Genomic DNA, 72,089 nt, shown 5'->3' with positions numbered 1-72,089 from the left:
ATGCTGTCAGATGCTTACATGTAAAGCTCATATGGAGCCAATCCCCCTGAGTCGTCTGGCAGCGCAGGCACAAGCCTGACGTCTCTGGATACATTTCCTTTAATCTAGCGGGGGTGTAATAGAGCAGCCATTTGGAATAGAATGCAGTCTTTTTAAAACTTGCCCCCATAAGTACTTTTTGTGTAAAATCATTATGCTTTCTCCATTGCTGTAACCCCACTTTACACCCTGTAAGGTTTTCTGCTTTAACCAAGAATTGGGAGATCACCTTGGTTGACTACCCAACATGGAGCCTCTTTTACCAATTGCCGATGCCCAATCGCTTTCTAGAGAAAGCCTGAAAGATGGCTCAGTTAGGGCCATCAGCTACTTTTTCCGTTGTTTTCAAGAAGTGCTGAATTTGGCAATAGGAAAACTTAAGGCTTTCTGAAATGGCATTTTTTCCCCGCTAAACACTGCGTCCATGTCGCCTATTAGAAAATCAGCAAAGCTCTTGACCCCTGCCTCTTCCGACTTCTGAACATATCCTTGATTGAGTTCTAATCTTACCATCCATGCATCCCAAAGTCTGACTGACGGGTGAATCTTACAAATTTGGTATTTGGCTTGTATAAACAATATACTAGTCTGAATCATTACTGGTAGTTTATACCTTACCCGCTTCGGGAAGCGAGGGCAATTAATGAATCGCAAGAGCTGTGTACCAGTATCCGCTAGCATCTGATTAAAATAGAAATTGACATTTGTTGTTAACGCACCTCTTGAAGCCCAATCTAATACGGAAGCTTCATAATAAGTTTGAACATTGGAGAGTGCCAGCCCCCCATCTTCCACTGTAAGAGTTAACTTCTCTAGCTGTAAGCAAGATTTCTTATGGGTCCATATGAATTGTCTGATCAGTGAATCCAGCTCCTCCAAAACTTTTTTAGGGACTCTCAAAATTATACTAGACAAAACAAATAATAGTAAGGGGAGGATCATCATTTTCACCAGTGCTGTCCGCCCTATAATCGTCATGATAGCTTCCTGCCATTTCAGGATTAAACCTTGGATCTTTTTAAAAACATTTATATATTTCAGCTGGAACAGATCAGCCAAATGTTCAGACACATATATGCCTAGATACCTAATAGGACTAGAAGATGAAGATAGCACCTGAATATCCTTTGGTAAAACTGATATATCTGCATTTTATAAGAGAGCTTCTGACGTGGACCGATTGATTTTGTATCCACCCAAATCCGAGAAGGCCTTAATCTTTGAAAAAGCTCTGTCGATATTGTACAAATTTACATGAAAGATGCAGAATCATATCATCGGCAAATAACTTCAACTTGGGTGCTTGAGGGAGTGGGGATTGTATGTATTGATCCTGCCTGATTGCTGCTGCAAATGGCTCAATAAAAAGCGTGAAAAGCACCGGAGACAGAGGGCAGCCCTGCCGCGTGCCCTGTGATATAGGTACTGGCCCTGCTACTTGTACGTTTCTTGAAACCCTGGCTTGGGCACCCATGTATAACCTTCGTAGTGTCTGAATAAACTTCCCTGGGAAGCCGAACTTTCCTAAAATCATAACCAATGCTTCCCATTGGACTAGATCAAATGCCTTCTCGGCATCAAGCATTATGATCGCCGCCGGATGGTTGTTATGGGAGAAGGAATCAATTGCCTGGACTAGGAAGTTAGTATTAGTGGACAGCAGCCTACCAGGTAGGAATCCTCCTAGACACTTCTTGGGGGTGATTTACAAAGGGACCTCTGTCATTTGGATACAGTAAAAATGAAATTGAGAAACAATATAAAATACAGTTTTAAACGCTTGTCAAAAACATGCATAACCCATGGAATTAACCACTATTCCACTGTTTCTGCCATATGAAAAGTGTTGCATAATGCCTTTGTATCATAGAAACAGCGTGGAGTTCTTCCTCTATTTCCATGGTAACTGGCACTAACCCATCCATTTCTTTTCCTTCCACAATCTTAATCTATCTCCCATTTCACAAATTAAGGGATTTCTTTCACACCAAACCTTGCCTCCCTTCCACATGCCACAGCATAACACGAGTTTTTGACATGCATTGGCATGACTAATTGGTCCACAAATCTCCCAGTCACTTCTAGGGAGTGATTTACAAAGGGACTTATTTCATTTTGGTAAAAATAAAAAAGAAATTAAGAGCCTGTGGGCATGTTTGACTTTCACTGCATCAGTGCTCGAAGGGCATATATCAGCCTTTGAACACATTAAGGGTTAGATGGGGATAATTACCCCCAATCTGACCTGGGGGGGGGGGCTTGATCAGAAACCCCACTGGACGCCAGGGTCTATTTTCAAAATAAATATAGGGGTGGGGTAGGAACTTCCAGAAACTGCAGGAATACACAAAAGCCAACCACACAGTATTACCCCAATTGTTCTGAAAGGTTCCATCACAGGCATGTAAGGCAAATGTATGATTTTATGCATAGTTTGAGGTTTGCACGGCATTATGGGTGAGAAAACCTCAGGGGATCCATGCAAGGTACACCACCCTAAATCCCCTGGCTGTCTAGTTTTCTATAATTTCTGTGTTTTGTAAATTTGCATGGGTGGCACCACACCACAGCCCCAAATACTGCATCTACCCCTGGTTGCTTATCTATCAGTGTAGTTCTTTAGGGCATTTTTGTGTCGAAGTCTCAAGGCCCATGCACATAAGTGTGGTACCATTCTTAATGGGAGGACAAGAAGGAACTCAGAGAGTAGGAAATATGTGCTCCCTGCAGATTCCAAAACCTTCCACCACAGAAATCTAAGAAAAATTTGTATTTTCTTTTACCAAAGTTTGATGTTTGCAAGCGCTTCTGTGTAAAATAACCCAGTGAGAGTAATGCAGTCACCCCGCCCTGTATCTCCCCAGGTGTCTAGTTTAGAAAATGTGCAAATTTGCTAGGTTTCTCTAGGTGCCAGCTGATCTAGGGCCCCAAATCCACAGCTACCCACTGCAAAGAAAGGGTTAGTTTTGGGTGGAAAAATGTGATGTATCCATGTTGCATTTTGGGCTGTTTCTGTCACTGGCACTTGGTCTACCCATACAAATGAGGAGTGTTTTTTATCAGGATATTTGGGGGAATGCTGGGTGGAAGGATGTTTGTGGATCTCTGTAGATTCCAGAGCTTTGCATCACAGGAATATGAGGAAAATGTGTTTTTGTAATCAAAGTTTGCAAGGGATTCTGGGTAAACAAATCTGGTGCAAACCATGCACGTCACCCAACCCTGGATTCTCCCAGGTGTCTAGTTTTCAAATATGTGCAAGGTTTCTTAGATTTCTAGGTGCCAGATGAGTTAGGGCCTAAAATCCACATCTACCTACTTTGCAAAAAAAGTGTCAATTTTCATTGGAAAAGTGTGATGCGTTCATATAATGTTTTGAGAGATTTCTTGTCATGGGCACTCATTCTACCCACACAGCTAAGGTACCATTTTTTTAGGTACACTTGTAGGAGCATAGAATAGTTGAACATTTGTGTAGGGAAGTGGAGTATTATGTAGTGAAGCTAGTTAGGCTTCATGGTGCAATGCTCTCACAATACCCCAAAGATAGGTCCTTTGGATTCACAGTGTTAGACCTGATAGCCTTAGGGTGGTCTTCCCCACCTTTTGCCTGCCTCCCTCCATTTTTCTGACCTCGTCTGACTGCTACCAATGCTAAATTGCTTGTGCTCTCTTCCCTAAACTTAGCAATATTGGCTCATCCCCAAGTGCAATATTTAATTTACTTATAAGTCCCTAGTAAAGTGCACTACACATGCCCAGGGCCTGTAAATTAAATGCTAATAGTGAGCCTGCAGTACTGATTGTGTCCCCCACTTTATTAGCCCTTTCACTATGTTTCAGACCTGCCACTGCAGAGCCTGTGTTTGCAGTTTTATACTGTCATCTCGACCTGGCAAGTAAACTCTTTTTCCAGGCCTAAACCTTCCCTTTTTATATATATAAGTTACCCTTAAGGTATGCCCTGTATAACCACCTGGTGTCATGTATTGAAAAGGCAGAAAATGTACTTTTAAGTTTTATATGTTTTGGTAGTGAAAAACTCCCAATTTAATTTTTCACTATTGCAGGAGCTATCTCTCCCATAGGATAACATTGGGATTACTTTATAACATCTTTTAAGTTTAATTCCCAATTGTGAAGAGATAGACTTTCCAAGTTTGGTATCACTTGACTCACAATTTAAAATTACAATTTATGGTGAATTTGGATTCTATGTCAGGACCGGAGGCTCAGATTATGCTTCTCTTTCTATGCTCTTTATTTAACAGCAGCCCACCAAAAACGATTAAAACAAAAACTACATATCTCAATGTATGTATATGTCATGTGATAACCATAGAGAAGGACGTCTATAAAGTGTTGCCTCACACCAAACAACTCCTCTTTCTTTGCTGCTTCGCAGCCAGTTAAGTGCATTCATTTTACTTTAATCAAAGTTTTTTGACTGTGTGTGTATTTCAGATTGGGAGCGGTTTTTCCCTCACTGGAGTGACCGATTGGCTCGCTTTCCATACCCAGTGAAGTGGGAGCAGGGGAGCGAGGACGCGCGCGTCTCTGCGCAGTCCTCTTTTTATTATTCGGTTTCAGTTTCCTTTTCTAAATTTAGAAGCTCGCATTGCCGAGCGTTTAATTGCTTTGCCCCCAGGGATCACGTGTGGCAGCATTCTAAATATAGCACGCTCGTAAATTGGAGCATTTTGTTTTCTGAAGTCACTGAGTTCTAATTATAACACGCTCGTAAATCGGAGCGTTTTGTTTTCTGATCTCGCTGAGTTCTAAATATAACACGCTCGTAAAACGGAGCGTTTTGTTTGTTCTAGTTTCGTTTAAGCTAGTAGAGACGTGTATTTTCTCATCTCTTTGCCGGATTAAGCTCCCCATTTACACCCCGGTGCCTGTACACTGGGGTTGCAATAAATTGTATTCAGGCGGGCTTGTATTTACTTTGTCTCTCTGCTTCCAGGGCAGCTCCCTCCACATCTTAAAAAGTAAGAATTATTTTGTCCTGCATACACATTTATTTCTGCTCCTTTGGAGCCCCTCTGCGTTGTTACAGCATGGCTGGCTATGAAGACCAAGCTGATGATGGCTATTATTTGGTTGAACCTGCTGGTTCTTTTGAACAGTACTTAGTATATGCCCTGGACGCTGGGGTGCGTCATACAGTTAACCAAGCCTTGGCTCAGGCTATCAAACCCATTAAGCACCACCTTCTGGGTTTTGCAGAACAACAAGGCTGGGTAGCCCCTTCTGGCATTCAGTCCATTATGGAACCATCCCTATCTGCTGGTACCCAAGCCACTAAACAGAGTCATAACCCACATTCAGCGGACTTTGAAAGCCTTATCAGAAATATGGCCAGGGAGCATGATTACAATACAGCGACACAAAAGAAAGCTGCAAGTGACCTGTCTTCTTCTTCTTCTTCTGATCACTCATCGGAGCAGGGGGATGATCCCCCTCGGAAACACAAAAAGAAGACTCATCACCAGGAAGCTCCTGCTCCTAGAGTCTTGACCTTTGAGCCGGAAGACATTGTCCATCCCCGGTCTTCACTGTGGTTGCCACCTCCTGAAGTAGCAGATTATGTGGAATCCCACATATGGCATAGCTTTGATAAGGAGGTCCGCTCCAGACTGCGGTCTGAATGCCCCAGGCCGGATTTCCTCTCCAAGGTGACAGAGACCCCCAAATTGGATCCTACCTTAGTCACTTTTCAAAAAAAATCTGTCAAGGATCCAAAGAAAGGCATAGATTGCGCCTGGCGTGGGTGTCAGGACAAACTGTTCGACGTGTCTTGCCCACTGACAAAGATTTTAAAGCTGGCTTTTCAAGCCAAGGAATCAGGAGAAGCTATTAACCCTGACATTTGAGCGGGTTGGGCTCAAAGAGCGCTTTGCTTCCTGGGCAATGCAAATTGCGCCATATCTTCGCAGCGTCGTCGTTCCGTTTTGATGAAGTTGGACCCCAATTTGGCAGATCTGGCTACCTCTGAGTCAGGCCCTGTGGCTCAGGGCTTACTGTTTGGTTCTCCCTTTATCAAAAAACTTTCCAAATTTGTAGCGACCTATGCAAGTTTGGACAAGGCCCAGGGTTCGATCAGACGGGTGCTCCGTCCACTTTTTCGAGGGGCTGGACGCTACAGAGGGCGCGCCTTCGGCCGCTTCAACCAGCAAGGCCCTCAACGTGGTTACTATCAACAAGGAAGAGGCGGTTTTCAGGAGTATGACTTCTCCTCTTCAACCTTCTACCCATCACGACCGAGAGCGGGTCGCTCCAGGTTCTGCAGAGGGAGATCCAAAGGTCACCAATCTTTCTCCCAGGAGTCAGGATCCACAGGTGAGATTGATTGCAAATTCAGATGTAATGTTGGGGGGCAGAACTCAGAGTTTTCTGCAGGCATGGGGTCTAACTACTTCAGATGTTTGGGTCTTGGAGACCGTGCAGGGGTTCAAACTAGAGTTTTACGAGCCCCCATTTCAACAGTGCCCTCCTCGTCCAACATATTTTTCCCCTTCAAGAACGCAGTTTCATCTCCGCAGAAGTTTCTGCTCTGATAACAAAAGGCAACATTGTCAAGGTATCAAAACACCCTTCCAGGTTTCTCAGTCCAGTGTTTCTAGTGGACAAAAAAGGGGTTGGTTCACGTCTGGTTCTGAACTTAAAAGAATTCAACGGTTTCTTAATGTACCGTCATTTCAAGATTGAGGGCATTCACTTGTTGAGAGACATTCTCCAAGAGGGAGACTGGATGGTTCATTTAGACTTGAAAGATGCTTATCTGACCATTCCTATTTTTCCTCCGCATCAGAGATTTCTAAAATTCCTTTGGGAAGACACTTATTACAAATACAAGGTTCTTCCATTTGACCTGTCATCTGCCCCCTGGTGCTTCACGAAGGTGATGCGACCAGTGGTAGAGTCCCTGTGCTCTCGAGGGGTCCGTCTGATAATATATCTAGACGACATTTTAATCATGGCTCAGAACCAGGAACTCCTTCCCTCCTATCTGGTGTGGACTGTGTCTCTGCTTCAGAGCTTGGGTTTTATAATCAATGCCCAGAAATCCATTCTGACCCCATCACAACAGATGGATTTTCTGGGTTTCCAGATAGACTCCATACGGTCTCAATTAGTACTTCCCCCGGGGAAGATTCATTCAATCAAGAGGGAGTTGAGATCTCTATTATCCAAACAGACTGTATCATTGAGGGCGATTGCCCGCATGGTGGGCCTGCTCTCTTCATCGATCCAAACGATATTCCCGGGCCCTCTCCACTACCGAGCCCTTCAACGGTTGAAAATCTCCCATCTTCAGAAGGGCCTCAGTTATGCGGACCAAGTTCTCCTCTCCGAGGAGGCTTGTTCAGAGATGACTTGGTGGTTGGAGCACATGGAGGCATGGAATGGCAAAGCTATCTTCAGCTCTTCCCCGGATGTCGTGATGGAGTCCGATGCCAGTCGTTGGGTCTGGGGAGACCGTTGCAGATCAGTCTCCACGGGAGGCTGTTGGTCTAGCACAGAACTGAATCTACACATCAATTGTTTGGAGCTCTTGGCGGGCTCGTTTGCAATCAAGAGTCTCTCCCCCTCAAGGCGAACTGTTGTATCCTTCTGCGCATGGACAATATCTCGGCGGTGGGTATGTCAACAAATTGGGGGGAGCCCGTTCCCACATTTTAGCGGAGATTGCCAAGGAATTTTGGCACTTCTGCCTACAACACAGGATCTCAGTTATTGCGGAATATATGCCAGGGACCAGCAACCTCGTTGTGGACAGGAACTCGCGGCATCTGAGGGATTACAGCGATTGGAGACTTCATCCCAGGGTTTTCCAGACACTCTTTGCCCGGTGGGGCCCTTTCTCAATAGACTTATTTGCATCCAGCCTCAATCGGCAGATCAAACGTTTTGTCAGTTGGAGGCCAGACCTGGAAGCATCGGCCACGGATGCCTTCCTTCAGAACTGGTCTCAGGAACAGGGGTACGCTTTTCCACCCTTTTTGATGATCCCCAGAGTGTTGGCGCCGATCAGACGTCAACAAGCGGATCTGGTTCTGGTGACTCCTCTGTGGAGGTCTCAGGCCTGGTTTCTGCTAGCTATGGAGTTGAGTTGCGATCATCCGATCCTACTTCCTTTCAGTAAGAACATACTCCAGGACCCTCTGGGCCTTCCACATCCCTTGGTTCTGTCGGGTCAGTTATCCTTGGTGGCGTGGCGTCTTTCAGGGAAAGATGGAGTATCACAGGACTTTCGCAGGAATCTTCCGATTTCATTGCGGGTTCCTGGTCCTCTAGTACAAACAAGAGATACGCTTCAGCTTGGAAACGCTGGAGTGCTTGGTGTAGTGCTTGGATGCAAATCCTTCTTCAGCAGATTGCTGTCTGGTCCTAGATTTTTATCTTCTTTAGCTGCATCAGGTCTAGCTTATCGATCAATTAATAATTATCGATCTGCTATATCAGCAGGGCATTTTTCTATTGAGGGAAAACCTATTGGGGAGCTTCCCATTGTTTGTAAATTGATGAGAGGTATCAGATTGACTAATCCTCCTCGTCCTCGCTACTCTTCCCTTTGGGATGTGAATATTGTTCTACGTTTTTTAGAATCATGGCCTTCCAATAGATTTTTATCTAGAAAGCAACTCTAGGGCAAACTTACAATGTTGTTATGTTTAGTTTCTTGTAAGAGAGTCTTGGATGTTAAAGCTCTGGACTTAGCACGGAGGGAGTTTTCTCCCGAAGGAGTGACTTTTTCCATTTCGTGAAGAACTAAATGTAATTTGAAGTAGGAATCTTATCCCAGTTTCGTGGCCAATCCCAAACTGTGTGTGATACAGTGTCTCAGAGCTTATGAGGTGAGTACAGAAGAGTTTCGTTCTGATATGGGAGGTCAATTACTCATTTCTTTGGTTAAACCTTATCACCCTGTTTCATCAGCCACGCTGGCTTGATGGATGCAATGGTTATTTAATGAAGCAGGCATTGATATATCTAAATTTGGTGCTCACTCCTCCAGAGGTGCTATGCTTCAAAGTCTTTTGCTTTGGGTTCACGTTTAGAAGACATTCTAAGGGCGGCAGATTGGTCTTCCCCATCTACTTTTAAAACATTTTACCGTAAGCCTATTGTTGATATTGCATCGGTGGTGGTGAATCAGCTTTGAACAAGCATAATCTGACATAGAATTAAAAAAAATCTTGCATTCGTGTTAAGAATTTTTCAATTCTATTAAGGACACGGAGGCGAGGATTATCCCACCGCACTGTTAATATGTTATTTTTAATATATTATTTTTATTGTGCATCATGATAATATGAGATTTGTTATGGACAAGATCATTGTATTTCAGTGCTTTCCCACCCTCTTTGGTAGTATGTAAAGGATCATTTCATGATGTTCAGTTTTTATGGTCTGATTTTTCTCTTTTTCTAGGTAATGAAGTGAAGTAATTCTCAGATCGTTCTGTCATTTTCTCAAGTTTCCCGGATGGATGGGATTTCTTCTACAGTTCACCATGTTATCATTTCCCAGGAATTTTCAGGATTCATGTTTAAGACTGAGACTTTCAATTCTGTTGCAAGTATTTGGCAAAGAAAGAAGAGTTGTTTGGTGTAAGGCAACACTTTATAGACATCCTCCTCTATGGTTATCACGTGACATATACAGACATTGGGATTTGTAGTTTTTGTTTTAATTGTTTTTGATTGGCTGCTGTTAAATAAAGAGCATAGAAAGAGAAGCATAACCTGAGCCTCCGTGTCCTTAATAGAATTAAAAAATTCTTAACGCAAATGCTAGAAACTCTTTTATTTTAAATTACAGTTTAGCAAATGCCACTTTTGGAAAATGTTGACATTTACTTGCTTTAGCCATTTGGTGCCTAATGCCTGTCTCTGTTCAGTCTAGGTGGGGTGACAGCTGGGCTTTGTGTATTCCCTGTGGACAGCATCACACAAAATACTCTTAGGTGTGACTTCTGGATCTTCCTGGGAGACTGGGAGAAGCTCAACACAGCCTCACATTTACACCTGAATAAGATGTGCTCTGCACACACACACACACACAAAGGCTACATACCCCCCTGTTTCCCTCTAGAGAGTCTGGAGCTAGAGCAGGAAGGTTATAGTGTCACGTGATTTAGCAATGACGGAACTCTTTTGGTTCCTGATGGACTCTGTAGAATTGTGACAAAAGTGTGCAAGTGTAGTGAAGAGAATGCAGATTTAGGGGAACGATGCCACAACTTATCACAGAGCTGTCATTTATAAAGTACAATAATGCTAAAGGTAGTGATAATCAAGTACAGAACCCGCAATCAGCAGCGAAAGCTAATTGGAAAAGAAGCGCTAAGAGGCAGAGATTAACCAGATGGAGGAAAGTACAGAGACACCAAAAAGCAAAGTGGTTCATATACAAGAAAAAAGTAATCTGCTTTCCTGAACCAGGATAAAGAGAGTTATCCAACCTCAGTACGAGGCGCCGTAACCTAAGAAGAAGCACAAGGGTCATGTTTACGAGGCGGGTGAGTCCTGTCAGATTGACTGAAAGGCTATGAGCGGCGGCAGTAATAGTGAAAGTTTGTTTTTCAAATGGCCACAAAGAAAGAGGCCACAGTTCCACAAACTGTCTTAGATGATCCAGAGGCCAGCATCTCGCAAAGTCTCTGAGATTGTGTGAATAAACAAAATTGCAGTGGTCAGCAAACAGTGCTGCAGAGAACTCCACTCTCAGTGTCAGCAAGTTCCACAGATGTTTATAATGCTGCTGTTTTCCAGAAACCACCACCATTCGATACTGCCAAAAAGCAAAATATTGGCAACAGATGGACTGCCTGGTTAGAAACATTTGATGGTTTAATTGATGCACTGGAAGAAACAGATAACAATAAGATTATCAAGTACCTCACAAATCTTGCCGGTGCAGGTGTAAAAGAAGTTAACCCCTTCTGTGCCAGGGACGTAACGGTTCCGTCTACCGACACAGTGCTCCTGTGCTGAGGACGTAACATTACCGCGAACGCACGCTGACATCATTACAGGGTGCTGGTCGTGCTGAAAGCCATTTTCTTTCAGCGTGCGATCAGGAGAAACAGGTGAGTTTCTCCTCCGGCAGGTGGGGGGTTTGAAACAAAAAGGCATCAGGGGAAAGGAAGGGTTTTCCTTTCCCCCGATGTCTCTTTGAGCATTCCTGCTGCCCGATCGCGTTGCGATCGGGCAGCAGGAATGCCCACTAGACGCCAGGGATCTTCTTTTTTTTGTTGTACTTTGTTGTTTGTGTGTCGGGGAGCGGCCCTTTGGGGGGCATATGTTTTATGGCCATTTCTGCCCCCATTGGGGGCAGATCGGCCTATTATTTTTACCACTGGAACGCCAGGGATGTTTTTTATTTGTTTATTTATGTGGGGGGGCGTCCCCTTGGGCAAGGGACGCCCTCCCAAGGGGGGCATAGAACTGTTGGTCATTTATGACCCCCTTGGGGGCAGATTGGCCTATTATTTTTTAGGCCCATTGCCCCCAAGTGGGGGCAGAAGTCACTTGGGCACCAGGGATAGTGTGTGTGTGTGTTTTCTTTTGTTTGGGGGGTGGTCCCTTGGGCAAGTGTCACTCCCCATGGGGGCACACTACTAAAGGTATTTTCTGTCCCTGTTGGGGCAGGTAGGCCTATTTTTAGTAGGCCAATCTGCCCCTATGGGGGCAGAATCCACTTAGGCACCAATTTCTAAATGCTTGATGGTGGGGTGTTTGTTAACTGGTGAAGTATTTGCATGTGTGATAAAAATGTTTTCTCCTTTTTGTTCTAGTTCAAAGCTTTTGCTTTCTTTGCTGTGGCTCCTTGCAGTTTTGGCGGTGGTTGGCCTGCGGTTTGCATAGTTGCATGTTTTAGGTAAGTAAAAACAATTGACTCCAAAGGAGTATTGTTGCCATGCATAAATGACATGTTTGTAGGTGGTGTACTGAATGCAGGATTGTGTGTGAAATTTCCCTTAGATTTGTGCACAATGATATTTGTGTTGCCTTATTTCTAATTTGCTTTTCTTTGTTTCTTTTTAGTGGGATATCATTGGTGATTGCTGTGTCTGTGCAGAGTAGTTGCTGGTGAGTCAAGCTTTTTCAGGCAAGTGAGCAGTATTGTTTTTGAGTTTATAACTCTTAGTGATAAAGCTACAGTTTATTACTTATCTTACACAGAGCTGGTTGTTGGTGGTGCATTTGTCCAGTTACTTTTCATAGGAAGGATCATGGCTAGCCACAGGATGACCGCTCAGCAAGTTGTTGGCATGCTTTTTGAGTCATTATCTGATCATGATTATGAGACTGACTCTGCATCTGAGGCAGAGGAGGAAGTGAGAGATTCTGGCAGTGAAGTTTCTGTCGGAGAGGAATCTTCTGATGAGGATGCCACTCTCAGTGCAGATGAAGGGCATGTTTTAGAGGAGGACACTGATGTGCCATTAGTGCAGCAACCTGGGGCTGAAAGGTTTCCCATTAGAAGACCTGAACTCTGGGTTGCCCCAAATGTGGAGCAGCCAGAGTTACCTGCCTTTACTGGTCTCCTGGGGTGTAGAGTCAATATAGAGAACTTTTTGTCTGTCAATTTCTTTGAGTTATTTATGGATGATGTGTTTTTGGAAGAGATTGTCGAGCAGACCAATTTTTATGCGGAACAGTATTTGAGGGACAATCCTACTAGACTTAGGCCACACTCTGGTGCTACCCAGTGGATTCCCACAAATTTGGAGGCGATGAAAAGGTTTTTGGGTTTAACTCTTTTGATAGAGTTGATAAGGAAGCCGTCACTGGCTTCTTATTGGTCTACTAGTCCCTTGATGGCAATGACTATATTTCCTGCAACCATGAGTTGTAATCGGTATTTGCTTCTTCTTAGGATGCTGCATTTTGTTGACAAATGCTTTAGCCTTGCCACAAGATCACCCTGATTCTGACTGTCTTTTTAAGATTAGGCCCTGTCCTTGATCATTTTGTAGATCAGTTTTCAGAGGTCTAGGAAATAGCTGTGGACGAGTCTTTAGTCCTCTTCAAAGGTCATTTGGTTTTTAGGCAGAACATTCCTAGCAAGAGGGCATGATATGGAATTAAATTGTATATGCTGTCTGAAAGTAGTACGGGATATGTGTATAGTTTCTGTGTCTACACTGGTAGGGATTCCAGTAGTGACACCCCTGGTTGTCCTCCCACTTTTGGAGTTACTGAGAAAATTGTGTGGGAACTTGGAAGGCCACTGTTCAACAAAGGTCACCATTTGTATGTAGATAACTTCTACACTGGAGTGCAGTTGTTAAAGGAATTGTTTAGAGTGGACACTGTTGCTTGTGGCACAATTCGTAGTAACCAGAAAGGCTATCCAAGGGAGCTTGTCTGTAAAAAACTTGAGAGGGGACAGTGCTGTGCCTTGCGGAATGATGAGCTGCTAGCTTTGAAATTTTTAGACAGGAGGGATGCCTATATGCTAAGTACCATCCATGATGAGAGTACTTCCCCGGTGACTGTTTGGGGCCAGGTTGCTGAAGTGCACAAACCTGTGTGCATTTTAGATTATAATAAGCACATGGGAGGTGTAGATAGAGTTGATCAGAGGTTGGAACCTTATACTGCTATTCGTAAGTCTTACGTTTGGTATAAGAAGTTAGCAATTCACCTCTTCCACTTGGAAACTTTTAATGCTTTTATTGTGTTTAAGGATAGGTCTCCTGTCCTGAGTCAATGATGACATTTGTGAAATTTCAGGAGTCAGTGATAGAGAGCCTTATTATGGTGGAACAGGCAAGAGTTCCTAGAGAAGCAGTGGTGGAGGATGTGGCTAGATTGAAAGATCGCCACTTTGCTGAGCACATTCCTCCCACGCCCAAAAAAGACTTTCCAGCTAAGAAATGTAGAGTCTGTGCTCGAAGAGGAATCCGGAGGGAGACGCGAATGTACTGCCCAGATTGTCCTTCAAAGCCATGGCTGTGTGTGGGTGGTTGTTTTAGGAATTACCACACCCAGAAGAATTACTGGTAACTACCATGAGTGTAAACTGCCTGTTTTATATTTTCATGTGTTCAGTTTCATGGTTGGCATTTCTGTCATGTACTTAGTTAGAGCTTTTGTGTTTGTAGTTGTGTAACTATTTCTAATTAGTTAGTGGTTTCTTTGTTTTTAAAACAAAAACAAAAAAAGTGATGCCATTGTGTGTAGAGTGGAGCTTGGCTGGCGGTGTAAATATTGACTTGCTGTTGGCTACTGCAACACACTGCCAGCCAAACACCAGTCCACACACTCCCATCAGCTGGTGTGATTGCTGTATCAGGCATGTGGGCGTATATGAAAGTGATGGGCCCTTGAGTGGCGCTGTCTGTCGATGCGAGTATTGTAATGTGCTGGGCCCGTGGCTGGTGGCTTGAATGCTCTTGTGCATGTCATGTATGAAAAGTGTGTGAATGGACTGTAAAGTGGTTGGTGCTTGTCGTGGCTTTACAGCTCACGAGCTGTGAGTCGTTGGTTCAGTTTTTTGGCCTTTCGGTTATTAACAGTGCATTTCGTTTTTGTGAAATCTCTTTTTAATAAAATTTGATCCACTGAACCATCACTCACTCTTGTGCCAAATCCAACTAGTATGTGTGATAAAAATGACAAAACCTGCTCCGCTGTAATCAGGCATTGCAGCACACCTGTGACACGCGAGGTGTCTCGGGTGGGACCCCGATGATGAAGCATGCCCCCAAGTTAGTTGGTGGGTGAGGGGTCTTTTTAACATAACGTAAGTGTGTTTCTTTTCACTATTTTTGTGTTTGGAACATCACATAAGTATCTGGACACATCAAAATGATCTATTGCAAAACTACCTGTGCTTGGGGTTGGGGGGCACCTATGTTTTTGGTCCCGGGTGCTTCCGCCATCTAGGGAAACATACCAAACCCAGACATGTTATAAAAATAGACACCCCAAGGAGTCCAAGGAGGTGTGGCTTGCCTGGATCCCCCAACATTTTCTTAGCCAGACTCCTCTGCAAACCTCAAAATTTGCTTAAAAAAGCATATTTATCTCACTTTTCTATGTAGGATCACCGCTGCGGCACAAATTTCCTACCACCCAGCATTCCCCTCAGTCTCCCAAGTAAAGTGATACCTCACTTGTGTGGGTCCCCAAAGCAGAGTCAGCATAAAAGACGTATAAGAGAAAAATATGTGCTTATCAAAGTCGCTGTGCTATCCTGTCAATCTCTACAGGTTTTTGGCATTTTTCTGTTGCAGGCACCTGGCCCACCCACAAAAGTGAGGTTTCATTTTTATCAGAAGACTTGGGGGAACGCTGGGTAGAAGGATATTTGTGGCTCCTCTCAGAGTCCAGAATTTTCTGTCACCAAAATGAGAGGAAAAAGTGTTTTTTGGGCCAAGTTTTGAGGTTTGCAAAGGATTCTGGGTAACAGAACCTGGTCAGAGCCCCACAAGTCACCCCATCTTGGATTCCCCTAGGTGTCTAGTTTTGAAAAATGCACAGGTTTGGTAGGATTCCCTAGGTGCCGGCTGAGCTAGAGGCCAAAATCCACAGCTAGGCACTTTGCAAAAAACACCTCTGCTTTCTTTGGGAAAATGTGATTTGTCCATGTTGTGTTTTGGAGCATTTCCTGTCGCGGGCGCTAGGCCTACCCACACAAGTGAGGTACCATTTTTATCGGGAGACTTGGAGGAACGCTGAATGGAAGGAAATTTGTGGCTCCTCTCAGATTCCAGAACTTTCTGTCACCGAAATGGGAGGAAAATGTGTTTTTGCTGGCCATATTTTGAGGTTTGCAAAGGCTTCTGGGTAACAGAACCTAGTCAGAGCCACACAAGTCACCCCATCTTGGATTCCCCTAGGTGTCTAGTTTTAAAAAATGTACAGGTTTGGTAGGTTTCCCTAGGAGCCGTTTGAGCTAGAGGCCAAAATCCACAGCTAGGCACTTTGTAAAAAACAGCTCTGTTTTCTTTGTGAAAATGTGATGTGTCCACGTTGTGTTTTGGGGCATTTCCTTTTGCGAGCGCTAGGCCTACCCACACAAGTGAGGTACCATTTTTATTCGGAGACTTGGGGTAACACTGGGTGGGAGGATATTTGTGGCTCCTCTAATATTCCAGAATTTTCTGTCACCAAAATGAGAGGAAAAAGTGTTTTTTTGGCCAAACTTTGAGATTTGCAAAGGATTCTGGGTAACAGAACCTGGTCAAAGCTCCACAAGTCACCCCATCGTGGATTCCCCTAGGTGTCTAATTTTCAAAAATGCGCAGGTTTACTAGGTTTCCCTAGGTGCCGTATGAGCTAGAGGCCAAAATCCACAGCTAGGCACTTTGTAAAAAACAGCTCTGTTTTCGTTGTGAAAATGTGATGGGTCCACGTTGTGTTTTGGGGCATTTCCTTTTGCGGGCGCTAGGCCTACCCACACAAGTGAGGTACCATTTTTATTCGGAGACTTGGGGGAACGCTGGGTGGAAGGAAATTTGTGGCTCCTCTCAGATTCCAGAACTTTCTGTCACCGAAATGGGAGGAAAAAGTGTTTTTTGGCCATATTTTGAGGTTTGCAAAGGCTTCTGGGTAACAGAACCTGGTCAGAGTCACACAAGTCACCCCATCGTCGATTCCCCTAGGTGTCTAGTTTAAGAAAATGCACAGGTTTGGTACGTTTCTCTAGGTGCCGGCTGAGCTAGAGGCTAAAATCCACAGCTAGGCACTTTGTAAAAAAACAGCTCTGTTTTCTTTGTGAAAATGTGATGTGTCCCTGTTGTGTTTTGAGGCATTTCCTTTTGCGGGCGCTAGGCCTACCCACACAAGAGAGGTATCATTTTTATTGGGAGACTTGGGGGAATGCTGGGTGGAAGGAAATTTGTGGCTCCTCTCAGATTCCAGAACTTAATGTCACCGAAATGAGAGGAAAAAGTGTTTTTCTGGCCAACTTTTGAGGTTTGCATAGGATTCTTGGTAACAGAACCTGGTCAGAGCCCCACAAGTCAGCCCATCTTGGATTACCCTAGGTGTCTAGTTTTCAAAAATGTGCAGGTTTGCTAGGTTTCCACTTGTGCCGGTTGAGGTAGAGGCCAAAATCCACAGCTAGGCACTTTGTGAAAAAACAGCTCTGTTTTCTTTGTGAAAATGTGATGTGTCCACGTTGTGTTTTGGAGCATATTCTTTTGCAGGCGCTAGGCCTACCCACACAAGAGAGGTACCATTTCTATTCGGAGACTTGGGGGAACGCTGGGTGGAAGGAAATTTGTGGCTCCTCTCAGATTCCAGAACTTTCTGTCACTGAAATGAGAGGAAAAAGTGTTTTTTGGGGTCATATTTTGAGGTTTGCAAAGGGTTCTGGGTAACAGAAACTGGGCAAAGCTCCACAAGCCACCCCATCTTAGATTCCCTAGGTGTCTAGTTTTTAAAAATGTGCAGGTTTGCTAGGTTTCCCTAGGTGCCGGCTGCGCTAGAGGCCAAAATCCACAGCTGGGCACTTTGTAAAAAATAGCTCTGTTTTCTTTGTGAAAATGTGATGTGTCCACGTTGTGTTTTGGGGCATATCCAGTCGCGGGCACTAGGCCTACCCACCCAAGTGAGGTACAATTTATATCGGGAGACTTGGCGGGAACGCTGGGTGGAAGGAAATTTGTGGCTCCTCTCAGATTCCAGAACTTTCTGTTACTAAAATGAGAGGAAAAAGTGTTTTTTGGGCCATATTTTGAGGTTTGCCAAGGATTCTGGGAAACAGAACCTGGTCAGAGCCCCACAAGTCACTCCATCTTGGATTCCCCTACGTGTCTAGTTTAAAAAAAATTGCAGGTTTGGTAGGTTTCCCTAGGTGCCGGCTAAGCTAGAGGCCAAAATCCACAGCTAGAAACTGCAAAAAACAGCTCTGTTTTCTTTCTGAAAATGTGATATGTCCACGTTGTGTTTTGCGGCATATCCAGTCCACGGGTGCTCGGTCTACCCACACAAGGGAGGTACCATTTTTATCGCAACCTTCTATGCACACCCACAAGGTCAAGGGGCAGCACCAGCTGAGGCAAATCAACACCAAAAAAAGTTGATTGCCATCTAAATCTCCATCAAAAAGTTCCTCAGTGAAGAAGATGGATGTGCGATGTCAATGTTTACCTCAGAAAAACATGCGCATGTCGGGCTATCCGACATGAAGAAAAATGTCAATCAAAGAAAAGTCGACAAGTTGAAGCACAAAAGTCATTCAAACACTGTCCTAAGATTACACTAAAGATAAATGGCTGCTCCATACCTTTTATTATCGACAATGGCGCGTTGATAAATATGCATGAGGAGAAATACAATGACCTGTCTCTAGTGCACCGCCTTATGTTGTCGAAGACTAAAGTGTATACATGGGCTGCACAAATGCCATTAAAGAGTCAGAGTTAATTCGTAGCAAAAATGAAACACAATAAAACAAAAGTACAAGCCCCAATCACGTACTTCAGGGCACTGCTTGAAGTGCCTGTTTACTCACCTTCAGTACAGCTGCTGATATGGGACTGATATTGGTGAATTACAACATGAATGCTCATCATTAAATAATAAGTCAGTTCCCTTCATTTTTTCTTGGGTTAGGAAAACTTGAGACTATGAAAGTACAATTTTGTTTAATGAGACACAGACAATTTGCATTTTGTTTCCAAGAAGTTTGAAACCTTACTCAAACATGGTATTATTGAGTGTTCTAACACCCTGGGTTTCTTCCATAGTGGTAGTGCCCAAAAAGGACAGTGAAGGAGCCGGATGTATCTGTGTTGATGTGGGTCAGGCTACACAAGGCAATTGAATTAGAGAAGGACATCCGGGTCCGCAACATGATCACACAATTGAATGTTGCAAAAGTCTTCTCTGGCCTTGATCTGAACAAAGGAAATAATCAATTGGAACTCGAGGAGAATTACAGGTGCATTACAGGAACATTACCACCTTTTCTTCACATATTGGTCTGTTGTGATATATAAGGCTATGTTTCTGTCTGTCATCCACTGCAGAGCTTTTTCAAGATGTCATTTGATGTATCATACAGCCTGTCATGAATGCTTCCTATTATAGTGATGACATTAGTTTTCCAAGCTACCCATAAAGAGCATCATAAAACTATCACACAAGTGTGTTGTTTACTTGCTCATGCAGGTTTAACTTTGCATACTGAGAAATGTGAGTTGCTTAGGTCAAAACTCAGATTGTTTGGCCATATCTTTTCTGATGGAGGTATGACACTCGATCCAGCTAAAGCGCAAGCCTTGTCAAACTCTAGTCACCCACAAGATGTTACAATGCTAAGTTCATTTCTTGGCATGGCCAGTTGCAAGATGACTCCTCACTTTGAACATTGGGGTTTATGATTACAAGAATATAACTACACATTTGTACACCATTCAGGGAAAGATCCAAACCCTGCTGACTGCTTTTCACAAGTGCCAGCACAGTGTCATGGTATCCCTTCCAAGACAGCTAAAGCCTGCATAAATGTAATTGTTAATTCCAACTCACCTGCAGCTGTTTCATTGGAACAGATTGTTACTGGCACAAGTAAAGATAGTGACAACTCATAACTAAAGGGCGTTATCACACATCAGACTTTGAAACAGCACACTCAACCTCTTGCAATTGAAATGAATGCCACAAATTCAAAAATGTCAAAGGTGAAATGTCCGTTACTCAAGAAGATATTATCTTCCAAAGTTCAGGAATTGTTATTTTGGAGAGTCTGTCCCAACAGATAATTGAAGTATCCCATGATGGACATGGTGGAGTTGTTGTTACTAAATGAGCTATTCGTGATTAAGTTTGGTTTCCTTATCTCAATGAAAGAGTTGATAGAGAATTAAAGGCCTGTCACATATGCAATTGCCTATCGTCGAAAATCACTCAACACCCTTTAAATATGTCTGAGTTGCCAAAACATGTATGGGAAATAAGTGCTGTTGAGTTCTTTGGTCCTCTTGACAATGGACATCACCTTATAGTGGTTGTTGATGAATATTCCCATTTGGTAGAAGATCTCTCATCTATCACTCAGGAAAGAGTCGTCAAGAGATCAGATGGCATTTTTCTGACAATGGTCCACCTTTTAACAGTCAAGAATTCATCGACTTTCTAAGTCATCTTAATGTGCAGCATCAGAAAAGCACACCTCTTTGGCCACAGGCAAATGGCCTAGTTGAACGCATTATGGGTGCACTCAAGAAAGCTGTCCAGTGTACTACAATAGAGAAGCTCAACCTGTTGCATTCTACCCTTCGTGCTTACCATTCGACCCCTAATTCCACAACAGGTGAAAGCCCTTCTACATTAATGTTCAGGAGAAAGCCATGACGACCAAGTTACCTCAATAGACCAATGAAAGATCTACTAGTGAGCATGAAACTTGTAAAAGGGACTTAGGTCATAAACTGAAAGCAATTGCAGACAAGTGCAGATGTGCTAGGAACATTACTTTCACCAGAGAAGATTGAGTGCTTATCATCAACAGAGAAAATGAAAATCTGATGCTCCTTTTGATGCTGAACTATTCCAAGTCATGCTTAGTAAAGGACACATGGTGATGGCCCAACATCCTGGAAAGTAAATTGCATGAGAGTCTTTGCATTTCAGACATTTGGCTCATAACTCTTCAATCCCTGATGTCCCTGCAGAGACTAGTTCAGAGAAGACTACCGAGAACTCCCTGACTGCTGCTCTTCCTACATTGCAGGGCACAGACAATCCTCCTGTCCCTTTTCCCAGTTTCCAAAGACACGATCAGGACGTGTGATTAGAGCTCCACAACAACTCATTGAAGAATTATAATGTATATATCTGTAAAAGGGGGAGATGTAGTGTTGTGTGAGTTAGCAATCGTTACTTACCCTGACTAGGATTGTGGTTCCTACTTGGACAGGGTGCATACATCTGCTAGCCAGAAACCAAATTTCTAATACACAATTATAAATCCCTAGCTCAGTGCTGGTAGTGGGGCACAGAGCAGTCAGGCTTTACTAGAGTAGCATGTATTAAGCATTTCAGAGTACCAATATGGATAATAAGTAATAGCCCAAGCGGCTAATCTGTCTCTGAGGTGACCACATCCAGGAGTGTGAGCCACCTTTTTTTCCCCAGGACCCTTTATTCTGCCACTTCTAAAAATGGCAGAACCCTTCCCTGGCAGCCCAGACCAGGTAGCCCACCATAGGGATGTGACTAGGCTTCTGGGGGTGTCCACCTCCCGAGTACCTAATTTTCCTGCTTGCAAGGTGGCTGGGGCAAGAGGAGTGCTGTTTCCTCCTTTGGCAGGCAGCCTGCTTGCATATCAGAGGTGGTGTGTGCTTTAAAGCTCATTGCCTTTAGGTGCCACTTCACCAGCAATATTGTCAGAGAGGGAGGTGTCACCACCTTCCTAGGCAGGACTTTGTTTCTGACTCCTGGGAGTGTTCACACCTCCTGACTGGGTGTCAGATTTATGTCTTGGTAGTAGTAGCTGCAGGCTATCTGCCAGGGCAGAGGAATGGGTGGGGCAACCAGGTGGACAACCTTTAAGGTAGCCACCTGGGTGCGTGTCACATTAAATCTGACTTGGGAAAAAGTAGCATTTATGAGATAAGTTGCTTTATACCAAACATGACATTGTTTTGTGTCATCATAATGGAGCTGGCAACCTAGGGGTGCCCGAGTGCCAGCCCATGTTATCCTATGGCCCCCGGAAGACTCTTAGTAGCCCTTAATGGAAAGAGGCTAGTATAGGGACATAAAAGCTTGCACGTATATGTACACACCTTTAATATATTGCACCGTGCCTCCTTGGCTCAGGAGGCCTACATTAGAATAGAGTGACGTATTAAAAGTAGTGCTTTTACCTTGCCACTCATGGTGAAGGCAAAGCCGAGTTTGAGCAGTTTCCACTGCTCATACAGTCTGCCATGGTAGGACTACTGTCATCTGTTTACTTGGGTCACTCAGTGTGGCACAATCATTGTGTCAGGCCCTGGTGACTGCTTTTAACATCCATGCCCTGGGTACCTTTGGTACCACTTACCAGGGTCGTATAAAAGGGTTAAAGTCTTTGCCAATGGGAGTTACCAATTGACTTACATCATTTTTAGGAAGGGAGCACTGGGGCCTAGGAAGAAGGCTCCAGTGCACTTTGAGAGTCATAACCATCAGCATTGGGAAAACAAAAATGGGGGGGGGCATACAAAAAGGGCATTTTTCTACAGGCTGCATCTGGAGGATAACTCAAATTAACCTTCTGAGACTTGAGGCATTTAAGACTTGTTTTAGACCGTACCCTTTCTGCAAGGTCATTCCTAAACTTTTTGCCTTTTGTCTCTCACTTTTTGCAGAATTGTTTTTGTTGGCCTTAGGCCTCAGTGCATTATATCACTGCTAAATAGTGTTAAAGTGCTTGCGCTCCCACCCTAAAACATGGTTGATTTGGCTTGTGCCCAATTGACATATTTTAATTACTTATAAGTCCAATGTAGAGTGGTACTACATGTACCCAGGGCTTGGAAATTAAATGCTACTATTGGGATTGCAGCACTGATAATGGCACCCACTAAAGTAGACATTTAAACATGCCATGCCTCAGGTCTGCCTTTGCAGATTGTATGTGCAGTTTTAAACTGTCATGTGACCTGGAAAAATGAAGCTCTTGCCAGGCCCAACCCATCCTTTTTAATACATGTGCATCACCCATAGGGTAGGCCCTGGACAGCCCAGAGGCAGGCTTCAGTGCATTCAAGAAGTTGGACATGTACTTTTAAGTTTTACATGTCCTACTAGTAAAAAATCTTTTACATTCGTTTTTCACTACTGCCTACCTATCCCATAGGATAACATTGGGTTAACTTATTACATTTCATAAGTGATCATTTTCAATTGGGAGCAGATAGGATGTCTGAGAAATTGTAACTGAAAAACCTGTTTAATGGTAAACTTGCATTTTAAGTTACAATTTTATAAATGACACTTTTAGAAAGTTGGCATTTTTCTGCTCTAACTATTTGGTATCTGCAGACTGATCCTGGGTCATATGACTCGTTGTAGTTGTAGTTGTGTAGTCCTCGCAGACAGCCACACAATAGAAGGATTAGGAGCACCTTGATGGTCCATCAAATGGCAGAATGGGGGACAGAGCTGGGCATAGCCCCACTTGCAACCAAATAGACTGTGCCCTGCTTTCACCCAAAGGAGTTGTCACCACTGCATTGTTCATACAGCCAGCTTAGAGCCAAGACAGGGGAAGCAGCGAACTTCAAGGTCTAGAACCTTGTCCTACTTCAGAAGGAGCACCAGATAAATATTGGACCCTCAGACCCAACTCATCAGTATGCCTCTGGACTGTTGGACCCTTTTGGAAGTCTCAGAAGGACTGCTGAGCTGCTTAACAAGATGGACTGCTACTCTGTTGCCCTGCTGACCTGTTGCTTTCTGCCTAAGAGACAGACTAGACCTGCATGTTGAACCCAGCACCACCGGAGTGACTCCAAGGGCTAGTTGGCTGGCCTCCTGGTCACAGTTTCAGGGACAGAAAAGGCTGGACCCCCACTGTGAACCCTGCACCTGGGCTCTGCTTGATGAATCCTTTCGCCTGGATGGTGCCACCCCAGTCCCAGTCCCTTGGAAGTGGGCCTGAAGATGCTCTGCCAGCCCAGCTGTGGTCCCATCAGAACCGACACACAGTGATGCGAAGCCCTGCAAAGACTGACCAGACAGCTGCCAGCCTCATCTGAATCAATGGTAAGTGCTGCAAAGCCCTGCATAGCCTTGCTGTACAATTGCCACCTCCCTTTGAACAGACGCAAAGCGATGCATAGCCTTCCCCGCTCTTCTTCATCAGAACTGGTGCCGGATGATCTAAAGCATCACAAAGCAATGGCATACATATGTCACACCAGGATTTAAGGTGCCTTCTTCAGCAGGCCTATCTGGGTCCCTGTAAATGGCCCGCGCTCTTCAACCTGAACTTGTGACTTTGTCCCGGTCCAGCGCTATCAGAAAATCACAGTTTTCTGGTTGTGCTTTGTGCTTTTATGCACTATTTTTACCTAAACCTTTAAAATTGCATATCATACCGGTTTTACTAATTGGATTCTTGTTGTTTGGTCTCAAATGGTTTATTACATTTTATTCTATATTTCTACATTGTTGTGTTTGCACTTTACTACTGTTTGAAGTGCTGCATAAATACATAAATACATAAATATTGCATAAATACATAAATATTAACAGAGGTTTGAGCACAGGTTAATTTGAGGTTTTCTCGCGTTTCACCCTGACAGGGATTGTGGTTGTTGCTTGAGTAGGATTTCACCCCCCTCAACCAGCAATCCAATTTCCAACACTGTCTATTCTTGAATCCACGTGTGATAGCACGACCCCTTCCCAGGTTTAATGTCATCCTTTGTATTGCACAATTCTAAGGTGGGTAGTGAGACCTTGTATTTATATATACATACATTCTCAAAAAACCAAAGAGTACAGTGACGTTATAGTTAGGAAATAGAAATTAAAAAACGTAGAAATTCATTGCAAAAACCAAAGGTTACAGGGACATTATAGATAGCTACTGAATTTAGTGGCAGAAAACCAGAGAAATTCAGCAGTTATAGTTAGCACACCTAACTATACCTTATGCCCCCACAATGCACTGCTTATCACTTCATATGTTACATCACTCAAGACATGGCCAGAGACATTACTTTGGGTCCAATGTCTGAAAAGCTCCAAGGTTTTTTTAAAGGCATGCCCAGCTCGCACCCAAGGTCCCCCTAATCTCTTACTAAAGTCCATCTCCAAACATAAGCTCATAAAAACTAGATCCCCTAGAACAATGGGAAAAAGGCTTACCTGCGTAGCTTTTCTTTTTTTCCAGGGGAAGAGTATGAAGATGAGATCACAGAGAGCATAGTCTCTCTGCAAGGGTTTGAGCGCCCGGAACGGGATACGGATGCCTCTGATGATGATGATTCTAGGTTTTTGTTACCCGCTACCAAAAAGAGACGCCTAGAACATTAAGATTTTGATGAAGTTCCCTCAGGCTCCATATTGCAAACCCCATTATTGTGTGATACGTTTGATCCTGAACAGGTTATACATCCCACTCCGTGGAGTGGACCCTGTCCACTAAAACGGCAGCCTATGTGCATAGCAGATCACATAGGGGGTCATTCTGACCCTGGTGGTCACCGACCGCCAGGGCCAACGACCGCGGAAGCACCGCCAACAGGCTGGCGGTGCTTCCAGGGCCATTCTGACCGCGGTGGTAAAGCCGCGATCAGAAAAGGGGAACCGGCGGGGAATTCCGACCCCCTTCCCGCCATCCCGTTCCCGGCGGTTTTTACCGCCAGGAACAGGATGGTGGGAACGGGTGTCGTGGGGCCCCTGGGGGCCCCTGCACTGCCCATGCCACTGGCATGGGCAGTGCAGGGGCCCCCTAACAGGGCCCCACAATGATTTTCAGTGTCTGCTTTGCAGACACTGAAAATCGCGACGGGGGCCACTGCACCCGTCGCACCCCAGCAACTCCGCCGGCTCCATTCGGAGCCGGCTTCATCGTTGCTGGGTCTTTCCCGCTGGGCCGGCGGGCGGCCTTTTGGCGGTCGCCCGCTGGCCCAGCGGGAAAGCCAAAATGGCCGCCGCGGTCTTTTGACCGCAGTGCGGTCATTCGGCGGGTCCCGCCAGGCGGGCGGCTACCGCCGCCCGCCGCGGTTGGAATGACCGCCATAATGCCTTCCCCAAAGAAGCTAGAAACTACCTGGATCTCAGAATGCCCACGATATGGAAGACAAAGTAGCTATGAAAAAAGGCTTAGACTGTGAAAAAAAGGGATTGATTTTTAAACACTTCCCAGGACAAGCTTTTGGACATTTCTGGCCCTTTTCAAACATTTTAGACATGGCCTTCATGGATAAAGACCAAGGCACTGCCTTGATCCTAACATCCTAGCAGGTTGGGCCCAATGAGCCATCTGCTTAATAGGAAACACTAATTGCGCTTTATCATCTGAGCCCTGGAGGCCTATTCTCTGTACAATAGACACAAACAATGCAAATTAGCTAGTAATGAAGCCAGCCCTCCTACTGTTGTTTGAGGACCCCTTTGTCAAAGAAGTGTCAAAGTTTGTGACCACATTTACCTCATTGGAATAGGTCCAAACAGTACTAGAAAGGTCTTTCAGTCCCACATTTTTACCATGGCTGGTCAAGACCAGACCAAGTCCACTAGCCATTTTCGATTTCAAGGCTCCCCATTCCATTGCCAGACCAAAACAAGATTCTCAGGAGGGAACGATTATGAAAGAGGAACCCCCTTCACCCCTTCCCAAGCAAGAAGCTCCAGAGGGTGGTTAAACCACAGAACTTTCTAAGGAGCAAGTTCTAATCCCACTTTTCAAGGTGTGCCCTTCCCCTCCTTCTCCTGCAGACTTTCTACACCATTGGTCCTACATAACTCAAAACTCCTGGGTCCTTCAAACAGTTCAGGAGTTTCAACTGGAATTCTATGCAACTCCAGTGCAGACTTCTATTCCTTACCAGCTTCACATTAAATCTCACAAAATTTACTTCAAGACCAAGAGATATCATCCTTCCTACTGACGTAGACCATAGCGCCATTCAGCACTCATCTATTGGGCTTCATAAACACAATTTTTCTTGTGGACAAAAAACGTGGAGGCTTCCATCGGTAATCAATCTCAAAGAGTTTATTTAGCACCTGGATTCTTTACCGCCATTTCAAAATGGAAGGGATACATTTGTTACGAGACATGCTAAGTGAGGGCGACTTCATGGTCCACTTGGACCTGAAAGACACCTACATGACAGTGCCAAGCTTCCCTCCACATCACTGTGTCTTGCAGTTTCAGTGGCATCAGCTTACGTATGAATGTTTGGAAATGAGCTTTGGGTCTTTCCTCAGCCCCTTGGTGTTTTTACAATCTTCTTTAACCTGTGGTGGAATTTTAGAGGTATCCGAATGGTTGTGTATTTAGACAACTTCCTCTTGATCTCTCACTATCCATTTCTGCTCAAGAAACAATTGTGCCTTATGATTTCCTTGTTGCAAACTCTAGGATTTGTCATTGACTACCAAAAAATGGACCTTCTTCCGGCCCAAGAAATGACATTTCTAGGTTTTATGATCGATCCTGTTTCATCCACCTTGGCACCTCCAGTTCAGAAAATCAGAGCAAAAAGAAAGAAATCCACAAAGCTCTGGCAAAGACAACAATCAATCTGTGGTCGTCAGCAAGACTAGTGGGCCTTCGAGCAGCATCAATCCAGGACATCTTTCCAGGCCCGCTGCACTATCATACCCTACAGCCCCCCTCAAGATTGCTCACTTACAGAAATGGTTGTCTTACACAGATCAGGTTACTCTCACTCAGGAAATGCATCACAAATGTCAGTGGTGGCTAGATCAAATGAATGGTTGAAATGGGAAGAACCCTTTGGTCTCATTACGAACATGGTGGTGGAATCCAATGCCAGACGTTGGGGTTAGGGTGTTCACAGCTGAGACACCACTATCGAGGAACGATGGTCAGTTCAGAGCTTTCTTTACAAATCAACTGTATAGAGTTGCTCGCAGGTTCTTTTGCAATTTGCTGGTTTTCTCACCAACAAGAACACTGCTGCATCTTGCAGTCAGCAGTTAAGAGTCTAACTTTGCTCTGAGTAAAGTTAGTCTTTTGGTCTATGTTTAGACTTTTGGTCTAAACTTAGACCAAAAGTCTAACTTTACTAGGAGTAAAATTTGACTTTAGGTCTAAACTTGGACTTTTGGTCTACTTTATTTCTGTGAATTGGGCTCTATGTTGATAATGTACATCCTGAGATGGCCTATTTTGGCCCTTTTCATACTTTCCATTGCAATGTTTGCAAAAGTGTCATTAATATTTTGCTATCTATAAACTCAATAAAGTTTGTTACAAAAATAACAGCATACATGTAGCCCTTTACACCTCTCTGTGATAATATTGACTTTACTCCAGGTCTACAATTAGATGCTTTCAGGCTGGGTGCTTCAGGCTTGGAGATACGTTTTTAGGAGATATGAGGACATTAAGAAGAAATATGTGCTTAGAGAGTAGGAAAGTTATAGGCATACCCAAGTTCAACATTGGGTCCTCCAAGCCACATCAAGCAGTGGTCTCTAGGAAATTAACCCTTATGGAAAAGTGCCTCAAGACACACTCAGGCATGAAACATGATATCACTGATCTATATGCAGTACTCCAAACAATCTAGAAGGGCAGCATAATCGTCTACAGAGATGCTTGGGAAAAAGAGTTGGGCCTGCATTTCGATGAGGCCCAGTGTGAGGGCACACTCATTAGAAGTACTGATCCCATCAGCTACTCTAAGGGAAGGTAAACATTGCATATTACACTTTACAGATGACCTTTAACTATTGAGAAACTGCATATGCTATACCCACACAGATCTGATAGATCCTGGAAAGGTTATGGTTAGGTAGCGAACATCTCACATATACCATGGCATTGTCTCCAGCGAACAGGGTACTGGGAGAAAATATCATGGGCTATCAAGACGATATCAGGAAGTGAGATGCCCAGATATAATAATTATAGGCTGTCCTTCATGAGGGATATATCCAATATAATCAAGAAAATGCTAATTGATTACTACTCTGCTATTGGCAGCCAAAAAAGACATATAGGCAGTGATATGGTCGGTATTGGAAATGGAAAAGTTAGAGTGTTTCCTGATTCCAATAAAAATAGACGCTTGATGAAAGATCTAACTGATTCTCTACAAAGTTCAACATTACATCACTGTGCTGCAGATTTTATTGTAACAAGGATTCAGCTTCAATCTGATGGTGGGTAACAGTGATGACAATTGGATAATCAAACAAAGTTCCAACTGGGGTGTACATTAGGGTAGTTACCCAGCACAATAAATTGACAAAATCAGTGAGCATTTGGTAAACTTTATGTGAAGCATTGGTCTCAGAGTTTTAAATGAACATATAAATCTTGATGTTCCCACTCTAAATATCACTCAATAGTTTTGGATTATGCTTTTGTTCCATTTTAATTGTGTCCAGCCTTTTAGGTTTTGTCTGCACAGTGCTTTCATTGTGCTTGCAAAATCTTATTCTAAAATCTTATTGGTCAACGCCTTCTACACGCCTTCTACATGCTTCTGAAATCCTACTGGGCTTCAGGCTCCTGCAAGTACTCTTTTTTCACTTTTCGGCATGCGCTCTTAAAGTGCATGCCTCTCCAGTCCCTCTCCTTGACCCCTGCTCTGCTCACGCTCTCTGTGGTGTCAGCCTACCCCATGTTGTCACCTCTTGCTGTTTTTTCACCAACCACCCCTACCCCCTCCCAACCCCCACCTGCCCACTCCTCCCTGTCTCTAAGATGCTTCCTACCGTCCATTGCCAACCTTGAAGGACAGGCAGTACTCGCAGTCTTCACATGTCTGATGGAGTCCTAAGCAGGTATATCATAAGGATTTAATGCAATTTACAATTGCTTCCAGGTAGTTACTGAGCGTATCTACTTAGTGTGCATGGTGATTAGCCTGACTGCTGTCTTGCAAGCTTACTATAGTTGTGCATGTTATGCTAATAAAACACAATTTTATCATGTACTTTTCCTTGCACTTCAGAATATTTCCTTGTTTGTTCCCCTTCTCCTCACTTGTTAATCTCCATTTTCCCATGACTGGGGCAGTCAGGGACATGGCCACGATCTTGCCCAGACCAGATCTGTTTGTAAACCCCTGAAACATATCCTCCCTGAGTAAAAGGTCAATGAGAGACACGTGTTATACACTGTATGGGGCTGAAAGGTGGGAAAAAGCAAGGACACTGCCATCTATTACTTCTAACATCTCGCTGGCTCCCATGGATTGCTCTCAGCCACTTTTAATTGTTAATGCCCAGTCCCCACCAGAAATGTCGTCATCTGAGATTTTGTTTCAACCTGTTGCATAGTCTGGTCGCTTTTCCGGTCGACCCAAGACCGCCAACCGCATCATGACCCTGCTTACCGCCGCGGTTTTTGGCGGTCGGGAACCGCCATGCGAACCATGGCGGTAGGCACTATCGGGGCCAGGGAATTCCATCCCTGGCACTGATAGGGGTCTCCCCCACCCCCCACTACCCCCCACGAGTCCCCCCCCCACACCCTCCACCCCCTGCCACCCCCCAGAGATGTTACAAACCCCCTGCCCCCCCACCCCGACATGCACATACACGCACCCCGACATGCACGCACCCCCAACATGCACATATGCACACCCCCTACACACACACATACACAACGGGGGCACATACCCGCACACATACATGCCAACATGCGCACCCGCCGAACTACACACATTGCCCATAGGCACAGCAGCACCCCCCGCCCGCATGCACGCACTCACACACCCCCTCTACACACCCCCATGCACGCACACATCACACAACACCCCCCCCCCACCCCCTCCCCTCACGGACGATCAACTTACCCTGCGTTGGTCCTCCGGGAGGCGACGGGAGCCATAGGGACGTGACCGCCAACAGAAGACCGCCAACAGAAGACCGCCACACAGAAATGTGGGTCGTAATTCTGTGGGCGGTGTTCTGCTGGCTTGGCGGTGGAGGTTGACCAGTCTCCACTTTCCCGCCGACCGCCAGTGTGGCTGCTGGCGGTTTTCCGGCGGAACGCTCCCAGCGGTCGGAATACGCGCCGCGGCATACCGCCGCGGTCGGCGGTCTTTACCGCGGCGGTAACTCGGCGGTCTTGCGAAAAGACCGCCGAGGTCAGAATCACCCCCCTAATGTTCTGCAGTTTCTAGTCCAAACCAAGGGCCCGCACTATTAAAGCCTTTGTGAACATATTTTCCATAAGGCACAGCACACAGGCACTTTATTTTCTTAGAAACCGATTAAATAATAGCGACAGTCTATACTCAACTTAGACTGGTAACAAAGGTTAGGAAGATTCTTGAATGCGATCATCTTTTGCCGTTCAATGCACAACACTAGCAGCACTTTACCTAATGGAGGCTTCTGAATCACTCTATTTTATAGGTTAGCTGTCCTTTTATATTAAGGCACTTAGGAGAGGAATTTGGGCCCTGATGCCTGGGTCCCACTACAAGCTACAAGATATAAGTTGATATTAGCTTCTGACATTGAAATTTCTAGCATGCACTATTAAGGCCCAGCGATTATAGCCCTATGTTTTAGCACCAGCTGAAATAGATATAATAGCCTATTTGTGTTTTAAATGTGTGCTCATGCTCAGGAAGATATACGAGTGATTATAGACCTCAGTGTTTTAGCACCAAATAAAATTGTTGTGGTAGTGTATTTTTGTTTTAGACTTGTGCTCATGCTCAGGAAAGCATTTGACCTCAACTCTTGTCAATACGTCAGGGCTTGTCTTAATTCGGGGTGCAATCCTGACATGCTCTTCTTGAACCAGCACTAGTCGGAGCTCGTAGCGAAACTTTCTCATATGCTGTTTTTGTTCTCCTTCGTTTTTGCATTGGTGCCTACCTGTACAGGTGAGTTTTTGAAACTTGATCTTGTTTTCCTTAATGTTATCAAACCACCTCGAAAACTTAAAGTGGATTAGTACTGCGAGACGTCATACTTCATGCCACATTCACCTCAATTAATTTGTTACTTATGTTCTGTTTTAATCTTGTTGGAGATTATGATATTGTAATGTATTTTATTGTACCTTTATGGTCTATTTTTGTTTGGGTCGAATAAAGTTTCTTTTGAATCAATTGATTTGAATGAATCTTAGGAAGAAAGGTGGGATCAGTTTTCAGAAATAATGCTTCCTCCAAAAACTTAAAAAAGGGGGATGAAAATGTAGAGCAGAAAGTCCTCCTATATAACATGCAGATATGATTGCCACAAGAAAAGAAACATTGAGCGAAAGAAAATTCAGATCCACTGTGTCTAAAGGTTCAAAAGGATGGTGTTGCAAACATTTTAAAACCAAAGGAAGATCCCTTGAAGTGCCATATTCTGAGACAAATGTCTGACAACAGAAAACTGTCTGAAAAGTCTGGAAATAAAGGAGTCAGAATCAGAGGAAGAGGAATCATCCCCACAGAATCAGAGGAAGAGGAATCGTCCCCACGAAAAAGCTTTAATAAACAACACTGCAACTTTAAGGTCGCAAAAGAAATTAAATACCTTTTTGAAATCCCTACACCAAAAGTTCCAGAATAGAAAAAAGTTCACAAGAAGCTGCAGCAACATCGTAAAATATACAGCAAGAATTAAGTGTGGATGAATGATTGGAATATGACTTTAAAGCTCCTGTAGCCTTGCATGGAGCAACCAACGTTTGAGGAGAAACCTCTCTGTACCAGATTTAGCTTCTGAACCTCCAGAATGAGAGGGTCTCTTGGCGACATTGACTCTAGGAGAATCCCAGGGGAATACATAGCTGTCCTATTCAAGAGAGAGAACCATGTCCTGGGAGGCCAGAAGGGAACCACCAAGATCACAGTCGCCTTTTCCTTCAGAATTCTGTGCAACAGTTTCAGAATCATCAGAAATAGAAGAAAGGCTAAAGAAGCTTCTTCGGCCACTTGATCCACTTTCTCTGGAAACATGGAGCAGAATCTTGAAAGAAGATGGTCTCTCCTTGAAGCGAAGAGATCCAGATACGGTACGCCGAACCTCCCGTGGATTCTCAGAAAAAATTCCCTCGAAAGTTGAAGATTCCAGGAACAAGAAAGCTCTCTGCTTAGGCAATCCGTTTTCCCCTTGGATATGAATTGCTGTAATAGCTAGAAGATGTTTCTGCACTCAGTCTCCTAGAGTGAAGGCAACTTTTTTGAGAGAATGAGAATGTGTGCTTCCCTGGAGATTTATCTATTGCCAAAGGTAACTACATTGTCAGGTCTTACCAATACATTGTAGTTCTCAAGAAACCATTGAAACATGAAAAGAGCTCAAAACTCTCTCTAACTCGAGAACCTGGCAGCTTCCATCTGACTCCACCTTGCCTGAACTGTGTGATCTTCCAGAGGTGCTCCCCACCCCATCTTGCTCGTGAACATTTGGATGAGGAGGGTGCATCAGGACATCACCGTTCAAATTTTTGGGCTGCTACCACAAGCTTAGACTCCCCTTGAGTTCTGGAGGAAGCGAGGTGCTCAAATTCAAGTCCTGACCCATTTTCTGCCTGTACCTGTTCAGATGCCACAACAGAGTATGGTGATGGAGCCTCGCCCAAGAAACCATGAACACACAGGAGGCATATACCCTTGAATCTGTATCCAATTCATTATGGGAGCTTCTTTCTGATGAAGAAGAGTATTCAACAAGAGTTGTAGATGTAATGTTCTTTCCTTTTGGCAGAAATACCTTGTCCAAGTCTGTTCGGAACCTTGCTCCAAAAAATAAAAACAGATCTTTTTCGGGAGACAACAGGCATTTTTAAAGATTAAGAAGAAAACCATGTAGATTTAGCATAAGAATGGTCTCCTGCAATGCTTTTAACATCAAAACCTGACTGAAATTCCTTGGTGGTTGAGAGAGGCCTCTAACAATTCTACTACTTTTGTAAACACCATTGGGGCTGACCGAAGACCAAAGAGTAGTACCCTAAATTGCCAATGCCTGCCCGGAAAGTAAAACTGGAGGAACTGTTGGTGATCCACTACCATAGGTACACAAAGATAGGCATCCGTTGAATCTATCATGACCATATAATAATTATTTTGAATCAGTGGAATGATCTTTTGAATTATTTCCATTTTTAATGGAAATTTCTTGATGCATCAGATATTTTAGATCTATCACCAAGTAAAATCCTCTGATAACCTTGGGAACCAGAAAAAATGACTGAGTACACCTCTTGACCTTTCTGAGATGGAGGTACTGGAACAATTGCCCTCTATTCCTGTAGGACTTGAATTCCCTCCAACAATGCAAGCCTCTAACCAAGGGGTAGGAGTAGAAATGGTCCCTGCTTCCTTGGTAACAGAAAAAAATCCATTTGATACCCATACTTCACAAGACTGAGAACCCAGGCATCTGTGGTTGTTAACAACCATGTGCCCAGGAAATGTTGGACCCCCCCCTCCCAATCAGCCAATCCTACTCACCCATTTCCTGGGCCACAGCATAGTCAAGCCCGCTGTTCCTTTATACTCCCACACTGATCCTGCTTTTTAGGGTATTTATGGAATGGTTTTGTCTGCTTTCAGTCAACATTCTGTCTTCTCAATAGTTGCCGAAAGTAATTTCTATTCTTGAAGAAGATGGAGCACATGAAGACAAAGAAGTGCCATCTCCCTTATCTACTGTTTTCTGAAGTAGTAAGAATGCTTCCTTTCTTTAAAAATCCTTTGCAGCATCTCCTCCAATGAAGGTCCAAATAGCCTTTAACCCTCGAACGGCATACTAAGTGCAGTGACTTTTTGAGCAGCATCAGTATTCCATGCCTTGAGAAATAAATTATGACGTGCCGCTACTAAGGCTCCAAGGCTAACAGGCATTGACAGCGTCAATGGAATATCGCACGTAATTTAAATCGGCCTCTTAGCCTCTTCCGATAAATCAGACACATCTTGATTCTCCTGAATCGCTCAGAAAATCACCTTAAAATTTGTGAATTATAGGCACTATGATCACCTGCTCTCAAGGCTAAACGAGCCCCTGAATACACTTTCTTGAGAGTGCCATCGACTTTCTTTTCAGCTGGATCCTTTATCATATTCTCTTTTGCCATTAAGGACCTCCCTACAAAATTTGCAACCAGAGTCTACATGAATGACATCTGGAAACACCTTCTCCATTTTCCCCAAGGGATAAATCTTTGACATGAACCTAGGCATAGAAATTGTACCTGGGCCTCTCCATTAGTCCAAAATTACATTAATCACAGAGGGCCTGATTTAGATATTGGCGGAGAGTTACTTTGTCACAAATGTGACGGATATCCCGTCCGCAGAAATCTAAATCCTATTATGTCCTATTGGATTTAGATTTCAGCGGACGGGATGTCCGTTACCGTTGTGATGAGGGTAACCCCTCTGCCAATTTCTAAATCAGGCCCAGGATCATGAATTGGCATTCCCACATATGATGGTTTCTCAAATTGTGAACAATATAACCTCTTTCGAGGAACTCAGAGGTTCTTCCACAGTAATTCCCATATTCTCTCTTACATGATTTAAAAGTTCAGGAAGTACTTCTCTAGAAATGTACTTGCCTTTCAGATCAGGTGGTGATGCAGATGAGTCATCAGTGTCCCCAGTGTTAGAGACTTCAGAGTACATACCATTCTCTAAATCATCATTTAGGTCCTCCTTCTTTCTTTTATTGAAGCCAAGGTAGTTATGATAACCTTTTTAAACCTTTCTTCCTCAAATTCCAATTGTCTAGCTCTCTTACGGGATGGTGGCCGAGATCTGAACCTCTAAGGAGAAGAAGATGATGGAGAGAAAGCATGGTATCTTGTTCTCGAATGCTTCTTCATCTCTCAGAAATAGTGTCTTCCAACTCCTAATGGGTATAAACAAAATACAGGAACTGCCATCTGCATAAACACGAAAAGGGCTCTTAAACCTACCCAGGCTCAAGCATGCACAGTATCTCACTTCTGCCTTGCATGCAATATCAAATAGAATGATACCGCTACCAGAACGTGCTTGCACTTCAAGCTTCTATTAAATGCTGAAGTGACTCACAGGCTTCCCATTTACTTGCAAGTCATGTAAATGCCCCATGCACGCTACCGCCTTCGAGGCTGAACGCTCTCAGTCGGAAAGCTTTTATGCAGAGCACACGTGTCCCATAACGCAGGTCTGCCAACAAATACATTCAAGTTCTATTTGCACTTCCAACTCGAAAACACCAATGACAACAGCTCTACCACCCTGCTCGAGAACCTTGCCAACCTCGGCCTGAAGCAGCTCGTCACGACACCCACCCACTCTGCAAGACACTCCTCGACCCCATTTTCTCTGCCAGCAAACACGTCTCCTTCAGCCACACCACTGAACTCCACTTGACCGACCACCACTGCATCCACTTCTCCTTGGAGAAACCCACAACACACTATCACCCGCAACGGATACCCCACTGCAGATGGAACAAGGTCACCGAAGACCAACTGATCACTGCCCTTTCCCTGAACCCACCTATCAACGCCACCAACACTGACACAGCAGCTCGCAACCTCAGGCAATGGATCGTCGACTGTGCCAACACTCTCGCCGCGATCAAGAATCCCTCCAACAGACGCACCGACGGAAAGGCCTTCTGGTTCACTGCCGACCTCCAAGAATCTAAGCAATCATGCCAAAGACTTGAAAAGACGTGGTGCCAATATCGGACACTGGACAACCACACAGCCTTCAAGAATGCCATCTGCAGACACCACCAACTCATCAGAACCCCAAGAGAACCGCCTTCAAAGAACGCATCAACAACAACGCACACAGCCGCAAGGAGCTCTTCAACATCGTGAAGGAGCTCTCCAACCCCAGCTCCAACGTCAACTACGTCCCGCCATCACAAGACCTCTGCGACTCCCTAGCCACCTTCTTCTACCGCAAGATCACCGACATCCATGACAGATTCAGTACTCAGACCCCCCGTCAACCACAGAACCCACAGACTCACCACCCACCAGCCTCCTGCTCTCCTGGACCCATGCCAATGACAACAACACCAATGAAATCATGAACACCATCCACTCCGGCTTACCATCCGACCTCTGCCCTCACCACATCTTCAACAAAGCAAGCTCCGTCATTGCAACCCAACTCCGGAAGATCATCAACAGTTCCTTCGAGACCACCACCTTCCCAGAGAGCTGGAAACACGCCGAGATCAACGCCCTCCTCAAGAAACCCAAGGTGGACTCAAAGGACCTCAGGATCTTCCGGCCCATCTCCCTGCTCCCCTTCCCGGCAAAAGTCAATAAACAACTGACCCGTTTCCTCGAAGAGAACAACACTCTGGACCCATCCCAATCTGGATTCCACAGCAACCACAGCACCCGAAACCACCCTCATCGCCGCCACCAACGATATCAGGACCATACTGAAAATTGGGAAGCCGCGGCCCACATCCTCCTCGACCTCTCAGCTGCATTCGACACCATCTGCCACCACACCCTACGCACACGCCTCAACAACGCAAGAATCCGTGACAGAGCCTTGTACTGGATCAACTCCTTCCTCACCGGCAGAACTCAGAGAGTCCGCCTCCCTACATTCGACTCTGAAGCCACCAAAATCATCTGCGGCGTACCCCAGGGTTCATCCCTCAGCCCGACCCTCTTTAACGTCTACATGGCTCCGCTCGCTAACATCGCCCTAACTCACAATCTCAACATCATCTCATATGCCGATAACTCCCAACTGATCCTCTCCCACACCCAGGACCCCATCACTGCCAAGACCAGCCTCCACAAAGGAATGAAGGCCATCACCGAATGGATGAAGAACAGCTGCCTGAAACTGAATTCTGACAAGACTGAGGTCCTCATCTTCAGCTCCACCCCTCCACTTGGGACGACGTCTGGTGGCCTACCACACTAGGAACCGCACCGACGCCCACCGACCACGCACACAACCTGGGATTCATCCTGGACTCTTCATTATCAATGACCCAGCAAGTCAACACCATCACTTCCTCCTACTTCAAAACCCTCTGCATGCTTCAGAAGATCTACAAATGGATCCCCAAGCAAACCAGAAGAACAAGCAATGCCCTCTATGCAGGAACCACGGACAAACTGCAGAAAAGACTGCAAGGCATCCAGAACACTTCTGCATGCCTCATCCTGGACAGCCCCGCCACTGCCACATCATAGCTCACCTGAGAGACCTACACTGACTCCCCGTCAACAAGCGAATCACGTTTAAACTCCTCACCCACGCTCACAAGGCACTGCACCACACCGGACCAGAATACCTCAACAGACGGCTCTCCTTCTACACCCCGACCCAACAGCTTCACTCCGCTGACCTTGCCTTCGCCATCGTCCCACACATCCGCAGAACAACAGCCGGTGGCAGATCGTTCTCCCACCTCACTGCCAAGACGTGGAAAACTCTTCCCACCCACCTGCGTCAGACTAAGGACCTACTTACCTTCAGGAGACATCTCAAGACATGGCTGTTCGAGCAGTAGCAGCCCCTTCTCCCCCCCAGCGCCTTTAGACCCTCACAGGTGAGTTGTGCGCTTTATAAATTCTTTGATTTTTTGAATGATTTGCCTACTTTTGATAGAGTGAAGATTTTAGTCATGTTTTAGTGGCACAGAAGTCAGCATAAGGTGACTTTATATTTGCATTTAAAAGCCTAACCTAGACACACTAATATGTATATTTAACTGTACATGTTTTGATATATGGTGGACATTGTGCTTACCATTAGTGGACATTGTGGCTACCATGGCAGACACCGTGCCCAAACCATGTTTAATAAAGTGCGAACCTGATTTCTAACAATGTTTGAGTATTAATAATCAATAGACTCAATTACCATGAGTAAAAGATAATTATGATTCATGTTGATGTATATGAGTTATGAGTTTAAAGTTACATGTGTGCAGAAACATAAATGCACAACTCAGTCATATCTACTGTAATGTTTTAACAGAGATTACAATTGATTTTGAAATGCTTTGCTTATTCTATGATATGGTAGTAATGAGATATATTCATAAGTTTGCATACTTTTGTGTGTTCTATTAATGGCTATATTAATTCATTGAATTTCATATGTTAGCATAACTAAGCCTGACATTTTATATTTGCAGTAGTAATAAAATGCTGAATCATTTCTTTCCCTTTAAACTGAACTTTTCCATGAGGTTGTTTCACATGTTTAGCAACAAGTTCTATTATATTATGTGTACGTTCATTCTGTTGCGACCTTGGTTGTTGCAATACTAGAACATGAGGACTGGAAAGTAAATCAGTACCATTGTTTAAATTCTTGTTCTCATGTGAAAGGAGACAACTGGTGTGAGCCTTGGGAAGATTTTTGGGTGTATCAAGTAATGTACAGAGTTGCTAGTTATTGTCGGTGTCACACGGAAGGAGAGATGACTTCACACCTACCCTGAGAAAGTTAAGAGATGTTGCAAATCTAATGAGCGTTTTATTTTTCATTGGCTATTGTTCTTCTTACATGATGTGGGCACACTCAGTCAACCAATCAAAATGCTTTGGACATTCCTAGTTAGACAGAGACTTTGCAACTTTAATTATTCTCCTTCTGGTCCTCACCCTGTTAAGTCCCTTCTTGATTCTTGTACTGTTAAATCCTATTGCTAAATGCCCTTTTGAATTTCAGTTGTTAACTTGTCCCCTGGATGTTCTTGATGTGCAGATCATGTTCTGTGCTTTCCCCTGATGATACTTCTTAAGAAATTAGCTGATTCTGAATTGTTCTGCTGACAAACCAGAATTGTATGCGGATCCCAGGAGAGGTGTAATCATTTGCAATATTATTTATCCCCTTGCCTACTTTTAATTAGTTTAGCATTGTGACACATGTTCATTCTTTTCAGGTAGCTTACTCCAACCCAAGATAGATTACTTTTTCAAATTAGTTTTGTCTTCTTTTTCTTTTTGCTTTTACCAGCATGTTAGGCCGTTCCCACACATGCTTGTCCTACTGTGCAATAAAAACAGGGTTAACATTGCCCATAAAATATGATGTATTGAGCTGTGGTTCTGAATTTTAATAATGACATCATCTAATGTATTGAAATCTGTTTCTGTTGCACAAATTATATAATTTCTTGTGTGTGTAATTCTTTTGGAATGTTGAATGGTATTGATATTGAGTAGATTCAACTTGTTACACAGATTTGGCCAGCCTATTGTTTTCATTTATTTGTTCAATTTAATATTGCAGACTGTTTACGTGACAGTGGCTTAGGAGTTATAATAAAGCTTTGAATCTTTTCACAGATTGGAGTTTTGTTTACATGGCCACAATGGTCAAGGTGTTTAATTTTGCTGTGGTCATGATTGAGATTGGAATGATTGTATGTGGTTAACCACACTCCTCACTGGATCCAAAGATCCCATCGACCTCAGTGAAAGCATTTTTGAATCCTGACCTGGAGAAGAAAACGGGTTAACAGATTCTGGTAGAAGAGTTATGGTTTTGTCCTATGAAGAGGGAAGAACCATATACTTTGATTACTGTTAAGAGTAGTGACAAAATTTGGTAGTAGAGTGACGTTTATGTCCTTTGGGAGGGGTAAATAGTGATTGTATTCCAGCATTGTGTTGCACATGTACGGTATTTGTATGAGTAGTGTTTAGCACTTGCGGTGCCTTTGCTAAAATTGCTGTGAAGTGTGATTTTGTGAGGTGTTTGTGGATTCCTCGCACTTAAAGTGATTGTTGTGCTTTGTGCTCAAGAATTGCCCATGGTGATTGTTGTTGTTTATGGGTCTGTCGTGGGCTAAGACTCCAGAATAACACACAAGTATATGGAGACACTTGGTTAATTTATTGTTTGCAGTGAAGTATTGGTCATGCAGTACCATTGAAAATACCAGTAGTTTTCCTTGAGTGAGTATGAGTTGTTGGTTGGTATTAGGTGAATACTGAGCGCATGTGGAGGATCAGTATCACCCAGGGTTAGATTTGCTGGTCAAGTTTCACTTGAGTAAACAGAAAAGCCACAGTCGGAAGTGTAGACTGTACAGCTTTCAAGGTGTTTGAGTCCCACCCGTAGTGAGCAGAGAGGTTTTTGGTTTTTAGTGCTCACAATATTTTGCATTTAGAGTATGTATGCTTAGTAGTGTAAGAGACAGTTGCGAAGCGACTTGCAGCTGCAGAGTGAAGTGAGTGTGATGTCATTTGTTCCATGCTAGGATAGATTGGTTAGTGAGAAAGTTGTGCACGTATTGGTGGACAGTACTACATTGTTATTGGTTGAGGACAGACTGTGAAAAGGATTATGGGATTGAAAATTACCTCCGGTTTGTTTTTAGAATTCATATTTGTGGATTGAAATTGTGTACGAATTAAATTTGTCCAAGCTTTAAGGAGTGCGCTGTGAGGATCTGTGTTTATTCCAGTTAGGGCGAGTGAGCCATCACTGCTCAAGGGTACTCCAGCATGTGAGGTGATAGAAGCAAGAGAGGCTTTGACATGCATTTGGATCAAACAATGGTGCAAAATTACATTGGCTTTCCCATGTTAGAGAACCTTTAATTTGAGGATTCTAGAGAATCTGAGGAGAATATAATGAGAATTAAAGCCTTCCCAGAGACAAAAACAATTTGAAATGCTTGATTTTTCTGAACTAGGGGCGAGACAAAAGGAAACACTGACATTTAGAGAATAGAATGAGGAGGGCAGAACATACATTGGCAGAAGCTAGATGGGATGAGAAACAGAAAACTGTTGAGATCAGACATGTTAGAGGAAGTAAAAATATTTCCAACTAAAACAGAAGAAGGTGATCAGAGTCCAAGTCCCAAAACGAAAAAGAAGCAGACAGACAGAACAGAGACGAAAGTGGGTGAGAATAGAAAGACAACTGCACAAGACAGTGACTCAGAAGACAAGTTTATATGGCAGCTTTTGATGAATCTCCCCCCACCATATCATGCAGTTGAAAGGACAGCACAAAATGTAGTCCTGAATGTGCCTACAGCTCCAATTTCACAAAGTCCAGTTCAGGTAGTCCCATGTTTATCTGCTAGTTCAGTGACACAAGTTCCTACAGTTTATTTAGCAGTTCCATTTGTTAGCAGAGCACAGCATATTACAGCCCCAGTTGTGAACCGGATAGTGCCAAAACAGGGATGATTCAAATGAAATCTACACCTAATATGGCAGCATCTGCACAGAATACTAACCAGAGGCAGACCATGCCTAAGTATTCTCCAGTTTTGACAACCTCAAATATGGGCCCGAATCAGTCAGGACAGACCTTCGGTACAGTACTGCCAGGACAAATCGCAGGGATGATTAGTCTGCAAAATCAGACAAAACTGACAGGACCAGAACCTTGACAGTCCCTGTAACAATAGGACCAGTTGTCCCACTGTATGCTTCAGAAAATACTGGGAGTAGCCTCCAGACCCCAAATCCTGTGTCTGCAGTAGTTTCACCATACTCAACTAATTCAGAAATGGAAAGATTAGCTACGTTTGCTCCAGCAATGACACCCATGAAAATTACAGGTCCCAACCACGTTAGATCAGACAGGCCCAGTAGTAGATGTAAGATGTCCTTCAGGAACACCAGTTTTACACATGCCCACACCAGAACAGATTATGGGAGTACCATGACACAGGGAAACAATATTAGTCTTCATGGTTTTTCAGCACAGCAACTGACTGAGTGGTTGGGCAGTCTGAGTGGAGCAACAGGCATATCAAACAATATTGTCAGAACACAAGAAACCCTGGCGAGAGATAGGACAAAGAATGTGGCCAGATTAAAATTAGAAATAAATGAATGAATTGAAGGAACACTCTAGTTATAAAGATTAGATACTTACAATGAAGATGAATTGTGCTTCATGTGCAAGGATATCATAAACCAAACAGGACAGACTTATGAGGAATTGGCCGAGTTAGCAGAGAAATACGAGATTGAATTGGACAAGTCAAAATCTTCAAAGAGAAGTTACAGATTAGAATTAAATACAAAGGACAATGCACTCTTTCAAATACCTATGCTGCTAGGCGTGACCAAGATGGCGGATGGGTGAGATGCTCGATCCTGTCTCTCCATCCCCGCCATTCTACCGCTACTTACAGAGTCCTGCCCTGCATCCAGAAATACAGCCACGCCAGCGAAGGAAAGTGCGAGGAGGGTGCCTTACACCAGGTGCTGGCGGGGTGGCCCAGATCTGCCCTACCCATCCCTGACATCGAGCAGCAGCATCTGGGCCCGCTAAAGTAGCGCTCCTGCCCACTGTGACCTGATGGGCTGGTGAGCAGGAATTGAGCTGGCAGCTGGGTACGACCCTACCAGAAGAATTGAGCCAGCCAGCAGCACAGTGCTTGAGGGATGAAACATGGGCAGTGGATGCTGACTGGGGCCCTGCTTGGTGCCCCTGGCCTTACTCGGCCTTCGCTTGCTACCACACCAGAGTTGGGGCTCGGGCCCCGTGCGCAGAGGCTTGGCCCGCTGGCAGCAGCTCACATCGATGGAGTCAGAGGTGAGGGGCCCGTTGCCCGTGAAGTGCCCTAGCAGCCCTTTCAATGTGTGGAGAAGCCTTCAACAATAGAGACGCCCAGCAGACCCCATTATTTATTGTCAGTAGAGAAGGAACGGGGGTTGTAAGAAGGCTAGAGGCTTGCTAGCATATCCCTTGAGGCCGGTGCTGGGTCTTGAGGTCATTATGGAGACCAACAAGAGCCTGCCAGCATCACAGCACCCTGAACGTTTTGACTCCAGCTAGCGTAATCCTGGGACACCAAGGGGCTCCACTTCACACCATCGCCTGTGTGCATAATTGTGGACCCTAGGGAACTTTTCCTCGTGCCTCTTGTGAGGGATCCACGCTGGTGGAGAATCAAGAGGCGACAGTGAGGTAGGCTGTAAGCAACTTTGCACCCAGGGCTGTTCCTTGGCGGTACGGGATCGCCCACTTCAGCGGACATCAGACTGCTGTGCCTGTTGTTACTTGAATCATGACAGCTAAGAGCAATAAAGACTGGTCGCTCAGGGAGATGTTAACAAGGCCTGCTGTGGGCCCATGAGGCGGAACAGATGAAGAAGAAATTGCAGCGGAGGGCGAGAGTGCTGATGGCCTGCTAACACACACCTTTCTTGAGGGGCTATTTTCCACTTTATGTAATGACTTGCAGACCATCAAAAAAGATCTCACAGCAGAACTACGAGAAATGCACAAAGATTTAGATGAGGTGGGCGAGAGGGTAGCAACATCAGAGTGCAAAGATGACAAGCGGAGCGATGAAACTGAGTGGATGCAGCAAGAAATACTGCATTTCCAAGACCAGCAAATTTAACTCCAGGTCCACCCGGAGGACTTGAATAACCATTCTAGGCTGAACAATATCCGCATATGGGACGTGCAACGTGGTACGGAGGGCACCAACTTGAAATCTTATGTGATGTGCCTGTTCACCTCTATACTTGGGGACGCAGTGCCCCCATTCATGCAGCTGGACCACTAACAAGAGTTGGCCTCCCTCACCCAGCACAATACCCTCCTGTGGATATCTTGGCCGGCATCCTTAACTTCGGTCTGAAAGAGCATATCTTACGGAAGGCACAAGAACACCATCCCCTTCAGCTCAGGGACCACGCACCGGTGCTTTACCAAGACCTGGCAACTATCACACTCTGGAAAAGGCGGGAGTTCCGACCCGTCACAGCGCACCTACAGAACGCCGGAATGCCTTATTCCTGGGGCCATCCCTTCCGGATCATTTTCCGCCACACGGGTAAACTCCATCAGCTGCGGTCCTTGCAGTAAGCCTGCGATGTACTTGGCATCTCGAAGCCTGGTACAGAGGGGACACTAACGCAACTTCATCCACACGGCTCCTCGAAGCTGCGCCGCAGGCAGACACCACAGAAAGCATGGGCCGCATACAAACCAGATATGGCTGCAATGGCTATGGAGAGAGAAGCTGTAATAGCTACGCTGACTGGTGACCCGGGCCGACTTCTTCTCTGTGAGCTAAGCCCATTGAAAGTAGTCCATCTAAGATTGGGCAGGGCGGATAGGAGCAGGGACGGGGAGCATGAGACTGGAGCCCCACGTCAAACTCACTCCACAGACGGCTGATGCTTCTCCACCAGAAGACAGACTCCCCGGTCCACAGGGACCACATCTCTTTGACCATATTTTGACACATGGCCTGCACAAAAGACTTTTTGTGTTGTTTTGGTCTGGTTCGATGTGGGGGAGTAGTTTTTCTTGACCTGTGCTACATTGCTCACAGCAATATTATTCATCCTCAACTGAATATTATTAAGCCTATTTAGACAAGAGCTCCTGGAGATGCTCCGAGCTTCACCAAGCTTCTCTATCTGTACCCTATAAGTAATGAATATGAAGGTAATTAGCCTCAATGTGAGAAGTCTCAACAAGCCTACGTGGAGACTGCCTGTCTTTTCCCTTCCAGAGCAATCGGAGGCAGGTATCTGCCACCTGCAGGAGACCCATTTATTACAGAAGGACATTTATAGACTGCAGTCGATAAAGTTCCCTAAACAGCTCCGGTAATGTTTCCCTTCCAAAAAAAGGGGGGGGGGGCATAGCAATTCTTTTCTCACAGAGGTTTAATTGGGGGACCCACATGATTTTACATGAGATTAAAGGCCGCCTGATTGACATACGCATCCAGCTGGAAATGTTTCAGTTGACCTTAGTGAATATTTACGCCCATAATGAGCACCAGAGACCGTCCTACTCTAAGCCCTCACACCAGTGCTACAGACGCTGGATACATCCATCTTATTGGGGGGAGACTTTAACATAAATGTGGATTCTATGTTAGATAGGTCAGGTCAACGCTTGAGTCAAACTGGGTCTCTCTCTGCGGAGGGACACCAATAACTGGATGACTGTGGGCTGTTAGATGTATGGTGGTGCCTCTATCCCATGACGCATGATTATACTTATTACTAGGCCTCACATAAAACATACGGACACATCTACCACTTTCTTGCCATGCCATCCATCAGAGGCCTGATAACAGATGTGTCAAACAAGCCACGTACCCTATCTGATCATGCTCCTCTACTCTTGACACTCTGGCTCCCTGTGAGTTGTGCACTGGTTCCTCCCTGGAGACTGTGGGATGACCTCTTGGGCTCACAAGCTAAGGTCTCCAGCCTTAAGAAAAGGCTGGTGTCATATTTATGGACCAATGACACGGGCTACCCCATTGCGTTGATGTGGGACGCCTGAAACTATTCATCAGAGAGGAGTTGATCGCTCTAGCTGCTGCTGACAATCACAGGCAAAAAGAGAGAAGAGAGGCCTTACATAAAGAGGTGACAGAGCTAGAATCTACTCATAAATGAACAAGTGCCCATAGAGTGTGGAGGGACTTAGAAAAGGCGCAACACCACCTGAAAATACTAGATCAGGGCAGGGCAGAATATGCGGTGCTGCGCCTCCAACACAAATTCTTTCTGAGCAGAAACCGCAGTGGGCTTATGTTCACAAATTGCCTGCGCTTGCGCACACATGCAGGTGAGGTTAGAAAGATTCTCTTTGGATCCTCCATGGAGGCGGAGACAGCAAGCAATATTGCACAAGCATTCAGTGTCTTTTATAGCACTCTATTTACCTCGTCAGACACCAAATGAGGGGATGCCACACAATAATTGGGGGACACTACTCTCACTTCACTCCCCAGGACTGAGTCAGCCACTGTAGAGAACCCTATCCGAATAGAGGAGGTCATCTCTGCCATCAGCCACTTGAAGCTGCTAAAGGCCCCAGGCCCAAATGGCTTTACACAGTTATTCTATTAAACTTTCTGCCACGAACTGGCCCAGTTCCTCGCTCAACTCTGCAATCCTTCGCTATTACGGGATGCATCACTGATTTCATGAGGGAGGTGACCATCTCTGTGATACTGGTGATAGGCAAAGATCCCACCGGGTGTGGCTCATATCACCCAATTTCTTTGCTGAACATCAATGCAAAGCTTTCCACTAGTAGATTAGCTGTCCCCCTCAACACGCTGATGCCTGGGCTGATTGATCCTGATCAGGCGGGTTTCATCCCAACCTATCAGGCGAGTGACAACACCAAGCACTTATTGCACATGATCGATAAAATACATCTGTCTCAGCAGGAGGTGCTTTTACCGTTCATAGACACGAGAAGACGTTCAACCGGGTGCACTGGCCCTACCTGTTTGCCACCCTCTGCAGGTTTAACCTAGGTCCCTGCTTTTGTAAATGGATTTAGAGCATCTACCAGGCTCTGATGGTGTCCATCACAGTTAATGGAATGCTGTCATCCCTTTCCGGATACAGAGAGAAACAAGACAGGGAAGTCTACTGTCCCCTCTTTTCTTGGCGCTATATATGGAGCTACTAGGGAAACAACCCCAACATCCATGGCATAACATTTGGGGGTACCAAGCACTTGGTTAGTTTATAGGCGGATGACGTCATTCTCTCTGTTACTGACCCCCTGCACTAACCGCAGAACTGAATGCATTCAACGATGTGGCAGGATTCAAAACTAACGCTCAGAAATCCAAGACACTAAACTTGAGGATCCCCCTAGCTCTCAAAACTTCCTTACAGGCTATGTACCCATTTGAGAGGACATCAGATTCGCTAACTTATCTGTGCATCGCCTTGGCACGCCCTACACATAAGATGGCAGACGTTAATTATTCTAACCCAGTATCCCAGACACATAAGGACCTCGCTGCTCAGAGTCGCCTCCAGTTGTCATGGATGGGTAGGATTGCAGCGTTCAAGATGACCATACTTCACCTCCTCCTATATATCTTACAGACACTCCCACTAACCACCCGCCAACAGCCCTAAAAGTGCGGCAAACTTCTATTAACAAATTTATCTGAGGTGGCAAACTCCAGGCCCGCATAAGACGCAGTTGTAGTGCCCAAAAGCACAAGGTGGGCTTGCAGCCCCCAAATTCTATGCTACTACCAAGCAGCACAACTGTGATATATAGTTGAGTGGAATCTCACAATGTCGGAAAAACACTAGACCTTCATGGACCAATCGGTCGCCGTCTCTCACATCTCGAAGAAGGTGTGGTTACCAAAACAACATAGAGCCAGAGGCCTATACTCCTCACCTACCACAAGCGCAACTATGCGAGTTTGGAACACGGTGGCAACTCAGACGGGCCTTACTACATTCCCCTCGCATATGAAACCGATTGTGGCTAACCCCAATTTCCCCCCAGGGAAGCAACCGGAATCCTCTAAACTGTGGCGTGAAGCGAGTTGTAAAAGCTTAGTTCTTATATGACGCAAATGGTTTTCTCCCCTTTAACCGGCTAAAATTACACTATTCCCTCTCAGACATGGACTATTTACAGTACCTTCAGGTACCTTATTACGTGCAGAAAACGATAACTCGGAAAGGGGGGGTGAACCCTGCTCACATTTGAAAAGTGGCTCCTCCTCAAAACGGACAATCGCCGTCTAGTCTCTGAACTCCATTTGTTACTAGTGGGTGACACACCTATACCCAAGACTAAGGGACAAGAGTGATAGGGGACAGAATTAGGCAGATCACAAGGAGTTGGGTGACATATATATAATAGAGTACACCACAAATCTCACTCCATTGCAGGCACTGAAACGGCTTACAAGATCACCTCTTATTGGTACCTTACATCGGTGAGACTCCAGAAATGAGCTCCCCAGAGATACCTGGAGTGCTGGAGAGGATGCGGCAACACCAGATACCTGCTTCATCTACTTTGGCACTGTCCAAAGCTTTCCCGCTTCTGGGATCAGGTCCTTGATGACATTGATACAGCTTACCTCAATACCTCAGTTTTTCGTTTCCATCATACTGGGGCTCCCTAACAAGCTGACATACCCTTTGCGGTCCCACAAGTGGTGGCTGATGGCCTTAGCCATTAACTCTGCTCACCAAGTCATACTATTGCACTGGGGCACGGCTTTGGTCCCTGACTACACTAGGTGGCTACATTGCCTCTGGATAGTCTTGAGGATGGAGGAACTCTCCTTAGTTACAGACGATGAGCCCACTACATATACTAATGCATGGGCACCCCTTATTACAATACTGTCCCGGGAATACTGAGAATTTACTTGTCCAGCTTACTTTAGGGTCCTTCGTTTGCTGCTGGATGCTAAGTAGCCTCACATTGTAGGTGGGATAGTGATTCATACTGTTTAGGATCAGGCTTACATCATCGTCACATTGCTGTATAGGTGGTTTGCTGGGATGGTACAGGAAGGGGAGGAGGATGGTTGGGTGTTGTATTTTGTCTTTCTTTAATTTATGTGATTGACCAATGTTTTAGAACAATGCCTCCGTATCGCCCCCGGCCCAAGGGTTGTTTGCATTCCTCTGTGTAACAGATTTGTCCCGAGTTCCAAATTCTTTTGCAGCTGGCCCACTGGGTTGTAGGCGCAATACTGTGTATCATCTTGTGAGGAAGCTATGCACTTACAATGCAACCTCAATGAATGAAAAAAATGTTCGAAAGGAAAATGCAAACATGAGGTCACCCGGCATGAGAATGCACATTAACAGAATATTCAAACATGGGGAGCATTAGGCAAATGGGAAGGCAGATGGGCAAACAAAAGAGAGCAGAAGAAAGCCAAGCAGAAATTGCTTCCACTTGGAGGAAACCAAGCTGAGGAAAGCATAAAAATGCTACCAATGAGAGAGATACCAGGTGGAGGTTACGTACATGTCCCGTGGAGCAGAAGTGACATATTGTCATTCACAAATAATTACCCAAGATTGAGGGAAAAACCAGTACAGTGGTACAAGAAAACAGAGAGGTTTGTGAAACTTTCAAAATGCTTGTGGGAAGATTTGAACACCTTATTTGACATTGTGGTTCCAGTCGATTTGTGGGTTGAGTGCAAGCCGAGTGTTGATTAACCAACTCGTGAACCACCGAGAGAGCCGGTAACAGGTGCGCCATCTGAAGAGGTGATGAAACGGCATTACAAAGTGATTGAACTTCTAAAGAAAAGAGTTTCCCCTAATTATGTTGATCGGCAAAGGATTGACAGGACAACACAGGAAACAAAGGAGTTGATTCATGCTTACTATGATAGTATTTGAACAGCACAGTAGTTCTAGGGTTATTGAGCCAAAAGGCATGAGTCATTTTATGTTCAGATCTGCGCAATGATTGAAACCTGAAATTAACAGGATGATCCAGAGTCATTGATTTACTGGCAGAATAAACAGAATGATGAAGTGCTGCAGTATGCTAGGTACTGTATTGATTACATTGAATTGAAGCAGAAAAAGTTAAAGGGGAAAGCGATGGTGATGCAAATTATATCTGGCCAGGCAGAAACACATAGGGGGTCATTCCAGCCCGCCAAGCGGTCAAAAGACCGCGGCGGTCATTCTGGGTTTCCCACTGGGCTGGCGGGCGACCGCCAAAAGGCCGCCCGCCAGCCCAGTGGGAAACACCCTTCCACGATGAAGCCGGCTCCGAATGGAGCCGGCGGAGTGGAAGGGGTGCGACGGGTGCAGTAGCACCCGTCGCGAATTTCAGTGTCTGCTAAGCAGACACTGAAATTCAAAGTGGGGCCCTCTTACGGGGGCCCCTGCAGTGCCCATGCCATTGGCATGGGCACTGCAGGGGTCCCCAGGGGCCCCACGACACCCCATACCGCCATCCTGTTCCTGGCGGCCGAAACCGCCAGGAACAGGATGGCGGTATGGGGGTCGGAATCCCCATGGCGGCGCAGCAAGCTGCGCCGCCATGGAGGATTCCCATGGGCAGCGGAAAGTCGGCGGTACACCGCCGACTTTCCGTTTCTGGCCGCGGCTGTACCGCCGCGGTCAGAATGCACAAAGGAGCACCGCCAGCCTGTTGGCGGTGCTCCCGCGGACCCCGACCCTGGCGGTTTTTACCGCCAGGGTCGGAATGACCCCCAGAGTCCGTAAGGAATGATGAACACTAGCGGTATGCATGGTATGCAACACCATGGTAACAATGTCCCTCAGTTCAGAGGTAAAGGACAGGGTGTTCGAATATATAGGAGTGGTAATGTGGTTGACATGCAGTTGATGAAGAAAATGCTTCCATGTAATGCTTGTGGAAATCTCAGACTATGGAGACGGCAGTGTATTGCTACATACACTACGTGCATGCGGCAGCACTACGTGCAAGGTAAACAGTGGTGCAGAGTGTGGACCATTGGCCTCTGCTTTCATTGGCCTTCGCTTCCATTTTGGTTCACGACTCCATTTTGTCGAGTCTGGTTCGGTGCGTAAGGCACTGTTCTGTGTTTTTCCACAAGCTTCGGCAAGCTGAAGGGTGGGGTGTTTTTCTGCTCAACTTCGCTCCATCTGCCTGGTACGAAGGGCGCTATTTACATTCCACGAGCTATCAGTTAGAACAACAGGGGGATGCGCCTGTACACAAGGAGGAATGCAAGCTTCACCTTGGAGTCCTCTCCTGGGAACTTGGCCCGTTCTGAGGAGACGTCTCGAAGGGTGAACAAGGTACCGCCGATTGCACAATTTGTAAAGGAGGGGGTCTTTTTCTAGAAAAGACTCCTGGGCGTTAGTAAATACTATAAAAGTTGGGGGCCTGGATGGGCTGGTTTAGGAACTCTCTTCTGGGTTGGACGCAACGCCAGGAGGACTGATTGTCCCGAACAGAGGCTCCCTGTGGCAGCTGATTTGGGTTCCCCAGCTTTGTGTATGGCGGAGGGATGCAGACGCTCTTTTCGGTGAAGCTTTTCAATTTATTAAGTGTATTGTGTGTGCGCGCGTAATATGTACTTATTCTTGCAGTCATTTTCATGCTATTGAGCATTGAAGTATATTGTGTGTGCGCGCGTAATATGCACTTATTCTTGCAGTCATTTTCATGCTATTGAGCATTGAGGTATATTGTGTGTGCTTGTATTATATGCACTTACTCTTGCAATTATTCACAGAGTGCTTATATCTTTATCATTATTCTCATGTTATTCTCCTGATGTATATATATATATATTAGTGTGGTTTAGTTTTGCTAGCTGAGAACTTGCCCCTTAAATAAACTTGATTATTCTACTTACGAAGGTGTTTGAGAGTGATTGCTTTACATTGTGCCTTAAAATATCCTGAAGTGCATAGTTTTGATATTCTGAAGAGTAAAGCAGCACAAATTGGCGTAGTCGTTTGCAGGATTCGAAAAAAAAAAAAAAGGGAAAATGCTTAATAAGATCAAAGCGAGCTCAAAAGCAGGTTCTCATGTAGCAAATCCAGACATAGAAATACCGGGATGGGAAACTGCCCCGTATAAACTTTTAGCTCAGGAATGGTCACGTTGTGCTGGTTTGTGTGAAAACTGGAATGCGTGTATGTTGAATGTGGAACCTGAAGATCTTCTTATATGTTTACGGAAAGTTTCAATTGACAAGGGAAGGGAGATTTGTGCGTTGGGGAGGCGAGGCTGGATCTTGCTTTCTGCGTACCGAAAGTTGTATGAAAAATGTTTACAGTTACAAAAAGATCACGAGCAGCTGGAGAAGGAGTTAGTAGAAGCCCGAAATTCCTCTACCATGCTAGCTTGTCAAAATAAATTATTAAGTGATAAGTTGGAAATGTACCAACTGGTTGCAGAGAGAACGGCCGTTAGCGTAGCTAAATATAAACACAAGAAACGAAGAGGGAAAGTTAATAAAAAGAAGGTGCATTTAGCTATCTCTCAGGCAGGATTAGCCTTTGACCCTGAATTTTGGGATGGAAACATCTGGGATACATCTGATTTTTCAGATGGGTCCGGGGGCGATGACTGCCAAGATGTTAGACAGGAGAAGACAGAGCGCAGGAATGTTGTCCGTGCGCAGCCCATATATCGGCGAAAGTTACAGCATAGCCCAGCTAATCCTGGAGGGGTGATGTTGGATGCCCTGGAGGATTATACACAGCAAGAACTAAGTGATGTGATAGACAGATTTCGACAGAGGTCTGGGGAAACATTGCTTACGTGGTTAGTGAGGGTGCACGATATGGGGGGCCAGGGGGTCCAATTGGATCACGGCGACGCCCCGAGGCTTTGTATGTTAAGTACAGACCCGGTTATTCAAAATGAGTTTAGAACCTATCCAGGGAATGGTCCCATGACCAATTTGTTAGAGCTAGCTGCGCAAGGGTGTGCTCAGAAGTATCCGACAGAGTCAGACTGGCCGCCTAATGATAAACCTTGGTATACTTTGAGAGATGCAGTACAGAGATTGAAGGAAGAAGGGATGAAAACAGCTATCTTTATGGGTAATGCCCATGATTTGATGAATGGAATTTTAAGTGTGTCTGTGCGAAACCGGCTGATTAGGGCCGCTCCTCCTGCATATAAGCATGTCATCATGACTTTGTTAATTAATCAGACGGGTAACCCATTGTCTCAGGTGGTAGAAGCGGTGCGTGAGTTAAGTGATTTAGGAGAATGGGCTAAGCCAGAGAGGAATTCACGGTCTGAGAATCGTACTGATAACAACAGGGTGACAAGGCGAGACATGTTTCAGGCCTTGATGCGAGATGGGGTGACCAGGAATGAAATTGATGGGATAAGCACCAAGGACATGTGGGAAATGTACCGCAAACGCGGTTTGGATAAAAAGGAGGGGAGCAGGAAAGGGAACAAGAAGGATAACAAAGTGGTGAACCAGAGAAAGGCAGGAGGGGAGGAGCGTGAGGGTGAAAAGGGAGAGAGAGGGAGAGAACCCCACCGTAGAGAGAGATCCCCAGAGGACGGAAATTGGGAGGAAGAGCACCGAAGCGCAGAGGGAACCCGGAGCAGGGAGAGAGACCGGGAACTGACAGGTTCTGGGAAAACTCGAGGAAGAGAGTGGGAGAGGGAGCTGGTAAGCTCAGAGAGGTTGCGAAGCAGAGACAGGGAGGAGGAGTTCCCTGAGAATAACCGCAAACTGTATCCAGATTTGACTTGGGCAGACTCTGATGTACGCAGAGTGAAAATAGATTAGGAAACAGGCCAAACTCCGGTGCAGGGATGGGCTCGCAAAGATAACAGACCTCATGTCAAAGTAGAAATTTATTGGAAACGTGGAAATGTTCAAAAAGTTCGAGCCCTCGTTGACACCGGAGCGGAGGCCACTTTGATTCATGGCAATCCAAGAAAATTCAGGGAACAGTACTTCACCATTACGGGATTGGGCGGAAAAGAAACCCCAGCAGTGCAGATAGTGGTTCCCATGAAAATAGGGGCACTTCCAAAGAGAGAATACACTGTCCTGATTGTGCCCATTCCCGAATACATTATTGGAATTGACATTTTGAAAGGGATGACCCTACATTTGGAAGATGGATGTTATCAATTTGGTTCCAAAAGATTTATATCAATAGCCGCCGCAAGGGTGGGGCTGTTGAAGATTCCTCCGGTAACACTTCCCCAAGCTACTAAGGTGATTCAAATGAAACAGTACAGAATACCGGGAGGACATGAGGAGATTAGCCAGACTATACATGATTTACTAGAGGCCGGGGTAATAGTTCCCATCACCACTGCGTGGAATAATGCCCTCTGGCCTGTTCGTAAAAGTGATAACAGTTGGAGGATTTGCATTGATTATCGCCAATTGAATAAACATACACCTCCTCTGACTGCAGCGGTCCCAGACACCATTACCTTGATTGAGAACATACAGAAACACAGTGGGACTTGGTATGCAACCATTGACATTGCCAATGCCTTCTTTACGATACCAATAGCTACTGAGAGCCAGCCTCAGCTGGCATTCCAGTGGGCGGGGCGTCAGTACACCTTCTGTAGATTACCCATGGGGTATTTACATAGCCCCACTATCTGCCACCGGCTGGTGGCAGAGCATTTGGATGAAGTACCAGTGGTTCCTGGAGTGCAAATTTCTCACTATATAGATGACGTGATGATGCAGGGAGAGACGCAAGAACAGGTGCAAATTCAGCTAGACAGGGTGGTGGAACATTTGCAGAATCAAGGGTGGGAGATTAACCCCGAGAAAGTGCAGGGACCGTCTCAGAGCGTGAAATTTTTGGGCATTCAGTGGAATCAGGGACACAGAGAAGTGTTGCCAAAAGTGAAACAAAAGATTAAGGAATTCGCAGTACCGCGAAATCGGAAGGAAGCCCAGAGTTTTATTGGACTATTCGGGTATTGGAGACAACATATACCCCATTTGTCTCAGATTTTGGCCCCATTGTACAAAGTTACACGAAAGAAAAATGCGTTTGAATGGGGAGAGCAGGAGCAGCGCGCGTTTGAATTGGCGAAAGACGCCATTCAGCATGCTTTGGATTTGTGGCCGATTCGAGAGGGAGACATTGAATTGAATGTGACAGTCCAGGGGCAGTATGCCAATTGGAGTTTATGGCAAAAACAAGGAAGAAAGAGGGTGCCCCTGGGATTTTGGACAAAGAAGTTACCTGAGGCAGGAGAGCGGTATACTCCCTTTGAGAAGCAGCTGCTGGCCTGCTATTGGGCCCTGGTTGATACTGAGCAAATTACACTGGGACACAATGTGATTCCAAGGCCTGAAATTCCCATCATGCAGTGGGTGATGAGTTCCCCTAAAACTCATAGAATTGGACATGCGCAAGAAGCCAGCATTATAAAATGGAAATGGTATGTCCAGGACAGGGCACGAGCGGGTCCAAAAGGGACCGCCGTTTTGCATGAGCAGGTAGCGCAGGCTCCAGTGGAGAATTCCGAAATGTTGCATGATGTACCTTCAGTGTGTGAATCCCCAGTAGGGTGGGGCCAGCCGTTCGCAGACTTGTCTGCAGATGACAAAAAACATGTGTGGTTCACAGATGGTTCAGCAAAATATGTTGGAGCGAAAAGGCACTGGAAGGCAGTGTCCTATAATCCTGTTACCAAGAAGCTTTTGACAACTACAGGACAGGGAAAAAGTAGCCAGTATGCAGAGCTTTATGCCGTGTATCAGGCTTTAAAACAGGAGCTACCTGGAAAATGTCACATTTATACAGATTCCTGGTCAACCGCCAATGGGTTAGCTACTTGGCTTCCCACGTGGCATGCACATCAGTACAAAATCCATAACAAAGAGGTATGGGGGAAGGAGTTATGGCAGGAGATCTGGGAAATGTTACCTCAAAGCACCGTGACTGTCTATCATGTGGACGCTCACTGTCCAACTGATTCATTAGACCGATGGTTCAATTGTCTTGCAGACGATCGAGCCAAGATTCAAGAAGCTGAAGTGGAGGCGCAGAGTTCTGATTTGGTGGGAATGGCTAAATGGGCACACCAGAAATGCGGACATCTTGGAGAAAAGGCTACTCACAGGTGGGCTGAGATTAGAGGGATGCATCTTCCCCTAGATTTGATTAAAACAGCGATCATTGAATGTCCCATTTGTCAGCATGCACAGCACAGACCGGTCCCACAGGTGGTGAGAGGCCAGCTAGGTAGAGGTAAATTGCCAGGACATTGGACCAATGCCAGTGAGCAGAGGGTGTCAGTATGCCTGCACCGTGGTAGACACTTACTCTGGTTATCTCATAGCCTTTCCCTGCAAGCGCGCAACTCAGCAGAGCACCCTGAAAACACTAGATCTGTTGATTCTGTACTATGGGGTGCCACTCCAGATTCAAAGTGATAACGCCAGCCACTTCAAGGGCAGACTAGTGCAGGACTATTGTGCACAACACAATATTGAGTGGATTTTTCACATACCTTACTACCCACAAGCAGCGGGACTGATTGAGAGAATGAATGGGTTGCTGAAAGAACAATTGCGTAAACTGAATGATGGGACACTGAAGGGGTGGAGGGATAATTTGTATGATGCTTTGCAAATTTTGAACAACCGACCCCTAACAAATGCCGAGACACCTCTCATGAGAATGCTGACACCTGCTTTACAGATTAATCCGTTTACAACGAGCAATACCATTGTGTATTGGGAAACAGCTCCAGGAGCTTTGGCCCCATATCGAGCTACACCAGAATCTGCAGGACTTGACTTACATGCTTTACACATGCATCGATTGAAACCTAGAGACATCACTCTGATTGAAACTGGGGTGGGAATTCAGATTCCCCCTGAGCATTACGGTCTGATCGCCCCTCGATCTGGGCTTGCCTTGAGGGGCATCCAAGTTTTAGGAGGCGTGATAGATGCAGACTACCAAGGCGAGTTGAAAGTCATTCTCTTGAACAGTGGTGACACAGACCTAGTGGTGCAACCTGGTGATCGCGTTGCCCAAATTGTCATTATGCCGGTTTATGGAGGTGTTGTTAAAAAGGGGAGCGCCCCAGCTCTTCTCACTGTGAGAGGCAAAGGAGGGTTCGGATCTACTGACAAGAACCCAGGGGCCAAAGTGTGGATTGAATCCCCAAATAACCCTCCTCAACCCGCTGATGTCATCGCCACTGGACCAGACAATGTCCTGGTAGTTATGCGACCTGGTCAAGACAAATGGGAACATGTTCCCGCTGACAAATGCTATCTGCGAGAATGATAATACGTGTTTTGTCCTTTGTTCTTTTCAGATCATCCTGTGGAGTGCCTGTGCCATGAGTGTGGTGTATGGAGCCCGTTCGGGAGACTCCACCGGGGAGCGGGAGGGGCTCATAGCCCAAAAATTCAACCGTCAGCCGCAGATGCCAACGCTGCTGCATCAACCGAACAATGTTTGGATTCATCTAGCGCAGGAAGTGCTGAATATATCTCACTTCTGTATGAGTAACATGCAAAGCGTTCAAGATTTGATTACCACTTGTCTAGTGGCAGTGCCCACTCCTGCTGCTGTATTATTACACATCTTTAACAATACAAACCAGAATGGAATGGTGGATGTGAGTGACGTTCGCTCCCATCTGTCACTCTATGAGTACTGCCGTCATTGCCCGGAGGTGGGCAGGCGGTTGTGGAGGAACATGACATCTATACTCACGTTTAACATCTCAAATGGGGATGTGTGCTATTCATTGACCTGTGATCCTATGAAAATAGGTAAATGTGCTCAGCTCAAATTGGAGAAAAGAGACAAAAACTTAACTGCTGCACAACGGACGTTGTGCCACTCACGGACTGACCTGTTTGAATGTAAATAATTCGATGTTTTGCCAACATGTGGTGCCTGCTGCCAGCCACATTCAAAATGTTAAGTTGCCTAAAGGTTGGCTCTTTTCTTGTGGTAATCTTTCTTTTACTTATATTCCAGCCAATCTAACCGGAGGGCCTTGTGCCTGGTCACGCTTAGGCTTTCTCATGTTTCCTATGGATACTGCTCTACACCCTCGCTATACCAGAGACACTATTCAATTACCTACGGACTGTGATTCTGAAATTTCATTGCTGTCCAAAACAGAATATGTTAGTTTAGCTGGTTCTATCGTAGGGGTGCCAGGACTTGCAGTATATAATACCAGAGTTATTAATAAACTTGCATGTTTAGTAGTCAAGAATATTAACTATACATCAGCTGCCTTAGCTGAGCTGTTATTAGATGTACAGGGAATTAGAAGAGCTGCTTTGCAGAATCGCGCTGCTATTGATTATTTACTGCTTAAACACAACCATGGCTGCAGTGATTTTGAAGGATTATGTTGCTTCAATTTATCCGACCACTCCATATCAATCAACTCCCACATAGAGGCCCTGCATAAGTTGGTGAAGGGGGTGCAGCAGGATGTTGACAAGGGGTGGTGGGATTGGGCTTTTGGATGGCTGCCTAATTTAGGCCAACTGCGTTATATCTTTGGTGTAATCATTATCATAACAGTTATTTTAATTTCATTATGTTGTTGTATTCAGTGTGTGCCTAACCTTCTATCTCAGTGTCGCCCAAGAGCATTGCCATTTCAGCTTATAGGATATACTTAGTTGTAAGTTGGCCAAATGGTCCAAGGGTGGAAATGTATTGCTACATACACTACGTGCATGCGGCAGCACTACGTGCAAGGTAAACAGTGGTGCAGAGTGTGGACCATTGGCCTCTGCTTTCATTGGCCTTCGCTTCCATTTTGGTTCACGACTCCATTTTGTTGAGTCTGGTTCGGTGCGTAAGGCACTGTTCTGTGTTTTTCCACAAGCTTCGGCAAGCTGAAGGGTGGGGTGTTTTTCTGCTCAACTTCGCTCCATCTGCCTGGTACGAAGGGCGCTATTTACATTCCACGAGCTATCAGTTAGAACAACAGGGGGATGCGCCTGTACACATGGAGGAATGCAAGCTTCACCTTGGAGTCCTCTCCTGGGAACTTGGCCCGTTCTGAGGAGACGTCTCGAAGGGTGAACAAGGTACCGCCGATTGCACAATTTGTAAAGGAGGGGGTCTTTTTCTAGAAAAGACTCCTGGGCGTTAGTAAATACTATAAAAGTTGGGGGCCTGGATGGGCTGGTTTAGGAACTCTCTTCTGGGTTGGACGCAACGCCAGGAGGACTGATTGTCCCGAACAGAGGCTCCCTGTGCCAGCTGATTTGGGTTCCCCAGCTTTGTGTACGGCGGAGGGATGCAGACGCTCTTTTCGGTGAAGCTTTTCAATTTATTAAGTGTATTGTGTGTGCGCGCGTAATATGTACTTATTCTTGCAGTCATTTTCATGCTATTGAGCATTGAAGTATATTGTGTGTGCGCGCGTAATATGCACTTATTCTTGCAGTCATTTTCATGCTATTGAGCATTGAGGTATATTGTGTGTGCTTGTATTATATGCACTTACTCTTGCAATTATTCACAGAGTGCTTATATCTTTATCATTATTCTCATGTTATTCTCCTGATGTATATATATATATATTAGTGTGGTTTAGTTTTGCTAGCTGAGAACTTGCCCCTTAAATAAACTTGATTATTCTACTTAAGAAGGTGTTTGAGAGTGATTGCTTTACATTGTGCCTTAAAATATCCTGAAGTGCATAGTTTTGATATTCTGAAGAGTAAAGCCGCACAGGCAGTGTCTGTACAGTAACATGAATATTTTGGTGCAGAATGGTGGTGTTGCACAAACTGTGGACAATGGTCAAGTTCAAATTCAGAGAGTCCAAAGATATCAAATTCAAAATGTGGCTGTTCTTACTGAATTGCCACAATCGCAGGTCCTGCAAGAGATGCAGGTCGCTCAACTAATGCAAGTCCCACAGCAAATGCAGGTTCCACAAGCCCTGATGCAACAGCAACAGGTCATGATTCCTTAGCAAAACATGAATTAGAGTATGAATGCAAATGTGCTCACAATATCCGTTGATTGATTTCAGTGATGCTGAAGTCCCAGAAACATATAAAAGTGCCAGCTCAGATGAGGAAGAATGTGTACTGGCTGCATCCTTGGAAGTGGATCAGTGTGGTCCCTCTGTAAATGCAAATATTACGAGACATGATGTGTCATTCCTGGTTGACACTGGAGCAACATATTCCACTGGCAGAACTGCAGAAGTTTCAAACGTGCCTTTCTCAGGAAAAAAGTGCAGATGGAAGGAGTAGCAAATCAACATTTGACAAACCTGATTACAGAACATACTCCAGTAAAAATAGGGTCCTTTGAAGATTTGCACCAATTTGTGGTTTGCAATTTAAGTATTGTGTGTCTGGCCTGACCTGTTGTACAAATTAAACTGTTCCAATAGCCGTAGTCACAATTGAATAGCAATTCAGACAAATAGTGATGATGGGATGCCTAGCAAAATCGATGAGATTTATCCTCACTTTTCATTGTTTCCTGTGACGACAGTTAACTACTTGCCCTAGAAATTGCAGGGAACAGTGATGGTGATTTCTCAAGAAAAGATATTGGACTCAGAAGAGGTGCTGAGCCAGTCAAAATAACAATAAAGCCAAATTCACTGTTTGCCAAGATCCACCAATATGCAATGGCTCCAGAAGTGATTGCAGGAGTTTTTGAAGGAAGTAATGGGAAGCCTCTGTAAACCTCCTATTATGGAACTGTGGAAGCCCAATGGAAAATTTCAATCAATAAACCAGTGACTTCTAAAGCGTGGCTAATCACCCGTAGGATCGCAAGGCCCTGTTTGTGGGCATGCTGCTCAATCGAAGAGCCAGGTCTTGAGATCCTTCCTGAACTGCTTCAGTGATGTGGTCTGCCTGAATTTGAGAGGTAGTATGTTCCGTGTCCGGGCTGCTAGGTAGGAGAAGGATCTTCCTCCTGCTGTGCTTTTCCAGGTCTTGGGAACAGCTGTGAAGGTGAGCTGGGAAGAGCGGAGATGTCTGTTGGGTACATAGAAGGCGAGGCATTGGTTGAGGTATGACGGTCCTAAGTTCTGTAGTGCCTTGTAGGTGTGGATCAGGAGCTTGTATGTGATGCACTTGATGACTGGGAGCCAGTGTAGCTCTCTGAGGTGGGAGGAGATTCAACTGTGTTGTGATGTCCAGGATGAGTCTAGCTGCTACATTCTGGATTCTTTGTAGTCTTGATTGTAGTTTCTTGGTGATACCGGCATAGAGTGCATTGCGGTAGTCCAGTTTGCCAGTGACAAGTGCATGAGTGACTGTCTTCCTCGTGTCTGAGAGGATCCACTTGAAAATCTTTTGATGGAGTCTGAGGGTGTGGAAGCATGAAGTTGAGATGTTTTTGACTTGGTGGGTCATAGATAGAGAGGAGTCCAGGACGATGCCCAGAAAATACAGCATAGTCCAAGATTTGAGAAAAGTGAACAAAATTGTTGTTCCATGTTGTCCTATTGTAGCAGTAAAAATTGCAGTTGTGAAATATGCAGCACATCAAAAGTTAAGTGATTATCTCATGTTGGGCAATGCCTATGCAGATCAAGTAGCCAGACACTGTGCTCTCCATTGCATGCCCTTTAATGACGAATGGAGTGATGGAAACAGCACCAATGAGACAAACCAAAGTTTTCTGATGGCAGCAAGTGGTACCTGGAATGAGGTTAAAAGGTTGCAGGAGGAACTTACTGAACGCAGGGGTTGGAGTACAGCAGGTTTTGTTCAGAGAGATGATGTCAACATCAGGGCAGTGCGCGCACTACGGGTGACTGGAATGCAAAAGACCAACACTTATGAAATAACGTAATTCATGCATTATGTTGCTATGTTGTTGTTTAACCTTTTGCATTGCAGAGTTTAATCCTGAAGACTTATATTCAAGGTGCTTGTAAATACTGTTCATTTGCAATGTATTGCTGCAGGCTTTCAAAGTGTGTCAGGGTGTGGTCCCTTTCCAGGGCCTTCTAGAAGCTTTCTCTGCAGCATGACTGGGTGTGGTTTGTGGGCTGGGCCAGACTCTATATAAGAGAGCCAGCCCAGCTCCACGTGCTCACTATTCAGAGGTCCTTGTGCAGAGCAGCAGCAATTTCCTGAGCTCCTGTTCCGGAGGCCTACTTTGATCTTCCAGGCCTTGCCCTTCATTGTATTGGTGATCCTTGATCAGGGCGGTAAGACCGAGGTTGGGCTGGGCCCCCGATTCCGTTTTTGAAGGCATTCGAGTTCTTGGGCCTAATTTTCATATTGGGAGATTTTTCCTTGGGCGTGTGAATGTGCTGTTGGTTTCTGGCATTTACATGTGGATATTCGAATCGGCAAGTCGTGCGATTCATTCCGTACATTTAATTCTTGATAATTATTGTGCTCAGCCATTTCTTGGCATTTACATGGTGACACTCGAATCGGCAAGACGCGCAATTCATTCCCGCATTTAAAACTTGATGTTTCAGATCGCTTGCAGTGTGCGCAATCATTTCATGGCATTTGCATGTACTTGTTAGAATCGGCAGTGTGCGCAATTCTTTTCCCGTATTTAAATCTTGATGTTCAGATCGCTTACAGTGTGCGCGATCATTTCATGGCATTTGCATGTACTTGTTAGGATCGGCAGTGTGCGCAATTCATTTCCCGCATTTAAATCTTGATGTTCAGATCACTTACTAAGTGCGCGATCAATTCATGGCAATCAAAACTTTGATGTGTAGTGTTTCCTGACGTGCACACAATTATCCAGGACCTTTGAATTTTCTGTAGAGGTGTTAAATTAAAGATGTTACATTTTATGTGCATGTTAAGTCCTTAGTACAATTCCTGTTGTTTTCCAGGGAATGTTTGGATTGCCTTTTGTCCTCATGTAATGAGGCAGTGTTTGTTCTGAGACATTGTTCTAGAAGGTTCTTGTATTCCTAGACAGTATGTAACCATTCATGAAAAGTTCATATGAAACATTGTACTAACCATTCTTGATTCTTTTCCAGGTACCTAGATTTCTTGAGGCCTAGTTAGAGTCTAGTTCTAGGCCATTCATGTTTCTTCAGTCTAAGTGTTACTTCATGTTCCGTGTATCATTGAACTCTAGACTCAACAGAGTGTTATTTCATGTTCCGAGTACCATTGAACTCTAGATTCAACAGAGTGTTACTTCATGTTCCGAGTATCATTGAACTCTAGACTCAACAGAGTGTTAGTTCATGTTATGAGTATCATTTAACTCTAGACTCAACAGAGTGTTTTTTCATATTCTGAGTATAATAGAACTCTAGATTCAACAGAGTGTTACTTCATGTTCCGAGTATCATTGACCTTCATACTTAACAGTGTTATTTCATATTCCGAGTATCATTGAACTCTAGGCTCAACAGAGTGTTATTTCATGTTCCGAGTATCATTGAACTCTAGACTCAACAGAGTGTTATTTCATGTTCTGAGTTTCATTGAACCCTAGATTCAACAGAGAGTTTTTATGAACCTAAATGTGATTTTATTCTGATGTTGTGTTGTTTAACCTTTTGCTTCCTACAGGCCTCCTTCCCAGCTGTTCCCTACCTAATCCCCTTTTCCCCGCTTGGACTCTCTTAGACTCTGTGACATTCTAATCAGAGCATTGGAGCTCTCTTGTGGTGGACATGCTGGGAACGTGCACAGACCCCGAGGATCTGGTGACTCTGCCAGATGAGGATGACGCTCGGGTTTCAAATGTAGGAAAAGTAGTGTTACTAAACAGGTTTTTGTCTTCAATGGGAGTTTCTATCATGACCAGGTACATCTTCACAGGGACGCAATGATTGTAATGTTCAAACAGACATGGTACAACCCTAAATTCTGACTAGTACAGAAGCAGTGTGTCACAGATGTGTAACGTGTGAGCAGATGAATATTGGGAAACACACTGTGGTTAATTTGAGTCACATAGGCAGATCAGTTGGACCCTTCTACAGAATGCAACTAGATTTCATTGAGATGCCTGCATGCAATGGACTGAAGTATGTATTGGTATTAGTGTGTGTATTCTCACATTGGATAGAAGGTTATCCAACACATGCAGAAATTACAGTCTCACTGTTGCAAATTTGCTTTTAAGAGAATTGATCTGAGATTCGGATTCCCAACTTCTTTGGAATCAGAGCAAGGATCTCATTTTAATAATGAGATTATTACATTGTTGTGCGGCACTGCAAATTGAGCAAAGTTTGCACTGCAGTTACAGACCAGTGGCATCTGGATTGGTTGAGCAAATGAATGAAACTTTAAAGTCTCATTTGGCAAAGGTGTGTGCTTCTACGACATTGAAATGGCCTCTTATCTGATGAGCATGCGCAGCACTCCTAACAAGAAGACAGGATTGTCTCCACATGAAATTCTCATGGGACGTGTCATGAGATTACCAGCCGTGCCTGCAAATGCACTTGTGAACATTACAGATGACTTAGTGCTGGGTTATTGCAAAGGACTAGCTGATGGGGTTCGCTCTTTGTCTCACTACCTGGAAGAAGGAACAGTTTCACAACCTGAGTCCAGGTGAATGGGTCCTAGTAAAAAAGCATGTTAGAAAGACATGCTTGGAGCTGCATAGGAAAGGGCCATATTAGATTGTTCTAGTGACTACGGCAGCTGTGAAGTGTGCTGGTTTTCCAAACTGGCTTCATGTGAGTCACACTCGCAAAGTTCCATGTCCTCTTGAAGATACAGTGCCTGTTCTTCTATTGTCGGAATCGGTGAGTGAAGGGGTCCAGGTTAGCCAAATTGTGAGGACTGGACAAGTGGCTGCTACAGAGCCTGCACAAACTAGTGAGAGTCTGAGCACATTAAAGACTGCTGGAGGTGCAGGAGAGCCAAGTCAAAGTCAGCCATCTCCCGCCTGCTCAGCCAATGTTGCAGCACCAGAAGTGCCTGAAATGCAAACTGTTAGAAGAGACCAGTGGCCCTCAAAAAGTCCACACCCAGTTGCAGATGTGCTTCCAATAATTGTTGAAGCAGCTGAAGAATCGAATCAAAGTGACGGTAAAAACTGTGCAGCAAGTAGATCAAGGAGAAAAAGGGTACCAAGTCGCAGGTACTCTGCACCTGAGTGGACTTGCTGCAAATGAATGGAAGAACAAATGTATTGCCTTTTGTTTTGACTGTGCGTATTCAGAAGAACATTCTGGAACTTTAAATCGCAATACAGCTAAATTTTGAAATAACCTTGCCAGTTGATGAACAAAGACACCATTTGCTTGAAGTGCTAATCTGCGATTAAAAATGGTTAAAAAAAAAAATCGACATTTCCTTTTGAACTCTTTGAAAACTTGTTAGTAAAAACTTGATGAACTTTTTGAGATCAAGAACTGTTGTAAATAAATGCATGAAGTATTTTTGATATTTTGCTTTGTTCAAGTTAAGGAAAAAAACGTATTTTAAAAGCGGCTTTACATGCTTTCATTTTCTCTTTTCTTTTTTCTTTTTGAATTTGGTATATTGTTTAATTCTGGACAAGCCATGGATCCGGATCAAGGTAAACGGAGTAAATGTAAATATGTGCGTATTGGCTTAGCAAAGGCTTGTGTGATTGTGAGCATATGAGTAATTGCTGGATTGGATGTGTCACTGAATGACAATGTAGAGAGCACAATTACACCAGTGCATGGAGAGACACATAAAAAACAAGACCAATTGTATGAGGAAGAGAGATTGCTTCATCGTGGCAACTCAAAGTAAGATTTGTCTTCTAATGTATACTATAGATTACTGTATGAATACATTGAAACCATGGATATGCATGATTGTTAAGTGTGTATGCAGGTTACTTCATCTGTACAGGAAGGAATTACATACCATAGACTGCCTTTGACTTATAGTATTAGCTGTAACTTGTTAACATGTCTGTATAATCAAGAATATGTTCGGTATTTTTACTCTAACTATGATATTGTTGCTTTCTTTTGCTCCTATTAATCAGCATCTGAGCAGCATTGTGAAGAATATTTACATAGTGGGAGTTTTCTTCGAACCAATGCTAACCTTTGGCACTGCTTACGCTGACAAAAATAACCTGACATGCATTCTCACACAAGTAGAATTCTTTTTTTAATCAATCAGGTGGATGGCAGGAGAAAGGCAATGAGAACCAAAATAGAAAAGGGAATAGTTTTACAGGACTGACAGAAAGATGCTACACAGTTTCCAGGTTGTGATACACAGGGACGCTTAGCTTTAGATTGACAACATGTAGGTAAGTTACGTATATATAGACCTGAAGAGAATTGAGAATTTCAGTAGATCAAGAACCTTATGTTATCAAACAAACAGGCTTTGAGTTTTCTTATTGTAAATGAGAGTGTCCTTTTGTGACGGCATAAATTGCCGTCAGGGAAGAGATTGGTAGAGTGAAAATTTTAGTAATGTTTTAGTGGTGACTTTATATCTGCATTTAAAAGCCTAACCGAGACGCACTAATATGTATTTTGAAGTGTAAATGTTTTGATTTTTGGTGGCATTGTGCAACCATTGATGAACATTGTGCCTACCATAGTAGATGGCAAGCCCAATCATGTTTAATAAAATGGTAACCTGATTTATAACAACATTTGTGAATTATTAATCATTGTCCCTGAGTAAAAGATAATTATGATTCATGTTGATTTATATGAGTTGTAAATTTAAAGTTACACATGTGCAGAACAATAAATGCACAACTCAGTCATATCTAATGTAATGTTTTAATAAAGATTGCAATTAATATTAAAACGCTTTTTATATTCTATGATATGATATTAATGAGATATATTCATAAGTTTGCATAATTATGTGTGTTCTATTAATGGCTATATTAATTCATTGAATTGCTTGTGTTAGCATAGCTAGGCATGAAGGTTTATATTTGCAGTAGTAAGGAAATGTGGAATCATTTTTTTCCCTTTAACCTGAATTTTTCTATTAGGTTCTTTCACATTCTTAGCAAAGAGTTCTATTGTATTATGTGTAAGTTCATTCTGCAAAGACCTTGGATGTTGGAACACTAGAACACAAGGACTGGGAAGTAAAGCAGTACCATTGTTTAAATGCTTGTTCCCACGTAAAAGGAGAAAACTGTTGTGAGTCATGGGAAGATTTTGGGATGTATCAAGTAATGTACAGAGTTGATAGTTATTGCCGGTGTCACACGGAAGGAGAGATGACTTCACCCCTACCCTGAGAGAGATTTTAAGATGTTGCAAACCTAATGGGCATTATATTTTTCATTGGATTTTGTTCTTCTTACATGATGTAGGCCCACTCAATCAGCCAATCAAAATGTTTTGGACAATCCTAGCTAGGCAGAGATTTGCAACTTTTAGTTAGTCTCCTTTCGGTCCTCACCCTGTTAAGTCCCTTCTTGATTCTTGTACTGTTAAGTCCCCTCTTGATTTCCTATTGCTAAATGCCCTTTTGAATATCAATAGTTAAATTGTCCCATGGATGTTCCTGATGTGCAGCTTGTGTTCTGCACTTTCCCCTGATGATGCTTCTAAGGAATGCTGCTGATTCTGAATTGCTCTGCTGATGAACCTGAATTGTATTCTGAACCCAAGAGATGTATAATCAATTGCACTGTTCTTTGTCACCTTGCCTCATTTTAATTAGGTTAGCATGCTGACACGTGCATTCTTTTCAGTTAGCTTAATCTAACCCTCAATAGATTACTTTTTCAAATTATTTTTGTCTTCTTTTTCTTTTTTCCTGCATGTGTTAGCCTGTTCCCACTCATGCATGTCCTAATTCACAATAGTAGGAGGGATAACCTTGCCCATAAAATTTGATGTATTGAGCTGTGGATCTTCATTTGATTTGTCATCATCCAATAATTTTGAAATCTGTTTCTATTGCACAAATTATATCATTGCTTGTGTGTGTAATTATTTTGGAATGTTTAATGGTATTGATATTGAATAGATTAAACTTGTTTTGCAGATTTGTCCAGCCTGTGGTTTTCATTTGTTTGTACAATTTAAATTTGCTCACTGTTTATGTGACTTTGTGGTTATAATGAAGATTTGAAACTTTTTACAGATTGGGGTTTTGTTTCCGTGGCCACATTGGTCAAGGTGTTTATATTAGTTGTGGTAGTGATTGAGACTGGAATGATTGTATATTGTTAACCAAACTCTTCACTGGTTCCAAAGATCCCATCAACTTCGGTAAAAGTGTTTTCGAATCCTGACCTGGAGGAGAAAACGAGTTAAAACTTTCAAGACCCGGCGTCCCACGAGCCCCACAAGGGAATGCCTTGCTCTCCATGTCGGAGACACTCACCCCACTTGTGTCCCTTTGTCTTCCACGTCCTCCTCCTGTCCAGCCAGGAAAAAAAACCAGGGAGTTCAAAATATATTCTAGCCCTTTAATGGCTTCTAGTCAGGGGTGGCAAAGGGCTAGCATTTCCTGTTTTTGTTTTATGTCCTGAGGTGGAACTAACCTCAATCAGTGACAACTAGGACAGGGACAAGGGTCATAGAGGCAACTATTTCAGTTAGCCTGACAAAGGTATTGTTGCATGAACTTATGTACAGTTGTAACAGACAAAGGCCCTCATTTCAACCTAAGCGGTCTTTTTGCAAGACCGCTGAGGTACCGCTGTGCTGAAGACCGCCAGTGCAGGTGGTTTTCCACGCAGCGAATCATGACTGCTGGCAGCCATACTGGCGGTCGGCGGGGAAGTGAAGGCTGCTCTACCTCCACCGCCCCATAATCAGAACACCGCCCACCGAATCCCAACCCAGGATTTGGTGGGTGTTCTGGTGACGGGGAGCTGGAGGCGGAGGAGCCCCAATGGATCCCGTCCCCTCCCGGAGGATCACCGGACAAGGTAAGTTGATCGTCTGTTAGGGGAGGGGGTGGGGGTGTTGTGTGCGTGCATGGGGGTGTGCGTGTGAGTATGTAGAGGAGGTGTGTGAGTGCGTGTATGCATGCAGGGGTGTTGTGTGTATGGGAAATGTGTGCGGGTCGGTCTGTGTGCATGTCTGTATGTATGTGTGCGGGTATGTGTTGTAGTGTATGTGTGCATGTAGGGGTGTGTGTATGTGCATGTTGGGGTTGGGGGTGGGGAGGCGGTGTGTGTATGTGCATGTTGGGGGTGGAGGTGGGGAGGGGGGTCATGCCACCATTGGGGGGGAACGGGGGACGGGGATGTGGGGAGGGGACTCAGGGGTGGGGAAGGGGAGTGGGGGAGACCCCTATCAGTGCCAGGGAAGGAATTCCCTGGCACTGATAGTGCCTACCGCTATGGATTTCGTGGCGGTTCCAAACCACAAGAAATCCATGGCGGTATGCAGGGTCTTGATACCGCTGGCAGTCTGGTGACGGCTGCCGGGCTGGAGACCGAAGTCTCCAGCCCAGCAGTCATCACCACTCTGGCAGTCAGAGTGGAGAAGTGGCGGATGACCATAGAGGTAACTGCCATGGTCATGATTCCATTTTTCTTTCCACCGGCCTGTTGGCGGTATTACCGCCACTTCTCCCCCACCCGCCAGGGCCGTAATGAGGGCCAAAATAATAAACTAATTATTACATCTAGCATCACCTTCCATTAGTTTGATATGTAGGCGCTGATGACAAATGTTAGTTATAATCCAAGCTCAAAACTATTCTGTAGCATTAAAAGATGGTTTTAGCTCACTGAAGAAACACTACTCGATTCATGGGCTTTCCTTTAAAAAAAACACCTAATCTAGTACTTTGGTCAAATTGCTTGAGACTGCCATGTCTAGTTTTGAGAGAGTACCAAATCAGTGCTAGGCTATAGCTATCAATAGTTTAGCAGGTGCAGTGGCCCCATGGCTCAGGGTTCTGAGGGGCCCACTGCCTCCCTGCTATGGCTGTTGCTTAACTTCCAAACCATGGGATAGTAGGTTCCTTATTTAATAGCATTAGGACCCATGGTGTTACGACTCTGCCATCCTGTCTCTAGGGGGCGCTGTAAGCTGACTGTCTGTAGCCTGGGAATCACCATTAACACTCACCCATGGTCCCTTTCTGACTCCTGTTTGCTTCCCTTTCAGATATGGCATGCTATGGAGGAACTACATTTGCTCCCAAGGACTAGGTTACATAATGCACTGCCTGGTTGTCAGTAAAACCTGTAATCTGCTGTCCATTGCTTCCTATGGGAAAAGTCTGGCTGCTCCTTTGTACTGGATTCTCTCCTCCAGGTCTAGTGAGAGACTGAAACTGCACACATCTGTGACCTCTCTTGTGAAGCCCATCCATATGACTCCACCCCGGGTTTGCTGCTGCCTGGAACTGCTTATAAGCTGCCATTCACTGAAGCTCCTCGTTGTGAACTGGAGTTCGATTCCTTTGCCAGACCCCTTTTTGGGTTGTGTTCCAGTCCTGTTCCTGTTCTGCTTGAGTCTGACCCTGTTCTCTGTTTCTCAGCCCTGTTCCTGTTTGTTCCAGCTCTGTTTCCCAGTCCTGTTCCTGCTTGTTCCAGCCAGAGCCTGCTTCCTGTTTTCCAGTCCTGTTCCTGCCTTGTTTCAGCCTGGACCTGCTCTCTATTTTTCAGTCCTGTTCCTGCCTTTGCTTCAGCCTGAGCCTGTTCCCTGTTCCTGCCTTTGCCTCCTAGTTTGTTCCTTCTGTTTCTGTTTCTTCTTGGGTTATTGTGTCTGGTAAGTGTACTATCAGTCCTCACCGGTGTTAAGGGTTTTCCTTTGTTCTGGGGTTGGCTTCTGGTTTCCAGTAGGCAATTCCAAACCCATCCTTTGTCTAGAGTTGTATGTAGTCTTTAGTGCCTAACAGTGACAGTGTGCTATTGCTGTTTTCCGGGAATTGCCACTGTGTTCCCAGCTTGTCTCGTGTATGTAAGTACAATCCTTGTTTGTGCCCTAAGGGTCCAGAGACAGAATCACTTCTGCTTCCTCCTTTCTATGGGGCTTCCGGGTGACTATCTGTAAGAGTAATCTGCACAGAGGCATTGACGTTCCCTGTTGCTGTGGGAAGTTCTGAGGCCTACCCTGTGTACAGCCTTAGTGGTAACCCAGTGTTGAAGAAAACCATAACTTGCAAGTTCAGTACACACTGAGTGGCTTGCTAATCCTTCAATGATAGATTATTATGTTATGTGTGGCTATGACCCCCAATTCCTGTCTGTAGAAGAATTACAAGGACATAATGAGTTTCTGCAGTATTTATTAGCCAAAGCCAGTAAGAATGTTCGTAACCGTGGAAGTGCTTTTGCTATCTCTGCACAAGACACTCACTCTCAGGGAAAAGATGGTTAATTTCTTGCCTGGTGCTAGTGCATCCTAAGTTAACTTCCATGACTCTGCTATAACAAAGAACACTGACACTGTCCAAGAAGCCACTCTAGGGATTCCCTTATTTTCTGTTGCATGCTCTAGACAATCTAGGTCAGTTCCTCAGACTTCAACGTGCTGTGCTGACTCTTATAAAGACCTACAAGTCCCTCAGAGCTTTCACGTCAGCAGGATAGACCCTGTATCTAAGGGATCAGTAAAGACTATGGGATTTCTTAGTTCAATGCAAATGGCTTGTGCTCTTTCCAAACTGGATGATAGTACACCAGTCTCTATCCCCAAAAGCTATGCTAAACCCTTTTCTATTGTGAGTGGGTTTGATAACAAAATGGACATACACACACTAAGAGAGCAGATCTGGAAGATTAAAAAGCAGATATTGGACTTCTATGATGAATATGTTGTTACATACTTTATGATTCTTGCACATGGGTGCTTTTCATCTATGCATATTTCACTGTTGCCAGAACCAGAGATTCTGCCTATCTGTAGGTTTGACGAAGTAAATAAGCAACTGATGGAAACTACTGCAAGGCAATTTGAAAACTTGAAAAAAGAAAATGATCACCAGCTTTGGCTCAAAAACATTATGCTACTTCATGTGCCTCTCCAAAGACTACTATAGAGCAGATTGACTCTTATATTAATTACAGTCAAGTACAATCCTTTTTTGTGCCCTCAGGGTCCAGAGACAGAATCACTTCTGCTGCTTCCTTTCTATGGGGCTTGCGGGGTGACTATCTGTAAGAGTAGTCTGCACAGAGGCACTGACATTCCCTGTTGCTGTGGGAAGCTCTGAGCCCTACCCTGTACAACCTTAGTGGTAACCCCAGTGTATTTGTCCATTACTGATCCGTTCCCTGTTTGTTCACACTAAGGTGCTGTGCCTTCACTTTCATGTTTTCTGTGCCTTACCATAGCTGCCCTTTCCCAGTGTATGCCTTTAGCTGCT

The sequence above is a fragment of the Pleurodeles waltl genome, chromosome 3_1 (assembly GCF_031143425.1).
Source record: "Pleurodeles waltl isolate 20211129_DDA chromosome 3_1, aPleWal1.hap1.20221129, whole genome shotgun sequence".
NCBI lineage: Eukaryota > Metazoa > Chordata > Amphibia > Caudata > Salamandridae > Pleurodeles > Pleurodeles waltl.
This window is presented reverse-complemented; position numbering follows the sequence as displayed.